General features: G+C 34.9%; 3 protein-coding genes across 15 annotated transcripts; 1 reads left to right on the top strand and 2 right to left on the bottom strand.

Moving 5' to 3' along the window:
- The first annotated feature begins 8115 nt into the window (after positions 1–8115).
- Positions 8116–11912, top strand: LOC127093309 (uncharacterized). 2 transcript variants are annotated; one of them, XM_051032218.1, is made up of 3 exons: positions 8123–8583; positions 9670–9800; positions 10859–11912. In XM_051032218.1, exons 1-3 carry the CDS (start codon positions 8392–8394, stop codon positions 11604–11606), a joined length of 1071 nt encoding a protein of 356 aa, XP_050888175.1. In that variant the 5' UTR covers positions 8123–8391; the 3' UTR covers positions 11607–11912. The 2 variants fall into 2 exon arrangements, with proteins under 2 accessions (XP_050888176.1, XP_050888175.1); XM_051032219.1 differs by lacking the exon at positions 9670–9800 and having other exon boundaries at positions 8116–8583.
- Positions 11913–22239: 10327 nt separating this feature from the next.
- On the bottom strand, positions 22240–37041 carry LOC127091029 (ENHANCER OF AG-4 protein 2). Of its 10 annotated transcripts, none has more exons than XR_007791850.1 (14): positions 36598–37041; positions 35591–35667; positions 32539–34794; positions 31945–32446; positions 31314–31422; positions 31058–31170; positions 28632–28819; positions 26124–26730; positions 25542–26037; positions 25226–25321; positions 25001–25112; positions 24512–24692; positions 23378–23635; positions 22240–22624 (listed from the first exon to the last, which is right to left on the bottom strand). XR_007791850.1 is itself a non-coding variant. In XM_051029528.1 (12 exons), the coding sequence occupies exons 1-11, from the start codon at positions 36706–36708 to the stop codon at positions 25042–25044; spliced, it is 4626 nt and encodes a 1541-aa protein (XP_050885485.1). In that variant the 5' UTR covers positions 36709–37041; the 3' UTR covers positions 24381–24692; positions 25001–25041. The 10 variants fall into 10 exon arrangements, 1 of the variants encoding a protein (XP_050885485.1); XR_007791853.1 differs by having other exon boundaries at positions 22240–22681; XR_007791852.1 differs by having other exon boundaries at positions 22240–22789.
- A 7601-nt stretch (positions 37042–44642) lies between these two features.
- Positions 44643–55231, bottom strand: LOC127092374 (myosin-6). 3 transcript variants are annotated; one of them, XM_051031234.1, is made up of 45 exons: positions 55214–55231; positions 54890–55018; positions 54649–54792; positions 54419–54564; positions 54108–54264; positions 53898–53956; positions 53487–53796; positions 53247–53389; positions 53015–53161; positions 52799–52900; positions 52548–52605; positions 52372–52473; positions 52252–52289; positions 51957–52083; positions 51696–51866; positions 51469–51600; positions 51267–51376; positions 51036–51096; positions 50711–50888; positions 50406–50611; positions 50077–50196; positions 49884–49982; positions 49566–49766; positions 49227–49331; positions 49036–49140; positions 48833–48937; positions 48630–48734; positions 48427–48531; positions 48224–48328; positions 48021–48125; positions 47796–47935; positions 47597–47699; positions 47488–47508; positions 47300–47359; positions 47030–47200; positions 46733–46867; positions 46451–46630; positions 46229–46327; positions 46052–46122; positions 45853–45952; positions 45687–45743; positions 45512–45568; positions 45309–45395; positions 45137–45216; positions 44643–45055 (listed from the first exon to the last, which is right to left on the bottom strand). In XM_051031234.1, exons 1-45 carry the CDS (start codon positions 55214–55216, stop codon positions 44935–44937), a joined length of 5160 nt encoding a protein of 1719 aa, XP_050887191.1. In that variant the 5' UTR covers positions 55217–55231; the 3' UTR covers positions 44643–44934. The 3 variants fall into 3 exon arrangements, with proteins under 3 accessions (XP_050887191.1, XP_050887190.1, XP_050887192.1); XM_051031233.1 differs by having other exon boundaries at positions 54419–54792; XM_051031235.1 differs by lacking the exon at positions 48427–48531 and having other exon boundaries at positions 54419–54792.
- Between the last annotated feature and the right edge of the window lie 16858 nt (positions 55232–72089).

Genomic DNA, 72089 nt, shown 5'->3' on the forward strand with positions numbered 1-72089 from the left:
GATAATCTTATAAATACCAGAATCGAAGCTCTGATACCAATTGAAGGTGGCAAGAAACACAACAAAAGGGGTTTGAATTGGGTTTCTAAAATGAAAGTCTTTTAAACCCAACGCAAAAAACAATAAACAAAGAACAAAAAATAAACAAAGAACAAAAGTAAATGAAACATTTATTTTTATCCTAGCTAGTTGTTAACTAAGCTACCTTCAGTCCACTCACCAAGGTGATTTTGCCTTATCAACAAGGACTTAATCCATTACAACCAAACTGATTATATACACACAAATATTATCCGTCAATGTCTTCTTGAGTAATTCTGACTATATCCTAGTCACTCAAGGAATACAAACTCAACCAATGAGATTACTTGAAATGTGTTTACAAGATGCTTCTGAGAAAGAAGATTACACAAATTGAAGTACAAAGTATTTATCACACAACAACTAACAAAAGCTTTATGTGTGTTTTCTTTTCTCTATACACAAAAATAATATTCAGTTCAGCAAAAACGTTGTGTGTAGTAACATGAATTATCAGTCTCTTCATTCTTCTAATTCTCCTTTATATAGGCAATGGAAAAATCTATTAGAGGGTAGAAATGGAATACCAAAATGAAGTTATATCCTTTCATAATGGATTTCAAAATGAGAGGCAAAATGGTATAATAGTACAATCCTTAGTCCACAAAATTAGCGTAGTGGAAGGAATATTTGATCTTGTACTGTACATTATTTTCCTTACGTAAAACCTTTTGATCTTATCTTCTAATCTTCAGAAGCGTCTGAATAAATATTATTGAAGCATGGTTAGAAAGATCAAGAGTCTAGTTGAGAGAAACTTCAGAACCTTGGTCTTCAGAGTCTTGACACAGTTCATAAGAACCTGGTCTTTAGAGTCTTCAGAGTTTGGTCTTCAGAACTTGAGAACGTAGAATCTTAAGAGCTTGATAGTTCTTTAGAGCACTTCTATCAAAGTCACAGTCAGAAGCTTTAGTACAAATGTTCATCAGAACCGTCGTCTAAGAGTGTTCCAGAACTTGACAAAATCTTATAAAGCGCATATTTGTTTCTCTTCAGAGTCAAAGTGTATTGAGTCCAGGATCTGGTGATGTCACATGCCAAATATTCATAGTCATAACCTGTTAGAAAAATATACACACTAGACAAAACCATTAGAGTACAAAATTATTCTCTAAGAAATAATGCATTGTTATCAATAAAACTAAATGCCAGATGCATAACTAAATATTGTTCTTACATATACTTGTTGGCCTTATATGTTGAATCAATGATCAATATAGTAGGAAACATGTTAAATAAATTTATGGAATCAAGATGAGTCCAAAATATATCTTGAATGTTTACTCCATCATCGCACGTTCGGTACCTAAATACATAATTGTTATCATCCAGAAGTTTCAACAGTTGTTGTATTTCAGTTATATCCCCCATCAACGCCTTGTTGTGAAGGACACGAATATTGTACACATGCTTGATATTTGAGATATTTTGGAACTTTTACGTTTCAAAGTTGCAAGTATGTTTTTGGATTCCACCATATTCAATATCATGTCTGGATCGATTTCTTTCTCTTCTGATGTGAGGCGGCATGCAATTGGATGTCCGACTAACTTTTCACACATGTTATGGTTATGTAAACCACATATCACATTAAATCTCCATTTGATATTTGACAAAACATAACCACGTAATTTAAAGGGACTTTCACTTTTTTTTTTGAACCAGTGTGATCTCGTTTGAATTTTCTGAGAGGAGTTCTATATTTATCACTTATTTTGTATCTCATTGTTACAAATGCAACTCTTCTATCTAAACCATTATAAAACCTTCCCAAAAAACACCAAACCCCAATTTGGATGCCTGCATAGAAATCCATTGAAGCATATGATCACAAAATTCAAACTCTTGTCCATTTGTAAATCGGTTGTCAACATCTACCTCTTCCACATCAACACATTTGGCATTCGAAGACATAATAGGTTTGGGAAAAATATCGGTTTGCACCATATTTAATGCAAACAATAACATAAAATATTCAAAGACAATTTGATAATAAAAACGTACAGTGTCCATAAATGCACTTCCGAAGGAATTCATACAGAATCTAAAAATGCATTCTAGGATGCAACATAAACTTTTTAACTACAAAATAAGATTAATATGAGCAATGAGGAATGAAATCAACAATCTTTACCTTGAATTTCAGCTTATTTTTCTCTTTTTGATGTGATGAAACACAAGATTTAAGTTTTGGAGTGTAAATCTTGATAAAGAATGAAAAGATTTTTTTAAACAATTTTGAGAAAAAAATGGTTATGGGGTTTGATCTTGCCGAGTGTTGTTTTATTAAAAATTACTTTTAATATTTCTGGAAACATGTCTCTGAAAATGACTGACATGCAAAAGTGACATGTTTTCAAATTCCTGTTTCCGAATTTCAAAAATGCACTTTCGGAAAATTCACTGGGTTGTTAATTAAAAATAAATTGTTGGGTGATTCCGGAGATGCATCTTCATAATAAATTTTAGAAAAAATATGAGGTGAGTCTTAGTTGGGTGTTTCAGTGAAGCAAAAGACACATCCAAAGATACGTTTCCGAAATCCAAAGAGACATTTTTTAAATTTTTATAGGGTGTTTTTTACCTCTTACAGTGGAATTAAAAATTTCCTTACATATATTTAAATTGCAAACACATTCACATTCATTTGATTCTCAAATCTATTTTAAATGGATTAGAATTCTCTCCCGTGACATTGATATTTTGATCCAGTGAAATCTGAATGGTTTACTTATTTTTTCACTTTAGATTAATTAAATCATTAGAATGGAACATTAATGGGGAGATGGACACTTGACACCATCCAATAATATTGTCATAGGAGAGTAGATTTTTCAAAATGGACTCGATTTATCGGACTGACCCATCAGCCTATATTTTAGAGTGGACCGGGTCACAAAAAATCTTTTAAAAAAATACGACCCTATCTTTTTGGGCCAGCCCACCAGACCTATGTTTTTTATGGGTCGGGTCGGGGAAGCCAAACGGACTTTGGGTTGACCCATTAAAAATAATTTTAGTTAATTTTGGAGAAAAAATATTAAGTTAAGATATGATTGAATAATTGTACTTTCATTTGAAAAGAAAAATTAAAAAAGATGAAGATATATTTTCAAGATCATATGATCAAAGAACTGATTGCGTGATGAAGAGAAAATTTGATTAGTATTGGAGATAATATTTCGTTAATCTCTACTTTAACATGAATGTTATTGTGATATTCATATATATAAATGTTGATTTGATGAATATTTTAAACATCACATAACTAAGTTTATGATTACTCTCTACTTATATTAGGTTGCTTTTATCCATTACAACTTTTTTATAAAAATTCAAACTATAATATTAAAATATGGGTCGAATTGACCCATCAGAACGCATGACCCATTAAAAATTGAATCGAACTCATTTTTAATAGTTAATAAAATAATTAAACCTACTTCAACTCATTTATATGTTTTGGCCCCGTATTAAAACGCGTTGGGCCAGATCCGCCCATTTGATAACTCTATAGAAAAAACTTTACCTCGTACCCCTACAATTGTACCCACACCCCTACAAATATTTTTTTTGACCAAAATACCCTCATATAAATAGGGTATATTTTTCAGAAATGGAAAATTTTCCCATTTGCGCTTGAAGACTTCCGGAACACACATTTTTGGATTTTTTGGCATTGTAAACCGAAACACTAAGAATAAGTCTTCCGGTTTCACATAGTGTATACCGGAACACTTATACTAAAGTCTTCTGGTTTGTTGGCTTTTGGGGGCATTGAACCAGAAGTCTTTTAGAAAGTCTTCCGGTTTGGTTGGTTGTATACCGGAACTCTTTCTTAAAGACTTCCGGTTTGGATGAACTAAACCGGAACTCTTTTGAGAAGTGTTCTGGTAGTCAACCTTTTATTTTTCCACACGGGAACTCTTCTTTGAAGTGTTCCGGTGCATTTTTTTTTATTATTATTTTTTTTAAAAATAATTTTTTTATAATTTTTTTTTGTAGTGGTTCGAAGACGAGGTGCGGATGGTAGGATTCCAGACCGCACTTTAGGCCGGGCGCATCTTCATCTACAACTGAGCCGGCTGAATATCCAGGAGGGTCGTACGATACGTCTCTTTTGGTGAAGTACGAGCATCATGTTGCTCGGTATTTATGGTTTGGTGAGGTAAATAAACGGGATATATTTGAAAATGAATAATAGTTGAATATTTTATATTGTGTTTTCTAATATGTGTTTTAATTGTTTTTAGGAAAGAGGTCCAAAGAAAGAGTTGAAGGTTGTTGGACATGGACTGAAGCTGACATCTAGGGTTTCATTGGCTCTTCCACCACAGATGGAGAGTTGGGTATCTAGATCTGGTTTATCTTCACTTCAGAGAACTAATCTGAACAAGATAGACACAAAACTTGTCTATGCATTTATGGAAAGATGGCATCTAGAGACATCTTCATTTCACATGCCGTTTGGTGAAATGAACATTACTTTGGATGATGTCTCATGTCTGCTTCACTTGTCCATCATGGGTATCTTCTGGAGTCCTCAGGATGTCACGGAAGAGGTAGCTGTTGAACTTGTTGTAGACTACTTAGGAGTGTCACAGGATGAGGCACAATCACATGTTCGTAGCTGCAGGGGTTCGTATTATAAGTTGGAGTGGTTATACGATTTATTCATACAGCATAGAGCTGCTTCCAGCTGGGCATATGCGACTAGAGCATATCTGTTGATGTTGGTGGGTTCCACCATTTTTGTCGATAAGACCTTTACACTTGTAGAGACATGATACCTCCTACTGTTTATGGACTTAGATAGATGTTCAAGATATAGTTGGGGAGCAGCTGCACTAGTTACCCTATACTAATATCTTAGAGATGCGTCCATATAAAATCATATAAAATAACTTGTCATACAAAATACGTACCTGAACCCAATGATTTTGGTTAACAAAACCAATGTAATAAATAGAGACATTTGGTGAATGTGAACTTGTCATCGGAAAGAAAGTCATGCACGGATTGCCTAAATAGACAAGTACAACATTATAGAGATTCACTATCAAGTAACCCATATCTGGTAGAGTCAACCATTTTTCAGGTGGCTGTGAACTAAAGGATTCTATCATCAAAGATTCTCTCACTTCTGACAACCGATTAGAAACTAACTTGTCATACAAAGTTGACATATCCTAGTCTATTATTTCCAACCCTAACTCTTTGCGAACCATTGGCCAACCATCCTCACCATATCCATGCAATGATGCAATGACTCTAAATCCACAATTACCATCTGATTCAACATTAACTACATCTTCAATTTATGACCTAATATGATTAGGAAATTGAAGACTGAATTGTGGTTGCTTCTTTGATAATTTTAACTTCTTCGAAGTTTGTGATGGTTGAGATTGCCTTTGTGAAGATTGAGATGCCTTATCAACATACTCATGATACGAATGGTCCCTATAAACATCATATTCTGTTGGTTTTTTCTCTTTCTTTTTCACTCCTCCTTTGGTTTTTAGTTTCTCGGATGGTGGACATAATGGAGTCATTGTTGGGTATGCTAGTTCACATACTCTACTATTTAATGTCCTTTTCCCAATAACATCTAATGACCTAAATCGTTTCCACAATTCATCCATTGCACAAGTCATATCCACCTCTGATCCATCATCTGCACCTACCTCTAACTCAACTTCCATAGTTAGTTTCCTCCAATGAACATGAGCAACATCTATGGGTATCGGTATACCACCTAGTGTGTATCTTCCTAACTCACAAGCACAAGGTAACCCATAAAATGTTCTAAGAGTACAACCACATATTTTCCTGTTAGTTCCAACATAATCAACTCTCAATAACTCTTCAGGAATACGTCTCAAAGCAGCTCGAGACACGGAACCACGCAAATAACCATAAAAGGGACTTATGTGCGCGTGCTCAACTTCGTAAAAACTCTTTTGAAAAGAAGCTCTAATATTTTCCAGTTGTAACCTCAAGTTGTTATTCATAACTTCCCAACATTTGACCATGTCACCTATACTGTTTACTAACATCTGCTTTAACTTCCAATGAGCAGATTCAACCCTAAAAATATTGAAAATAACACATAAAAAATACATAGAAAAAATATCACATATAAAAATAACACATAAAAAATTATAAGACGTACCGATTAGTCGTTGTGTTACCCAAATATAGCACTTGATTAATCCATGCTCCAACAAATTTATGTTTATGTGGAGTCAACCATGTGTCTTTCACATAATTCATAAATCTACTATAATCAACACATGCTTGCTCAAGTTGATGCAACCGTTCACCATACTCAACCTCATCACTAGCCCAAACAACTTTCATCCATAACGTATATATCGTCTTTTGCAGGTCATTCACCACATGTTGTTTGCATTTGGCACCAACATTTTTGTCAATGTGAAATCTACATAGCAAATTAATCGACCTGGGAAACACAATTTCAATTGCTTTCATCAAAGCAAGATCTCTATCTGTCAAAATCACTTGTGGACACAAGTCTTTCTTCACAAACAACTCTTTTAGTTTCTCCAATACCCAGGAAAAATTATATGTTTGCTCAGACTCCATATACGCAAATGCAACAGCAAAAGTAAACTCGGTTGATGTCATGCCAACAATTTCAAACAAAGGTTGTCTATATTTGTTTGTCTTGTAGGTGCTATCCATAACTAACACAATCAGAAAAATATTCAACAACTTAACTGAATCAGGATGGGCCCAAAATATCTCTCTCACAACTTCCGAGTCATCCATTTTTCTACTCCAATAGACATAGCATGCATCCTCAATAAGCTTAAACAGATGTTGTATCTCACTTCCAGGACCTCTTATCTCTTTTTGTATCACACTCTTATGCTTGTATATTTGCGTAATCCGAGTGACATTCTCAGGATCTCGGTCTTGCAAGAAAAGCAATATGTGTCTAGGTGGTACATGTCTCTTTGTCAAATCAGCGACATGTTGCTTCTCATCTGTGGTCAACCTACCAATAAAGGAACGACCTTCTAATCTATCAGGTAAACCATGATTATGTAACCCATATTTTACATCAATCTTCCAACCAGACCCATCTTTTGCCGGAGTTAATCTGATTTTAAATGGGCATCCACATTTCTTGGACGCACTTTGGGTACCACTACCAGTACTCTTGTGTTTCCCACCTTTATCACAACCAAATACTAATTTGTTACTTCTCCCTCTCTTTCCTGTTTCAGTATCAAAACGACTAATAATAACAGTTACTTTATTATTGATTCCAACCTCTTTAATCCATCTGATCACCTTTTCTCGTGTACCAAATCTTTCAGTCGTTATAAACGTATCAGAAGTATCTACACATATTTGAGGAAGATTTTTCATTCCTGCACAATAAAAAAAAAATTTAAAATTTAAAAAAAAGAAGAAAAAAAAGCAAACCAAAACACTTCTTGAAAGAGTTTCGGAACACATAATACACAAACCGGAAGACTTCTTCAAAGAGTTCCGGAATGTGTCACTTTGTTTACCAGAACTCTTTCAAGAAGTGTTCCGGAACGTGATTTTTTTCTTAAAGAACCGGAACTCTTTCGTGAAGACTTCCGATTCATTACTTTATGTGTTCTGGATGTCTTTTGTGAAGTCTTTCGGTTTTGAAAAAATACATATCGGAAGGCTTTTTCCAGGAGTTCCGGTACGAGGGTGAAATGTGTAATTTTTGAAAGTTTCAACTGCATGGTAAAAATGAAATAATAAATTGGTTAAAATCAATTAAGGATAAAATTGGAATTTTTAAAGAATTGTAGGGGTATGAGATTAAACATAGGGGTACGAAGTAAAATTTTCCTTTATAGAAGAAGATCCACTCCAATTTTAAATAGTCAATTTAATTAGAAGATATTTTTTTTGTTTAATTTAATCCATAAAATCAATAAGAAGCTTTGATAAAGTTTATTGGGTGACCAAAATAACCCAAAAGTAAATAGGTTATAATAATCGCAGATAAAATTACGGAAAAGGCCATGCGCTTTTTCACTCTTTTTGACTGCGGATAATAAAAAGAGAGAAACAGAATGAGAAAGAGTTTTCTATTTTTCCTTCTCAATTTTCCCGAGAAACCAGAACGAAACATTGATCGTAATTGAGAAGCACAAACAAACAACACCCTCAGATCCGCAAATTGCATCAATCGCAATTCTTCAATCCCTTCCTTACTCTGTTTTTCAACGTTTCTCCCCTCAGATTCTAATATGTGAATTCGAATGTGTTTGCGTTGTTGATTTTGAATAGATCATGATGGAAAGGGAAAATTGGAACGAGAATAACAATGATTATTATGAGAATCAATTGTTGTGTGATACTGATCGTGAATCAGTTACGATGCATTCTTCGATTTCTTCATCGCCTCCTAAGCTTGGATACATTGAACATCATGTATCCAAATTGGATACCTTGGTTGGTATTGCAATCAAATATGGTGTTGAGGTACTTTTCCTTTTCCTTTTCGTTACCTAATATATCAAGTTTTGTTATTTTGATTGTGTTGAACACTGTTTTGAATTTTAGTAAAAATATGTTATGGGTTTTTATTGTAATTTTTTGGTTCACCTGTTTTTATAATATTTGGGAATTTGATGCGGAAAGTATGAGATGATGATGTATGGAGTTAAGACTTGCAATTTTTGTTGTTGTTGTTTTGATGGTGGGTGGTGCATGTGGCTGCATATTTTTCTGATATGATGATGTGCTTTTTGGATTATTTTTGGTTGTAATCATGACGCATGCATGTAGGGACAAAATTAATTGACAAGAAAGTTAATTGACAAGAAATTCACCCAAAAGCAATTCATGCTAGAGGTGTAGGATTGATTTTGGAATGATTTTGAGGTGTTTGGTTCTTTTTAAAGTAGAATTGATTTTGCTCTCAGAATTGATTATGCTTGAAGCTAGAATTTGAAGCAAGAATTTCTAGTTTTTTTAAGTTTAAACGTGGTTTTTATACTGAAATTTGTAGTTCGACTCAGTTTTAAATAAAATATCTCCAAGCATAAATCCTTTTACATGCAACTCACTTTAAACCAGAATTAATTCTCCAAAATCAATTCTCTTAGAATCAATTTTCGTCACCGTAGAACCAAACACACACTAAGTGGAAGTTTGGATTGGAAGTGACATAGAGTTTTGTGAAACCAAGATGGCCCAGTATATTTTAAAAGCTTTTCAAAGTGTAGCTTTTTGCAAAAATCACGCCAGTTGATCGTGATTCTGAAAAATCATGGTAAATCCAAACATCTACTCTAATACAAGTGAAATCTTTTTGTTTAAAAATGGTTTTGATGATTTTGTTACGTTTATCTTTATTTTCAAGCTGTGGTTTTTGTTTTTGAGTTTTGTTGAAGAGTTTACACCAATATGTTGTTATCATTGTTGTTTTTGTTAGTCGCATGTCTCCTCCACCACTTCTGAAGTGACGAAAACATTGTACTGAATTCTTATTCTTATTTTTCAAAATGAGTTGTTTGATGAAGTGTGATTTCTTCAGCTCTTTATGTTTTTTGGGGGAAATTGTAGGTTACAGACATCAAAAGAATGAATAGCCTTGTTACAGACCATCAGATATTTGCACTTAAAACAGTTCAAATTCCACTACCTGGAAGGCACCCTCCATCTCCTTGTTTATCAAATGGTTCCAGTACTCCTGGGTATGTTCATCTCTATTTGATTTAGCCATTGAGGAAAAGCACTCTATTTGTGAAATTAGACCATATCGTTATTATTGTGGAAAAAATGCATATTAGATGTAATAGAAGGATGAAGGGAGGGGGTTAGGAAATTTTGTTTTTCATTGATAGTTTGAAACTGAGCCTTGATCATGATTTACCCTCTACAGTATCTAGGAAATTTTGTTTTTCATTATTTTGCTCTGGTTATGAAACTGAGCCTTAAAGTTGAAGGTGGAAACATAAAATGTATCAAGAGCTAGAATGAAATTCTAGGCCGTAAGCTTTCCAAATAAATATATTAAAGTAAATGGTTTTTTTTATCGTACATCCACTGTCAGTGTGTTGCATCATTGTGGGAATTTTACTTTTGGCATGTATAGAAGGCTTTTTGACAGTTTCTTAAGTTTTTTTTTTAATGGTCAATGGAAGCACTCGCCATGACATTAAGCCAAATTCTTTCACTTTCCATTATATTATGTAACTTCTAGTTTTTCCTTTATACTGTTCTCTTGTCATGTGACCAAATTCTGTTATCATAACATGTTTTTTCTTCTTTCATATGTGGTACTACTTATTTTTGAGAAAGGCTTATATCCATCATTTCCGTGCTCTGATTCTAGATTGTAATACGGTGAGGTGATTTAAGGTAGAAGACGAACAGGAGACACCCTTACCTTGACAATAATCTTCTTATTGTCTTGGATATTTTCTATGTTTCTTGCATCCTGCTCTTAAATATTGTTTTCATTCAAAATTGCAATTTAAGAATCTTATTGAAGTAATTCTGCTCTAATAGGTATCATTGGGGATTTTTTTTATAACTATGATATGATGCAATCTGTCATTTGTCTTAAATTTCTTACCATATAAAGAGCTATAGATGGAAATTTCACAAGAAATGTAATACAAGAAAATAGATTCATAATGTTCCTTGTAAATGTTGATTACAATCCATGATTTCTTTTTAAACTTCACATGATGAATTTATTTCTCAATGGAATTTAAATCACTGATGACCATGAATCTTATTCCATCAGATATGGCAACTCTTCTAACAGCCCACCAAATGATCCGCAACGAGAACTGCGTGAATCATTCCAGTCCGTAAGATTTAAGTGTTCTGACCGGAAGGTCTCTCCAGCTATGAGCTCATTACAGGGTTATTATGGACTTCAAGTTCTCCCAAACTCAGAAAACGGTTCATCATCCAAGAACACAGCAATGGCTGACCGACCCTTAAGTCGTCACCGAAAATCCAAAAGTTTAGTCAATGTCATTTTGCAAGAGATTATGGAAAAGGATAATACTGCACCAGCTGCAGAAACCTGGGAACTTGGCTCTGACAAATGGAATGACAAATTTGGCCAGAGACGTCAGAAATCTGTAGCTGACTTTACGAGGATACCGGAGTTGATTCTGAAGGAGGATATTGGCAGCAGTGGCGGTCTTCCATCAAGAACAGGAAAGGGTTTAGCTCTGAGACCGAAAGCAGCCAGCCGAACTGCAGTGACAAATGATTCTGAATCAAACGGTTTTACTCCTGTGCCAATGGTCACAGGGGATGGTTTTCAAACTGATAGTTCATCTGGTGTGAGGAAATCGTCCAGTACATCTTGTTTGCAAGATCAGGAGGATAGCAGCTGCTCCTCATCCATTTGGCCATCCTCAATGTGGAATTTGAAACCAGATTTACAGGCGCTTTCGACTGCAGCTATTGGAAAACCGATCTTTGATGGCTTGCCAAAGCCATTAACTGGACGAAAGAATAAAGCTGCACTTGATTGATATGTCATATTTATCACAACAGTTTTGATCTTTTGTGAGTAATGGAATCATTAGCTGCCACACTAATGGGTAGGTTGGAGAAGTAAAACAATGTAGCAGGGTCTTGAACATTATCATTCATCATTTTTTTGTATGGACATAGTGAAACTTTTAGGAAACAGATTATCTGTGGTTAGCAATCATTGTGACAGGCAATCTCGGTCATTGATAAAGATCGGTTGTTGAAATTTTGAGTTCTTTTTATAACTCATTTGATCTGTATCTAACAATTTAGATTGATGGATTAATAACAGATGGAAATTTGTACCTTTGGGAGTTTGAATCCATTCTTTTAAGGCTTTGAGCACTTTAGACTTTGTGGTGACAAGTAAATGTACTGAAGAATGTAAGATATAAGTAAAGGTAGGAGAGAGATTTTTGCATGTGATGGGAGACATTCATTGGGGAGAACTGATTTTTGCTTTGAAGAGGAGAAGTTCCCTCATTGGTGACTAATGCTAGAAAAGTGGAAAAGTTGGTATATTTGGTAGAAATTCTTGCTTCCATATTTTTAAAAACAACCAATAAATGTTATTCTAAATCATAATTTTAAATTTATTTAAAATTAAGTTTTCTTTTAATTGGAATCATGAGTGTAGTGATAATGAATGAGAGAGAGAAATTTATTTTTATTTCTAATTTAAAAAATTATGATGGTTAGTTTCTATCTATTTTTTTTTATATTTGGAACCACACAATGTCAATCCTAATTATTTGTCTGCGTCTCTAATTCGAGAAGACAAACTTTTTTTTTTTTTAAGAATTTAACATTCTCATCCTCCAATTTAAATCTCACAGTCCCACATATTAAATAAATTTATAATATTATCATTCACAACTTTAAAATCACTTTTTCAAATCCATTCAAAACTCTCGTATTTATCAAAATTTGCTTGGTGATGCTGGAAATTTGTAAACACATACATACTCCCAATTTCATCCAAATTCATGTTTTTTTATCGGCAATGTTAAAATATACGGTAAAAACTCATGTATATTTTAAAAATGTTGGTACACACGTATGAGTTTATATCGACAATTTTGAAATTTCTAGAAAAAAAACAAATACATGTATAATGAGAATTATGAAAATACCGATAGTCCAATTTTTTAAAATAGTATCAAAATTTTTGAAATTACCGTAAACATAAATTTTATAGTTATCGGTAGTTAATTGATTTTTTTAATTTTTTTCTCCATTTGTTAGTGAGGACCAATGAAAAGGCCGACATTATTGCTTTCAGGATCACATATAAAGGGGTTGCTATAACACTCCGAATTTGATTAATTAATTTAATTGAATTAATTAGATTTTTATTTAATTAATTGATGTTTTTTTATTATTGCGTGGGGTAAGTATCCTTAGAATATAGGTACGGAGAGAATAAGAGATGAGCTTAATTGTTTAGAACTTATTAGAATTTTAATTAAATATTAGAATATTTAGTGTTTTATTCGAATTAATTAAATAAGTAATAAAATGGTAGAATTGGACAATTAGTGAGAATTGGAGAAAATAGGTGGTGGGATTAGAGAAGCTAGTATTATGTTGGACAAAATTCATAATTAAAAAAAGTGACGAGGGACTATATATTCTAAAAATAGGGAGAAAACTAGGTTTTAAAGGAAACATCTGACATACGTAGAAAAGAGGCAAAAGGAGAGAAAGAGGAAAAGATAGAATTTTGAATAACGAACCATAGAGATTTCTTTATTCAACATCAATTGTTGGAAATCTAAGGTAATGGGGAAGAAACGGCTACCAATTAGGTGTATTACATGATGGGGGTGGGTAGAGGAGTCGTTAACCTACAATAAGGCATTGGATTGTTCATGAAATTTTAAATTTAGTAAGGGGTGGGTAGAGGAGTCGTTAACCTACAATAAGGCATTGGATTGTTCATGAAATTTTAAATTTAGTAAGTGATTACTGTTTTGAAATTGTTAAGGTTTGAAGCTTTGGGGTTAATATGGTTTTGAGAAAATTGAAAATAACATGTGTTAAGTTATTGTTTTAATCATTAAATAATTGTAGTACGTCATATTTTGAGATCGGGGACTTTTATGGAATCGAAATCGGAGGTTCGGAAGGGCTTATATGGTGGAAAATGCATAATTTTATGCATTCTGCACAGCGATGACGGGTGCCAGCCCGACTGACGGTCCACCCATTATCACGCTGAAGGAGATGACCCATGAAGGTCTTACGGGCGTCCATGGAGGGGCGTGATTTTCTTCCAGGACGCCAGCGATGACGTCGTGATTTGTGCAATTGACGTGTTTCCCTTATTTTCGCTATAACTTTATATATGTGACTCCGTTTAAGACATGGTTCAAAGCATATAATAACATATGTCTTGTTGATGGAGACCATATATTGTAACACACATGTTGAAACATCGTGTTCCACATGTTACACCAGAGTATCCAAAACGACTCTTCTTCATATAAGTCTTCTTTGTAGAGTAGTTCTTGTACCAAATCTTCCTTCAAGGTACATCCAATCAAAACTTATAGAGTAGTTCTTAGACCAAATATTCCTTCAAGATACATCCAATCAAAACTTCTTTGACTTGAGCAAATCCAAATATTTTCAACTTGATATTGGATTAACAACACATACTTCTTCCTGAACGCATGCCTCATCATATTGAAGAATTCACCACCTCGCCACTTCAGAAAGACATCTAAAGATAGCCAGAACCCAAACCTTAAGTCTATTGCCTAACTAGTTTTGACAAACACTTTATCCAAACAGCTCTTGCAACTAATTTTGTCAAGCACTTTACCCAAACAGTTCGTGTTTAACAAGTTTTGTCAAACACTTTAGTGAATAACATTTATTGGCAGCAAACTCAGATGCTGGAATATTTTGTTTCACATGTTGCCTAAAATACATCTCGTTCATATATTGTTTTACCTAATGCATCCAATCTAAATGGAACGAAAAAACACTTTACTTTCATATAAGGGTTTGCTTTAAAAAATCAGGTTTTAAAATAACATACGAATGAAGTTATCATAATTGATTTGTGAAAGTTCATGTGGATAGTCATGAGATAACTCTCATGACCCTCAGTTCCAAGAGGGCTACTCACTCATGGTGAGAAATAATACAAACCAACCAATAGTCGAGTAAGAAAACATGATAAATAGTAGAAATATTATGATAATTGCAATAAGGGGTATAAATAAAACCTTATTGACAAAAAAATAACTTGAATTAACAAAGATTCAGATGCTCCAATGTAGACTCGAGTGCAACACTTCTTAAAATAAGTGGGAATTGTACGATAAAACTAAAATTAAGAGATATGCAAATCATGACATTTTATAGAAAATTTCTAAATGTGTCCTAAATCAATTTCCTTCAGTGCTCATCAAAAAGAAAATATCCCAGATCAGAAATAGCAGGGATCCCAAAACAGCAATAGGAGAGCCCAAAAAGAAAAGCAAAACTGGGAAAACTCGCCTGTTTTCTACGGCCCGTAGCAGCAACTACGGACGCCCGTAGTAGGAATTTGGTAAATAGATGTGAATGAGGCTTGGGCACTCATGCTGCTACGGCTTGTAACAACTGTTACGGCCGCTCGTAGCATCCCTCTAGAAAATACATGGAGAGAAATCCAACTTTTTACCTTTTTTCACGTTTCGCTCCTTTTGGTTCCTCTTTCGTGTGGGGCACTTATTAAAGCCTGAAAACACCAGAAACACACTACCAAGCATAAAAATTATAAAACGAAAGAAAATAGGACAAAAACGAGAAAATAGCAAAGTAAAACAACAAACAAAAGCGATGCGAAAACCTCTTATCATTCCTCCTCTAGTATCTCCTCATTAGCATGTAAGGATGAGACAATCTATAACACCATTGTATGTAATCCTATACCGCACTCCATAGATAAAAATTTGGCACATTGTTACATCCTCTGACATTATATGTTCATGGTAGTTCGCAAATACCGCATTGACATCTCTGCGGAGAACATTGGCATGAGCAATAATGGGGTCCTTGGGTATACCCTACAAATACCTTAATTGTTGTAGTACTTGCTTACGTAGATGTGGATACATAAATCAAAATCCGCGAACCATCCATTCAAAGTACCATGATATTATCTCCAAATATCGTGGTTGACGGTGCTCACCATACAACGTAAAATTAGGGATGTCAATTTGCATTTGTTAATGGGGTTTTAGTTGGGGATTAATTATTCGGTGTTCTAAATTAGGGGATTATTTTACCCGCGGAGACATGATGGAGGGAAAAGTTCCCCCGATGACAATTCAGAGTGGGGATCAGGAAAGTACCCTTTGCCCCGCGAATTTCCCAACCCTATGAAGGAGAATTGCGGTCCAAAACGCAGCGGAAATTAAAATTTTCTCCTTTAGAGATCCTTACGAATGGTCATGATCAGTGATAGAATATTTACCTCTTGTGACGATTGAAACCTTTGGTGCAAATCTCTTGTGACGATCAAAACCTTTGATGCAGATCCACGGAACGATCACAAACGTTGAACGATGACAACGTCTCTACTCAGTCCACACGAACGGATTCCTTCAATCTCAGTGGTAGCTGATACGAATGAATGCTTTGAGTGAGAGAGGGAGAGAGAGAGAGAGAGAGAGAGAAAACAAAAAATAATGCAACCGCTATGAATGTTTTTTCACAATGGTTTTATTTATAGAACCACTTGTGTGGGCTTCAAGCTAAAAAGCTCACTTAAGTGTATTTGGCACATATCTTATAATATGCCCAAAATCACTTAAGCACATGGTACCTTACCATATTTCGTATTCTATTTAAGTACACTGTATCTTACGATGTTCTATAATTCACTTAAGGACACCGTACCTTACGGTATTCCTTAGTTACTCTATCTCTCATCAATCCGTCCTTTGTGTGTGATCCTGTAGGTTTTCGCGGTGTTGGCAATTATATTAAATCATGTATTTAACATAATAAACAGTGAGCGGTATCTAGCAACACATCACTGCTACCCAAGACACGAAAATGTCATGTGATCTGACAATTCCTTCTGTGATAATACTTATGTGCATAATTACCCTTTTGCCCTTATGTCTATATTGAACACAAGGCATAGACTGTGGCATCCTTGTCCAATTCAATATTGGGCCCATAGATATTTATCCTGTTACGCAGGATGGGCAAATTCCATCTAGGTCACTCATGTCCATCAGCATGCTTCGTGGAGTACCCATCAACTGTCTTTATGGTTATCTAGTTACAGACAACGTTGGATCAACAATAAAGCACTCGACTCTACATCTAGGGTCCATAATGGTTTCAGGTCGAAGAGTGGTATACACCATTATCACCATGAGAATAACTTATGACACTTTGCATAACTTTCTATATAGTATTCTCATAGCGGGTCAATCCGGTATAAATATTACTCTTAATATTCATATCTATGTTTAAGACTTGATAACTCCTTATCCATGATCCATGAGATGTGATCATCAGTCTATATACATAATAGTCTTAATGCTTTAGTGTTATCCCATTTCACAATAAAGCTCGACTACGGATACTTTAAGAATAGTGTCCTTATGTTTAATGTGATCTCATGATCAAGTCACACCTGATACATTAAACGGACTAGCTATTCTAGGGACTTTATTAAACAAACGTAATAAAGAAAAAACCTTTTATTAATTCGATACAAGTACCAAAAGTATTGACCTCTAGGGCTTACACCAACACCTTGACCTTATTATTTACTCTCTTTGTCCCAAAATAAAAGTCTTTTTAGTCCAAAATAAATTGTCCCAAAATAATAGTCTTTTTACGTTTTCAATGCAACATTAATTAATTTTTACCAACTTTACCCATAATAAATATTGTATACACTACTTTCAAAATATTACTTTTACGACAATCAATAGTAATTAAGGATAATTTTGTAAAATTGTTACATTTAATTATTTAATCATTATTTTTCTTAATGTATGTGCAATAACCTTAAAAAAAACTTTCATTTTGAGACGGAGAGAGTAATTTTTATCTATATAATATATTAAATGACATATAATTATATAATTTGACATATTTTTTCTTATATAAAAATAATTAATATATTAGAAAACGAAGAGTCATCATTGAACACCAATAGAAAATGAACATTTTATTTTTTGTTTCATTTTATCATTTCAGTACTCAAGTACCCAACTCTAGAAAAGTGCATCCACTACATACAATATACATATTGTCTCCTCCTTTTCTTTTCTCAATTCTTTTGTCTCTTTCATTCCTCGTCTCCTATGTTCTTATCATCATCACAAGAATCACTCTCTATTGATTGTTCTCATCAATGCAATAACAATTATCATTATGGGTGACTTTATTTTTGTGTGACTGTTGCTTTGGGGAGATCGTTGTATAAGCTTTATAATTTTTATTGTCTTAGGTTTGTGATGTTGCGTGGCTATTCTGCAATTGCAGATTTTTTAGAAGCAAAACTTTACTCCCTCTGTTCTTTTTTAACTGTCATTTTTTAGTAAAAATTTTGTTTCTTTTTATTTGTCATTTTCAAAGTTCAAGGTGATATTAATTGTTGATTTGTCAAAATTACCCTTAATTATTTATTGAAGAGAGAGAAAAAGTCAAATAAGTTAACAAATAATTAAGGGTATTACAGGTAAAAAGACAACCATTACTTTAAAAGGAGTAAAAATTATTAGCTTTATTGGTATGCGAAAAAAATTAAAAAGAGACAATTAAAAATAAACGGAGAGAGTATTAAATAAAACAGTTATATGCAATATGCACAAGAAATGCAATAGAAAATGCTAAAAAGATCAAAAGAGCTAATAACGAATAGTACAATAAGCATGAAACCAAAACCACTGACATCTCAAGGAGTCAAACTCCCAGCACAACCTCCCTAATATATATTTGTTAATGCTGCCACCATTTCGTAAGAGTTATGATATGTTACAATTTTTGGAGTTGTTAGAGTAGTGTAGAATTATTGTTAGTTTCTTTCAATTTGTTAATGTTAACTTATGTTTCTTAGTTTTGTTTTTAAGTGTATGTTTCTTTTTTCTTCTTTTTTAGTGAATCCAAGTTTGGTTCTGGAAAGAAAGGCAAGATGATATATTTTATGTTGAATTCGTCACTATTTATCCTTGTTATAATCACAATTATTATTTTTTAATGTATCTTAGCTATTTGTTTATTAGATTTAGGCTATTCGAAGATATTTGCTTCATTTGAATGTGTTGATGAGGATATGGATGATGATGATAAACTATTAATGTAAATATTATTGTTGACTAATTTTGAGTTTTAAGTTTCTCTATGTGTTTGTGGATATGGTTATATGTTTAGTTTTTGTAGGGAAAAAATGGAGCATAATTGTGGAATGATGATTAGGAATGGGAATAGGTCAGGCCGACCTATAGGGGTCTATATCCTGGTCTATTTAAGGCCATGTCAGATCAAACCTATTTAATAAAATAGATTTTTTTAAAAGCATATTTAATTAAATATGTCAAACTTAGGCTATTAAAAAAGCTTATGAAGCCTTATAGGTAGACATACATATATATTTATTTATTTATTTATATTAAAAATATGCTAAATAGATCGGTCTATATATGTATGTAGGTTGGCCTATATATGCATATATAGGTCGTCTTGTAAGGCTTCATAGGTAAAATAGACTATTTGAAAGTCTTATTGTGAAACATATAAAATAGACTATTTGAAAGTCTTATTGTGAAACATACTTTTAAATAGGTTTTTAGGTCTGGTCATGCTTTTTAAAAAAGTCAGGTCAAGCCGGAAAAAAAAACTTATAACAGATCACAGGCCTTTTAAATTTATCGTATGTCAGGTTGAGGCCTTCTAAGGCATGGTCTGGCCTATCTCCACCCCTAATGGTGATGAAGACCTCTAAAGGAACGTTAGAAAGATAGAGATGCTATCATGATTTTCTTGGATAATTGTGTAATATGTTGGTTTATTTAAATAAACTTTCTCCAAAGTAACTTTATTTATCTATTTTTGTTCAATAATTGTCTTGATATTTTGGATTATCATCCAATTTTTTTTTGTTCAGGCTTGTGGGATATATATCAACATTTTTTTATATTTGATAATTCTAGTTTATTATTTTTTCTTTGCATTATGAGATATTGATTATGAATTTTTGTATGATTATGTATGGTAGCAATAGGTTTTGTTGGATTTTTCTTTTTTTTTGAGAAAAAGAAATATTAGCAATTGTGATTGTTTTTGCATTTATGCAAGATGTATTTTTAAAAAAAAAATATAAAATATAGGGTTTTTTTAAGGAAAAAATAAAGAAATACTAATGTCATAGTTTTGATCGAAAAGCATAAGATTAGATGTTTGCGCATCTCCATGGGTACTATATGGATCAACGGGAATGGGGACAAATATTTTCCTGTGGCAGAGATCGAAGGCCAAAGATGGGGAAAATTAGGGGGAACGAGAAAGCATTCTCCGTATATTCCTTGTCACATTGACATCTTTACGTAAAACATATGTCATCTGACACGATGCGGTCAAGTGCAGTTCGAAACGACTCAGTCGTCCGATTCTCCCTGATTGGGAAAATGGTGCACGCATATGACAATTTCTCATAGTAGACTTTAACATATTCCCAACTAGAGAGACGTGAAAAATATTGGTGGACGCATGCCTGAAAATGGATTAGAACTTACCAAATATGAGAGATGGATGATTTTGACATAAATGTAACATATTAGAACTTGGCAAATGTGATAAACTTGAATGTACTGGACTTGAAGTTGCGAGAAGGTTGAAAAATCTTGATGCATGAGTAGGACTGTGGGTGAGTTCTATTTTCATTTGTTCGAATTTGATGAAATAAAAGAGAAGGAACCAAGAGCGTCCGAATATCAATCTTCGTAAGGTAAATTCGGACATTTAAATTTAAATTTTTTTAAAACTTTGTTTTCTCTTGATTTTGAGATGGTTTGGGGTGTTCTGTGTGGTGTGTCTGCATTCAAAAATTCAAAAGTTTTTTTAATCAGAAGTAACCATCCGGGGGCGGGACGTTAAACGTTGCCATCCCCACCCCCACTTCCTTGTGCTACCCTCACCCCCAAATTTAATCAGAAGTAACCATTGACTCTCCACTCCCACCCCAAACGAAAAACTATTTTCCTTGCCTTGCACCTGCATCTTATAAAGCAGGTTTTTTCATTGAAACAAAACCGATAACTATATTAAATACATAATCATTTTAATAATAATCATAAATTCTATTATTTTTATTAATTTATAAATATTTTTTAATATTAATTTAATAAATTTAATTGGTTAAATCTTGTCAGAGTAGGTGCAAGGTAGATATAAGCATTTTCGTCCTAGTCATTAAAAAATGATTTTTTCCGCATTCACACTGAGCCAAGATAAATTCAAGCCATTATCATTTGGATTTAACCTCCTTGTGCTGCCCTCACCCCCAAATTTAATCAGAAGTAACCTTTGACCATCCACCCCCATCATTTGGATTCAACCTCCTTGTGCTACCCTCACCCTTAAACTTAGTCAGAAGTAACCATTGACCATCCACCCCCACCCACCCTAAACGGAAAACGAGGTTCCTTGCCTTGCACCTGCATCCACTCGCAAGAACTTTTTTTTTAAATGCAGATTAAACAAAACCAATAACTAAATTAAATACATAATCATTTTAATAATAATCATAAATTCTATTATTTTTATTAATTTATATATATATATTAATATTAATTTAATAAACTTACTATTAAAATAAATTTAATTGGTTAAATCTTGTCAGAATAAGTGCAAGGTAGATATTAGCATTTTCGTCCTAGTCATTAAAAAATGGCTTTTCCCATCATTCGCACTCACTCAACCAACATAATTTCAACATAATTTCAAGCCATTATCATTTGGATTCAAATTCCCTTTTCACTCTCTTCATTTATCTACTTGTATCTTCATCTCACTTTTTATTAACGAATCATAAAATAGTCAAGAGAGATATTAAAAAAAGAAATAGATTACATACAAGAGAGAATCAAATTTCTTCTGACTCTGTTTGACTTCTGCCCTCATTTCATTCCATGTCAAACTATTATATGGACTCCAGCAGGGTGGGAGAAGAGGTCGAGGGATGATGCGGCCGTGTAGAGGTGGAGCAGGGTGGGAGAAAGGGACTTATTGCATTCTTTTTAACTTTGGAATCTGAAAAGTGTGGGCACTTTATTGAAAATCAAACTAATAATGTACCTCTAACATAAATTTAATGAGATTGATCTGAATTTTAACCAATTAAAAAATTTATGTTGAAAATAGTGTTAAAATCTGTGTTGCAAACAAAATTCTAACACCTATCCAGATCTTGTGCACACTTCAGCCAAATCATAAATGACCAAATCAGAACAGAAGTAATCAAAATGAAACCCAACTTTTTTTTCTAAAACCCTGAAGCTTTTTTAGTCAAATGAAACAATTGGATTCTTCAAACATAATGCTGTCAGAGGATTGAAAACATATCCTAAGAACTCCTATTCTACCACAATATGATCATTAACTAACACAAGCTAAAGTAATGTATTAATTGTGATAGCTCTCAAGGCAAGTGATTGTAAACCATCAATCTTTATGGATGGGGGAGACAGAAAGTCATTATCAGAGAAAACTCCTACAGTTGATCAAAAAATTTTAATAATTCATGTTTCTTCTGTGAAAATACATATAAAACTAATACCAAGTGCACGTGGATATGCAGGTATCAATCTGTATTATACAGTACAACATAACAATGTAGACATTTTAAGGTGCCATAACTTGTCAGGCCTATCACAAATAATTTACTACTCATTCTATAGAAATTTAAAGTCACTGACAGTTTTCTGCTCCTTTCTGTCAAACATTTACCTCTAAGATCTACAGTTCCGAATGAGATGATTCTTTATTTTTTCAGTGACTGCATCAAAAAAACACAAAAAAGTAATCACTGTATCCTCCTTGCTTGTGCAACAACCTGAAATGGTCAATTTACTTATTCCTCTTCAGCAATATAGGTGTCATGCAACTCGCATTAGAACACAATATTTTAAACACCAGACCGAAAATCAAACCGGTGGCATTCCTGGGTTATTGTTCAATTGATTCAAATCATAGTTGAACTGGATGATCAATAAGCAAATCAAAAGTATAAAAGAAAATTAAAAAAAAACTGGTTGAACCAACAACAATTCAATCTCAGGTCAATCTGGTTAAATTAGACTATGGTTCAATAGGATGGAACCAGCAGGCAGATATGGCGAATGCTGTTGTTACAGCAACTCAATGTAATAACAGGTTTTCTACTACTGTGACAGAAGTAAGATATTGTAACAGAATACAGTGAACAATAGATCATTTCATTTTCTCTGCATTACCTTTTAGATCACCTCTCTTTTAGTTCTTCACTACTCTAATATGCAAATGTAAAACAGACTGTTGCCAATGTTTACATTCTTTAGAATCTCTTCATATCATAATTGATGACGAAAAGACACAAAAACAGCTTAAAGGTCTCATGATTCACAATTCACAATTTCCAGTGGCTTTAGCCTTGAATTGGATTCTAGGTTGTGACAATGTTTTGAAAGAGAGGAAACACATGTGAGAAGAAACACACAAGTCCAAAATCTAGAATCCAAAAAAAGAGGAGTAAGACAAATAGTAGAATTACCAGAGTGAACTAATATGTATTAGCCTGAGACCTGTTTGTATTGCTTTGAGCTTAATATACTCCATATATTCAGCATGTGACAGTATTCAGTGACATCATTTGACAGATATTTTGACTGTCATTCTCAAATTTGGTATGTTTTTCACTAATTCATAATCAGGAGCATGCCACATCAGTTGATTTCTCAAAGAACACTGTATGAAAGAGACAGGATGTTTGACGCATGGCCTTTTCACAATGACGGTATTACTCTGAACTCTGAAGAAATAAATAAAATAATGTCAAAACAGTTTAGAAAAAAAACCATCAAAGAGTAATCTATTCATGGCCTCTTGAGAAAAGAAGAGCTTTATTAATAGCTCAATTAGAAAATTAAAACATAACAACCAGGCTGTCTCACAAGAAACTAGTTTTCTGCCTGGTTTAAATGTTGAACAGCACAACCTTAACATATTGAATTTTCAGTTTACACTATATATCATTGTCAAATTAAAATAACCAAAGTTTTATTACTCTATACAATTAGGTGGAGTGCCATTTACATTAATTAATCATATAAAACCAATGAGCTCTCTATCAAACACCCACTAATAGTAATAATGTTCCCTTATTCCCTTCCTAAAATTATCTTTATAGCAACTTTTAAAACAAAACACAATACATTTAACCTAGTATTAATTCCTACCCCAACAATCCAATCAACTACAAGGAAAGCACAAACAATTTTTAAAGATTATAAAAAACACAATAACTACAATGAAGTTTAGATGTTAAGGTCCATCTAACATGTGGCATTTGCATGGAGCCTAGGAAAAATAAATGAATAGCTAACTTGTTTATGGAGCAAGTATTTAGCAATATGAGAAGAACTCCATCAAATTAAAATGTTAACCCTACCTGCCATCAACTAATCCATTTTTGTTTTTTATTTTCCAATTAACTTATATCACAATACAAAAACTAGAAAGGGTTTAAAAAAAATTCTGAAAAAGAAACCAAAGGCTAGATAGTAACATCAACATCCAATTATTGTATTCAAAACTGAGTGTATAAACTGATTTTTATATGTAGATCTTTTGTAATAATTACAAGAGGTGAGAGAAACGGATAAACTAAAAATGTCAAAACAAGGACCTAAGCTTGGGAGCAAATGTTCTTGGGATTTGTCATCAGGAAAAATTAAAATATACAGTCCTGCTAAAAGCCTCCACAAGTTTTCAAAATTTTCTTCGGAGAGTAGTCATACGTACTACACAAGTGAATTATCTTCAGGAGACACTATGTAACCTTGTTTGTTGATCCACCAGCAACAGCACTGAAAGGTTAAAAGCAGTTATAATTCAGTACTAAAGGAGAGAACCTAAAAATACTTAAGAATAAAAATTACCACAAGAATTGAGAAAAACAAATTACAGAAGCACACTTGAATACTATTCCAGGTATGTATAACAACCTAAAACCTTTTGATTAAAAAAAAAAGACACCGAGCAAACGAAGGTTTAATGATCATCTCATGAAGTCAAAATCAAATTCATTTTGATGCAAACATGACAAATAAGCTGTGTAACCAATAACCATACCAAACAGGCTACATATGACGAATCTTAGAACCAATATCCTTACATACTAATATTGCAGATGAATTGGATAAAGAAACTCAATCGTCAAGTAGGCCTCCAACAATTAAGTGCAGGAATGTCTGGTCTACAAGGGAACATCTGAGGAACACCATATCCTGATGAAGGAAAAATGATAATGATGCATGAATATTGTTTTTTAACATGTGGAATTTCAAAGGGAACGCCAACTAGAAACTAGGAAAAAATAGTGTCAAATTGGAGAAACTACCTGACTTCGAAGGAGGAACAGGTATATTGTTGGGGTTCGCATGTTGAAAACCTACATTGCTCATTGGTGGTCTTTCAAGTGGTGGCTGAAAATAATCTGTCATCACGACCATCAAAATAAACATTCAGATTTAACTCCACAAATACCAAGTAAATTGCAAAAATTAAATTAATGGATAAACAGCTTTACATTAAAAAAAAAATAACTAAAGACAAACCTTTGGATAAGAGGTGTACACGTAATTAGCAATATAAAACACCAATAACATTTTACTGTGATAAATGTTTGGAATAGTAAGCTGAATAGATTATCATACCTTCCTGCCCAAAGGTTGGACCAGGACATGAAGGATTTATCCCTCTCCATGAACCATGTTGATTGTTTACTTTAAATTCACTTGTTGGCATCCTCCATTGCTCATTTGCAACAAATTGCCTCTGGCCATCTGGAGCGGATGCCAATGCATAAGGAGGACAGAAAGAGTGTGGAAGATGCTGCTGAATTGAAGGCTTTGCATATGAATACTGGTTAGATGGATTTTGGGGTGGGGTAGGATGCATGTGTCTTGGAGCAAAATGTGGATTACCCAGATGAAATTGCTGATTAGGTTGAGGAATTTGAGAATTTAGATGCATATCGCTCTGTCCATATTCCAACTGCCTTGTAGGGTTTAAATCAGAAGGTTCCTGAGAGCTGCAACCTGCCATTGGAGGAAAGCAAGCAGATGGCTGTGGCAATATTTCTTTCTTCACAACTGAACTACTTTGACCTCCAGGAAAAGAATTTTCATCCATTTGAACTACTTGGATGCCCTGTATAGAGGACTCCATTTTTAAAACCAGTAATGCAAATAAAATATATAACATACCATTGAGAAGCATAAGCAAAAACATCTTACACTAGTTGTGCCATTGCAGTTATGAAGCTGCTGATACCCTGATAGTGGCGATGACTGGTGTGATGGTACTAACACCTGGGTAAAAATGGAAGACTGAGCTGTTCCAGATGATTGAGGAATCAACGGTGGAGTAGGACCAGGGGGTGGTAAAGGAGGAGGTGAAGGTTGTAGCAATGTAGGTGGCAGGGGTGGGGGAGGAGATTGAGATAATGGAGGAGGTGGTGAAGAAGGCAAAGGTGGGGGAGTAGGAGGTGAGCCTAGTGGTAATGGAGGAGAACCCTCGGGAAAAACATGTAGCTCTCCAGAAATGTTTGATGCTGGATCCAATATCATATCTGAGCCCTGAAGTTGAAAATCCATTTCTGAGGTACTGTTCAACAATACAGGCATTTCATCCTTTGGATGGCCTGAAACATCCTCCATTTCTAGCTCACCATCCACATCTTCTAAGATACAGTGGCGCTTGTCACTAGGGGTAACAGTAGAAGTTTCTGACTCCACAAGAATGTGAGTAGGATCCATTGGAGAGGCATTATTAGAAAAATCATTGTCCTTGTCTTCAAACAAGTGTGAAGACAAAAAGCCAGTCAGCTGAAATGTAGCATTACTGAAACACAACAGCCAGATATATAACAAGAATCAGAATTTAAAGTAGTTTTTGAAATTGAAAACAAGTAAAAATAGAACAAGAATATAAATTAATTAACCAGTTGTGATTCATAAAATGAATAACTTCATGCTGCAATAAAATAGGAAAATGCAAAGATACACAAATAAATAATTCCCATCTACTACTTTTTTTCTCTATGTTACAAAACTAAATCCTAGTCCTAATTATCATGGACACTGTGGTAAGTTAATCTTCCCTACGTTATTTTCTCCCATTTCATTTATTTCAAATATTTCATTTTCATCAGAACATATTACTGAGAAGAAACTGACCTATAGTATAATGGCTGTAATAGGTGAAGAGAAATCACTCTCTCCATTTATGTTTGTGTTCTCAATCTCTCTCTTAATCTCACTTTCTCTCCACCTTTCTATAATAATCCATAAAAAATAAATCACCTCTTATTTCTTTTTTTAATTTCCACTTTTGGAACAGAGCAGGGAGAGAAAATACTTATACTAGATCATTTAGAGTAACAAGTTGCCAATTTTTTTTATTCTCTCCGTGTTCCAATTTTGCAAAACCATGCAAAGCAACTCACATAGTATTACCCGGGAATTGGCTCCTCTAAAATGAAAAAAATCAAGGGTTGATCCAGTAACCATCCATGATTTGTTATGCATGTGCATATAATATCAACCATTATTTGTTTATCAAGTGTTGATATTATTCACTTTATTCTCTAGAGTGAATTGTTCACTTTAGAGGAGCCTTGCCCTATTACCAGAAGCCGCAACAATGCAGACACTAGAATATGATTCAACTTTGTCCAATAACAATTCCTCTTCACTTTCCGAGAATTGTAACCTAATGGGTTGTCTTTTGACAATCACTTAAAAATGAAAGATATGATATAATACAATCAGTACATAAGTCAAGCTAAATTAAATAATTAGCTCTGCTTTTTAATTATATATATATATATATATATATATATATATATATATATATATAATTTGAAATGAATTTAGAACTCATGCGGATTAATGAATCTAGTTTTATCCTAAAAAAGTAGCCATGATTTGAATTTGCTGAAGTTCCATTCAATTGCTTTATTGTATTGACATAACATTTACCAAAATGCCAGACATGTTTCTCCCTCAAGTTTTTTTCCCTTTACTAACTTAATTTCATACTATATTATTTTTGTTTTCACTCTATAATCTCAACCTCATTGGTGATATAATAATTTCCTATGTTGTTAATCTCGGATAGCGATGCTTAGCATAGACCCCCTACAATGTTATAGCGGGATAGCCACTTATGCAAGGACTAAAAGTTAAAGAACCTAAAGTATAGAGTAATACAACTTAAGCAAAGAAGAATAAAACAGAACTGGACTAAAAGTATGAGGAACAAAACGATTATTTGTAAGCAATAACATAACATTACTCTTCAAAGAGTTTGGATTGAAATTTAAACCCTTAAGAAAAGACAATGGTTTGAAAAAACGTATTTGAGGAATTTATCCCTGAAACTCTAAGGGCGGAGGCAATAGCGGCTGCGACAGTGGTTTGGGGCCGCAATTTCGCATTAGTTAGTGGCCGCTACAACCGCAATTGTTGACAGCGGCTCGCAGGCCAATAGCATCGTGCCAAACCTTACCACCACTACGCTATTCCGCTATGACGCACTATTGACAAATGACAACAAAGATAATTTCAAAAGTTAGGTTTCAGTGTGTGCTGTATTTGGTTTCTCATTGGAATCAGTCTCCTGGGTAAAGATGGACTATTTAGCATAAAAATGGCCAATGACTAATGAAAGGAAAACTTGAAATAATGAAAACAAGCACATTAAATTTAATTCTAAAAATTTTGATGACCTCAATACCCCACCTTCCATACTCATCAACAAGCATGCCTTCCATTTCTCTAATTGGATCATCAATAGATCGTTCAGTTCGAGAAAGACGCCGGAAAGAAGAGCTAACTGTCATATCATCCCTTGAACCTCCAATATCGTTCATGTAACGGCGAAGAACTGATTCAGGAAAAATTTTCCTCTCAAGCCACAACCTTAAAACCTGCAATTCACACAGCATAATAAAGAAAACAGAAATATAACATTCCACTAGCACACAGCATTACTGACTTACAAAAAGTGAAGTCATAAACCTCCGTAAACAAAATTATCATCCACAACTATATATTAAATTTAAGTATGCTCCCACGAGTGGGATAAATTAAATGAAAGATCAACCGTTCCCACTGCTTCAGAAGGATGCCAAAATTTTCAGTGCCTTCACACTAATTTGGAAATTTGGGTAGTGATGTGACTCTCGGGTCTTTTCCTTTAGGTTCCAATCAATAAAAAAACTCTAAGCATCCAGATAGTCGTGAAGAATCTTACTTTTCTTTTTGTAGACACATCACACTTATGCAAACCAGTTTGAGCACCGTCCTATTGTACCATGTCCATCTTTACATTTTTTAGATTCATTTTACAGTGACTCACTCAGGATAAAAAAGTAGGCATTTCCTATCGTCAGGAAAGGAGAGCTGAGAACTATTTGTTGGTTGGGAGTATTAATTCAATCTCAAAGAAGGCAGATGACAGCCTGGTGATAGCTGTCAATCATATCAATCTTGAGATGATTCTAGTTTCATCATATTTTAGGAGGAAGTATAAGCAGGAAAAGATAGGGATAAGTATCGAATTGTTTAGTTTATATTTTTTACCCATTACATACTCAAATGTTTATTGGGATTTCATTTTGGATGGGACCTCTGTGATAGGGAAAATACTAAGACTCGGTTCTTTGTACTTTTATTTAATTATCATTAATTTTCTTTAAATAATTAAAACATAATTCGCATAGTTGATCCCTTTGGTGTGTTTACTTGCATGTCCTATTTTCAGTTCCATATACTTTCCAATTGTAATTAGAAGAACCACAAAGGAAGTTTCAACAATAATACTAGCAATGCTTTATACTCCCTCTGTCTCAAAATAAGTGTTTTTTTTAGCGTAAAAAATTTGTCCCAAAATAAGTGACTTTACTTTTTCAGTGCAACTTTAATTCATTTGTATCAATTTTACCCCTAATTAATATTGTCTGCACTACTCTCAAGACATTAAATCTCACTCTGCATTTATGACAATGTATGTGTAATCAATAACAATTAATTTCGAAAAATTGTTACATCTATTCCTTCACTCATTACTTTTCTTAATCTGTGTGCAAATAACCGGAGGGAGTAGTAGTGAATGTTTGACAGTAAAAGTCAAACGAGCATAAGCCAAGTGTTGTGGAGATGAAAATGTTCCGTTGGACATACACATGCAAGAAACACAATATAACCATATGTCTAAAAATAACTGGAGTAGCACCTATCGAAACAAAATGACAAAAACTCATTAAGATGGTTGGCTTGTGTGAACAGAAAAACAGTGGCCCTAATAAGAAGAGTTATTACCCAAGTAAACAGAAATGGAGGAAGAACAAGGAAAACTACAAGAGAAATCGTCTAAAATGGCCTTGATCAAAATGGCAATTCCAGAAAGCAGGTTTATGACATGACACAACGATATTCATTTGATCCCATGTATGTAGCTAACTTTACCTATTGGGAAACAGTTTTTGTTATTGTTGTTGTACAATTCCCAAGAATAACAGTTGAACAAAGCCTTATGAAAGTCTAAAACTAACAGAGAGCAAATATTTCATCTCAACATTGTACTCAAAAGAATTAATGTGCACAACACAACATCTTTGAGATTCAAAGACCCCGTGCAGCCCTTTCCACTAATATTTGTGTAATTTTCAGCCTAAACTTACAAATAACATCCCTTTTATTTCTACATTCCAAGGGAATACTTCCTTTTGGAAAACTTGTTTGATGTGCTCGAATCTAGGTGATTGCCCGTTCCCACTGAAGTTGCTTCACTTTGGTTTGTTTTACAGGTTTTGGAATTAACCGGCCAAAATTTAGTGCTAGTGTGTGCTTTTAAGTTTTAACAATTCTACTGTCTACGTAGTTGGAGTAAAATTCACGTGTATTTTAACACCTCTAAAATCTCTATATTCAAATGGAGTAGGGCTGTATTCACACCTTTATAGTTTCTCTAATGCATCTATTACTGTTTCAAGGAAATTAGTATTATTAATAGTATGTAGAAATTGAGACCCTTGTTGGAATCTCCACCATTCTGTTTTCCCTCTTATTCCATTCATCTTTGTTTTGGAGTATGCTTATCATCTTTTCATACATCCTTTTCTCCCAAATAAAATTTACTTATCACAGAAAGAACAAGAGCTGACCTTAAGACATTGGCGACGATTTTCACGGGCACTAGTCCCAGGGGGGACAGCAGCACCAAGAAGACGTGCCAACCCTGCTTGAACTGCAGGCATGTAGGAAGCCCCTGCAATACCTGAAAATATCGCTAGGATTAGAGTTGAAGTGCGAGACTTGCAACCTAAGCAGAGAAAAGAGAAGATACAGAGCCAGAGAGAGAAACAGGAGACTTCATAATAAATGCTTCAAAACAGCATTCTGTGAAGTAAATGCTCTCACCTTTTTGATTATGTGAGCACTGGGTTATGGAATCAACAAGAAAGAACAAATCCACTTTACGATGAAAACTAGTTTCACTTTCTAGCTTTCGGATAAGAAGTTCAATAACCTGTACATACAGACTTTGGAGTAAGTCCACTACATGAAAATTTTAATTGCAAAAGAATCATAAATTATATTCATATCACAATAACTTATCTCTTAAACAAGAACAAAACAAAATGCATTGCCATATTTTACAAGACAGAACTAAATACAAAAGGCACACAAGCAAACTGATAGTTGAAGTATGTAATCTACAGATCAAGCGAAATATAACTATCACGTACTATTACAAAACCCTTAAATTTCAATAAAAATTAAGTTAGATTTGACCAAAAGCTGAGCTTATCCTTACACCTACAATGTCACAACAATGGTTTTCGAGATTTGAACTAGTTTCATACTTCAACAGAACTCATCAGAATTTAAAATTTAAATGACATCAAAGAAGTGTTCCAATTCCAATTACGACTGTATTGTTGAACACCATGGTAGTTTTTAAATTGTTTATACTTGGAGTAGAAGATAAGGAAGAAAGCCAATATTCAATTAATAATTTTAGAAATAACAGTTATATAATAAAGCATACCTCATTGGCAATGCCATACTTAGCACAATCAATGGCAAGACGTGTTGTGCGCCCAATACTTTCCTTGGTCCTTGACAAAGTCTCAAGCATTCCTTCAAAGGCATCACGAGCAATAGCAGCCTCAGTACCTCCACTCAGAGATCCCTCAACAGCCCTTTGCCCGGAACCAACTCTTCTCTCCTCATTTTCTTCAGCATCAAGTTGATTTTGAGAAGTGGAATGATGCTCATTGGTTGATGGAGAAGCCAATGTTGGCTGCTCATAAACTCCCTGCATATCTGTCTGGCCATTATTGCCCGATACAGACGGAAATGGCTGCACCATAGAGGGACTAGGTGTTCCCACTTGAGGATTATGAAGATCAAAAGGATGACACTGAAATTGAGATACTAGTCTCCTTTTTGCCTGGGCAACTGCAATAAGATGCCTCAGAGTCTTGGCATTTTCTGAAGACCCATAATCAACATATAGGCTACTTTTTTCTTCTGCGCCCAACTCTAATCTATGAAACATAAACAAGTATTAAAGAAAAAAATCAGTAAATAAAAATAAACAGACAACATAAAGTTTAAAGACAGGCAAAAGCATAAATACCTATCAACATGAATAGCATCAAGTTCCTTTAAACTTTCTGTGGTAGTATGAACTTCAACTGACGGTGACAATGTCTTTGGGGTAGTTTTAGACCTTTCCGCGTATGACACAGACTTCTTTTTTGGAGTTATAACTTGACTCTGCAATGTGCTGATGCTAATTAAACTCTTTGACGACCCATTATCAGCTTTCTTATGAGTAGCATTGCTGAAAATCTTAGGCAAAGCTTTGGAAGATTTATGCCGCTCAGAATTTGACTTTGATATAGGAAGAGACTGAGGAGAATTTACTGGAGAGATGGAGCTTATTTTAGGCATAGCTTTGGAAGAATTATGTCGCTCAGCATTTGACTTTGTTGTAAGAAGATACTGAGGAGAATTTACTGGAGAGATGGAACTTATTTTAGGCATAGCTTTGGAAGAATTATGCTGCTCAGCATTTGACTTTGTTGTAAGAGACTGAGGAGAATTTACTAGAGAGATGGAACTTATTTTAGGCAAAGCTTTGGAAGAGCTATGCCGCTCAGCATTTGACTTTGTTGTAGGAAGAGACTGAGGAGAATTTACTGGAGAGACGGAGCTTAATTTTTCTACGTTTGAAGGAAAACGCTTTGGATCTAATTGCTCAGGACTGCGAGGTGAATTGACAACTTCATCAGCATTCTCTTTTTGAGGATGGCCTGTATTCAAAGAGTCATTACGTAATATAGTGAAGTGTCCTTCCAAATGGCTATCCTGGAGGGCAGTTGGTTTTTCCTTAGTAGGCGGCTGAGCAACATCACTATTCTCTAACAATGGATCATTGCTCTTCACAACCTCTGAAACATGAGAGGATGATCGAATATTTTTAGATGCTCCACCATGAACAGGAGTCTTTGATTCATCATTATCATCATCATCATCATCATCAAAAAGGCAAATAGCTCTGCGTCTCCTCCGTACTTGTTTAACTGCAAGATTATCTGCATCCCCTTTCAGTCTAAGAGAACTCATTTCTGCATGTTCACCAGAAGAAAGACTAGCAGAATGAGGCATAGCTTTCCGTACTTGGCTATGATGTTTTGTACCATTCAGCACTTCACAAACAGAACCACTGGAATCTAAAATAGCGGTTTGAGCCCTTGATGACAACCCATTCTCTGCTTTCAAACGTGATAAAGACCTATTCAATTCTGTTTTTTTTAATGCCTTGTCCTCGACAACAGGAAAGCCAGGGGAAGTACTCTTAGTGTCTTCAGGGAGAGGTTTTAAAGTCTTGTTGTCTTTATCGTCCATACGCTTTAACCTCTTTGCAGCATGCAAAGTTTGATTTGTTCCCAAATTACGCTTTCCTTGAATTTGGTTTTTGTCTTTCTTAATAGAATTCTTTCTATCAGACTCCTCAGAATCAAAAAAATTCTCCTGCAACTCATTTTTTACCTTAAGACTTGTTTTTGCTTTCAGCAGGTTCTTATTTTTATTTCCACTGTTAATATCAGGGTCTGACGTAGGACCATCTGCAGAATCGACAAAAAATGTATTTTTCCGTTTTTTCCCATCTTTCACTGTTTCTTTAGACCTGGAAAGATTAGCATAGCCTGCAGATTTTTCACCCTTCGAAAATGCTATATTAAATCCACTTATTTCTTCTTTATTAGCTGCAGCTTCACTTCTCCTCCTTGAGTCAGTAACAAGCTTTCTTGTCTTGTTCCTATTGGTAGAAACACTCTGTAAATTATTAGCTTGCTTGAAGTCACTAACATCGCATACATCCATAAAATCAGGAACTTTATTTTTTAGACATGACTGATCCTCAAGGTCAGATTTGATAGTATGCTTGTTTAGTTCTGTACCAATGGATGATTTACTTTCCAACACATGTGACAAAACTGGAGACGAACTGTCAGTTGGACGGCCAGATGCAGAAGGCTTTTCATCTTGGCAATCACTTTCTCCGCATCTTTGTTCATAGTGCTCCAAGTTTGAACCAACATCTTCCATAATAGTCTTCTCTTTTTCTACATTCAATACCACAGCATCAGTAGCATCCTTGATGCCACCCACTACCCCATCAAAAGAAGGGGCCTCTAAACCAACATGTGCATCATCAGTGTCATCTGTCAAACCACCAGCTCTCTGTTTCTCTAACTCATCATATGCTGCACAGATTTCTTTCACAGCTCGGGTAAAGCACTTAGTCTTACCTTGACATCGGGCAGTCAACTTAGTTTTGACCTCATTGGTGAATGCCTGAATATCCGCAGGGACAACAAAAGCTCTGGGAAGGAAAAGATTATATCAAGGGTGCTATGTAAGAAGAGGAAAAGAAAAGCAGTCGATCTAATGAACAGAAAAACAGAGGTAAAAAGTAGAAAAGATAGAGATCACAAAATCATATGAATTGGATTACTATTTAGAAAAAGAACATCAAATTACTTTGAATTTACTCTAGTGATACCATCATAATCGTCAGCTCGAGACTTAATTTTTGAATCACAGCAAACGAGGGTTGCCAAATTTTACAAAATTGAGTGACGTTTATGGTTGATAGTAAATAGAAAAATATATGCTTAAAAACACTTCACTTTTACATGGAAGAAAATAATTAATATGATTCCTTCTACAAATAACTTTTGGATTACATAACAAATTCACCAAATAAAAAATATAACAATTACTAAAAGAGCTTACATATATTCACTGAATTATGACAACTAGCCATTCCCACACTGTTAAGGCAAGGTTTTCAATTGCAGTGACTGGCAACTGAATTAGTGTTATCTATAGTGGAAAATTGATGTTTGTTAAAAATTTCCTAGACATCCGTGCTATAGCACCACCTACTTAACAACATTTCGTACTATGGCGTATTGCAGAACAATGGTGATTTCTTAGAATTACGCTATGCCATAACACCACCTGAGTCGCTATTCATTATTCAACACTTAACTGCATTAGGCCGTAAGTGCAGTCAGTATCAGCTGCAACTGGGTTGCACCCGCAACATAATCACAATTTAATACTGTGTAAGTTCTATATACTACAAATAAAACAGGAGAGAGAAAGAGAGTTACATTTCTTCTGTCCCATAAAATTGAACAAAAAACTTCTTTGGATCAGGGGTTTTTTCCCAATCTTCAGGCCTGCTTATCTAAAGACAAAAAATCAACAAAATCAGTATCACAATATTAATAAACAATAAAAAAAATCAACCACTTCAATTAATGGGTTAACTCATGGTTTTAAATTGCACTGCACAGCCGCAATTTTGGATGCAATATGCGGTAGCCTCCGCAACCGCATAGGACCAGAATTGCGGTGCGATTTAAGATCAGGCGTCCGGCTGTATTAGAATGTATCAGAAACCACATCATGTTTTTTCAAGTATTTTCATTAAATCTCAAAAGTTTAGAACTCCAAAACTCAATTTACTTCCAAAGTAATGAAAAAATCAACATTAAATGTTTTTCAACATTGTATTTCAAACACTTCTCTATTTAAATTCACGCCGCAATGCGCATCGCAACTAGCAATCGCATCCGCGGCCGCAATGCGCATTGCAACTAGCAATCGCATCCACGGCCGCAATTCTACCCACAATAATACTGATTTGAAACACTTCTCTATTTAAATTCACGCCGCAATGCGCATCGCAACAACCGCAATCGCATCCGCAATTTAAAACCACGTGTTAACTATCTAGCAATGAGAATGATCACCAAAAATAAATAAATAGATAAATAAAGTAGATGGAACATGAGAATGTGATACTCCTATGAATCAAAGTAACGAAAAAATTCAAATATCAATCAAATCTCCAAAAATTCTAATAATGTTGAACTTTGAGAGTCTATGCACCCAAACTTAAATGGAATAAAATTGCTACTAACGAATGAGAAACGTCACACATAGAAAATTTAACAGACTCCGCAAAGAAATTACTCTTTAACACATAGAATCCAAATACCAAAACAACTAGACAAAAACGTAACCATATTACACAGCATCGTAGCAAAACGATTCACAGGATATAAACGAAAATAAGAAAAATAAGAAACAAGTTGGATGAAGGAAAACGTACAACGGCAGGCCAGGGGGGGAATCCCTTAACCTTAGCTAGAACGAGATCGCCGAGCCTCAAGTTCGCATTGGCTTTGGCCTTGTTTGCTCCACGTCGACGTGGCGGAGCCATTCCGGCGGCGATGCCACAGCGAATAAGTATGAATCAAACAAGAGCGTAACGAGCGAATAGAAAACCCTAGAAATTGTTACGGAACCTCGGCGAGGATCACCGGCGAAGAAGAATCTCCGGTGGAAACGGTTAGATAAGAAGCGAAAGTTGTGGCGGTGAAGGAGGGAGAGAAGGAGGTATCGGCATTGGCAATGGCGGAGAGAGAGAAAGAGAGAGAATCTGAGAGTGAGAGAATCGCTGAAGCGGTGAATGGAAGATTTTGTTGTTTCGAGCGTGGGTGGCTTTGGAAAGAAGGAGTATGGTATATGGTATATTGAACCAAATTTTATTTTTTATTTTTATTTTATTTTATTTGTTTTTTATATATCTTGTGAATCCTTTGTTTTTTCAACTTCTCTTTGTTGTTTCATACCCTTTCTTTGTTGCGTTGCGTTACATGTGATGGCGATGTTGGAAGGGAGTTACTATTAGCACACCTCCTTTTACTAGAAGACATCTTTTGAAAGAATTCTTTTTTTGAAAACTATCTTTCTTCTTTTACTTCATTTATCTAGGCGAGGGTCTTACCTTTAAGTTTGCTTTAAAATCTCATCTATATGGAGAAACTTACTTTAATAGTTTCATTCAATTTTTAAGAGCTTCATTCAAATCACTTTTTTTTATAGCGATGCGTTAAATTTTTATGTCTATGAAAATTTTTAATTTGGTAGTTTCTTTTAAATCACGTTTGTTTTGTTTATGACACGATATATTTTCACGTCTATGAAGAAATTTAGTTTAATAGTTTCTTTTGAATCACGTTTTGCACAGGGATGCCACGTCTATGAAGAAATTTAGTTTAATAGTTTCTTTTGAATCACGTTTTGCACAGGGATGCGTTAAATTTTCATGCTTATGAGAAAACTTAATTTAATAATTTCTTTCAAATCATATTTTCTTTGCATAGGGATGCGTAAAATTTCCACATCTACTGAGAAACTTAGTTCAGTAGTTTCTTTCAAATCATACGCGTTAAATTTTCACGTATATGAATAAAGTTAGTTTAGTAGTAGTTCTTTTGAATCACGTGTTATTTGCATAGAAACGCGTTAAATTTTTATGTCTATGGAGAAACTTAATTTAAAAGTTTCATTTAAATCATGTTTTCTTTGAATAGCGCCTTAAATGTTCATGTTAATGAAAAAATTTAGTTTAGTAGTTTCTTTCAAGTCATGTTTTCTTTGTTTATGACACATATTTTCACGTCTATGAAGAAATTTAGTTTAATAGTTTCTTTTGAATCATGTTTCCTTTGCACATAGACGCGTTAGATTTTCGTGTCTACGAAAAAACTTAGTTTAATAATTTCTTTTAAATCATGAATTTTCACGTCTATTGAGAAGTGTAGTTCAATCATTTCTTTCAAATCGTTAAATTTTCACGTATATGAAGAAGTTAGTTTAGAAGTTTCTTTTAAATCACGTGTTCTTTGCATAGAGACGCATTAAATTTTTATGTCTATCGAGAAATTTATTTTACTAATAATAATTTCTTTTAAATCATGTTTTCTTTGCATAGAGACATGTTAAATTTGCAGGCCTATATTTTCTTTCAAATCACTTTTTCTTTTGCATAGTGATGTGTTAAATTTTCAAATATATGAAAAAATCTAATTTTAATTTCTTTCCAATAATGTTTTTTTTCATATGGACGAAATTTTCATGTCTTCGAAATACTTAATTTAGTAGTTGCTTGTAAATCATTAATTTAGTAGTTGCTTTTAATCACTTTATATTTGTATAAACTTAATTTAGTAGTTGCTTGTAAATCACTAATTTAGTAGTTGCTTTTAAATCACTTTATATTTGTATGGGAAGGCGTTAAATTTTCACGTCTATTAAAAAACTTATTTTATTAGTAATAGTTTCTTTGAAATCATATTTTTTTTCATAAGAATTGAGAAATACTCTTTAAACGGATTATAGAATAAATATTAAGTGTGATACTTGAATCCATTTTTTTAAAATAATCATTTGTCATTATATTTTTGTTAAAAAATAAATTATTATTTGTAATACAATAATTGTTTAAATGATCTTTTTGTTACAAATATATAATTTAAAGGACTACACTTAATGTATGTTTGTAATTTGAAAAAATGTTTCGAAACAAAAACATCTAAAAATACTATATTATTACAAAATCCAAACACCTAAACTAAAATATAATAAATCAATTTAGTCTAGACCATGTGATAAAGGCTCTATTTGATAAAAATAGTGGCTGATTGATAAACTAGTTGATAGCTTATAGTTTAGGGTTGATGGTTGATTTATAGCTTGTAGTTAGTGACCGATGATTTATAGTTGATAATCTAATTGAATTGTTTAGTCAAATTACCGACTCAATTAATTGATAAATTAAAATGACTTAAAAAGACATTTAATATATAATTATTTTATTTAAATTAAAATAAATTTTAAAGGGTAATAGTGAATTTTATTTAAAATAATAAGGATAAAAATGGAGAAAAAAATGATAAATTATAAGCTATAAAGTAAAATGCTATTTAAAAATAAGCTATAAGCTAATAAAATAAGTTATAAGTTTTTATTATCTGGTGAGTTTATAGTTATAAGTTCAAAAAAATGTCTTACCAATCTGGGTTTTTTTACCGAGATAACCCAGTTTTTCGAAAAAATTCCCAAAATAACCCAGTTTTCAGCAAAATTCCCAATCTACCCCACTTTTAGGAGGTGTCTCCAATTGAATTGGCGACTCCTCTTAAAAATTGCAAGGAGGCGCCAATTGGATTGGCTAGGGCAGGTGCCCTAGCCAATCCAATTGGCGCCTATGTGTAATTTTTAAGAGGAGTCGCCAATTCAATTGGCGACACCCTTAAAAAAGGCTCAAATGGAAAAACCTCCAACATGAAAGTTGTAGATCGTTTCAAGACAATGAATTTGGACATAAATTTTGCATCATTTGGATTTTATATGAGAACGTTATGGGCAGTTGAAGTTGGACTTCTGATTTTTTCAACTGTTATCTGACCTATAATGTTTTGTATTATCGCATGTGTTTCTGTTAGAGTTATGAAATTTTGTCCAACATAACAACTGAAGTACACATCTTAAAGTTTCCAATGAACTTGGTCCCACCTCAAAGTAATTAAAAATGAGTGAGTTAGGTCCTTGCGAACTTGACCCAAAATTAGGGTTTCTGTCAAAACATGTGTATGTGAATTTTGCCAAAAGGGACCAACTTCAAGCCCTTCTGTTTGAATGATAAAAACCTCAAATGACAAAACCTTCAACATAAAAGTTGTAGATCTTTTCAAGATAAAGAATTTGGACTAAAATTTTGCATCATTTGCATTTTTTTTAGAAAGGTATGGGCACCTGAACTTGGACTCTTTGATATTTCAACTGTTATCTGACGTATAATGTTTTGCCTTATCCCATGTGTTTCTTTTAGAATTATTAAATTTTGTTCAACATAACATTTTAAGTAGACATCTCAAATTTTGCAATGCACTTTGTCCCACCTCAAAATAATTAAAAATGAGTGAGTTAGGTCCTTGCGAACTTGACCCAAAATTAGGGTTTCTGTCAAAACATGTGTATGTGAATTTTGCCAAAAGGGACCAACTTCAAGCCCTTCTGTTTGAATGATAAAATCCTCAAATGACAAAACCTTCAACATAAAAGTTGTACATCTTTTCAAGACAATGAATTTGGACTAAAATTTTGCATCATTTGCAATTTTTTTGAGAAAGGTACTAAAATTCTCAAAAAAATTGCAAATGATGCAAAATTTTAGTCCAAATTCATTGTCTTGAAAAGATGTACAACTTTTATGTTGAAGTTTTTGTCATTTGAGGGTTTTATCATTCAAACATAAGGGCTTGAAGTTGGTCCCTTTTGGCAAAATTCACATACACATGTTTTGACAGAAACCCTAATTTTGGGTCAAGTTCGCAAGGACCTAACTCACTCATTTTTAATTATTTTGAGGTGGGACCAAGTGCATTGCAAAATTTGAGATGTCTACTTAAAATGTTATGTTGAACAAAATTTCATAATTCTAAAATAAACACATGGGATAATGCAAAACATTATACGTCAGATAACAGTTGAAATGTCAAAGAGTCCAAGTTCAGGTGCCCATACCTTTCTAAAAAAAATGCAAATGATGCAAAATTTTAGTCCAAATTCTTTATCTTGAAAAGATCTACAACTTTTATGTTGAAGGTTTTGTCATTTGAGGTTTTTATCATTCAAACAGAAGGGTTTGAAGTTGGTCCCTTTTGGCAAAATTCACATACACATGTTTTGACAGAAACCCTAATTTTGGGTCAAGTTCGCAGGGACCTAACTCACTCATTTTTAATTATTTTGATGTAGGACCAAGTGCATTGCAAAATTTGAGATGTATACTTCAAATGTTATGTTGGACAAAATTTCATATTTCTAAAAAAAACACATGCGATAATGCAAGACATTATAGGTCAGATAATAGTTGAAAAACTCAGAAGTCCAACTTCAACTGCCCATAACTTTCTCATAAAAATTCTAAATTATGCAAAATTTATGTCCAAATTCATTGTCTTGAAAAGATCTACAACTTTCATGTTGGAGGTTTTGCCATTTGAGCCTTTTTTAAGGGTGTCGCCAATTGAATTGGCGACTCCTCTTAAAAATTACACATAGGCGCCAATTGGATTGGCTAGGGCACCTGCCCTAGCCAATCCAATTGGCGCCTCCTTGCAATTTTTAAGAGGAGTCGCCAATTCAATTGGAGACACCTCTTAAAAGTGGGGTAGATTGGGAATTTTGCTGAAAACTGGGTTATTTTGGGAATTTTTTCGAAAAACTGGGTTATCTCGGTAAAAAAACCACCAATCTGATTCAAAATATTCTTAGTTGCATATTTAAAAATATTTTTAAGACTTGTTATTTGATCTCTTAATTAGGATTTAAAACTTAAATTATTATTCTCAAAAAACATTTAAAAATATGTCCTAATGATGAATTACACTTTAAATCATGGATCAACAAGATATAAAAGAGACCTAAGATGATAATTTTATTGATTTGTGAGATGCGTAAATTTAATATCTTAGTTAATATTCTAGAATATTTACACTTTTTATTGATAATTGATTTAGATTTGTATTAAAGAATTTACAAGTGTTGTCATCTTCCATTCTATTTTGGATGTTTTAAGTTTTAAAATAAATTTCTAAAATAAAAGTCATAATAAAATAATATTTTCTAAGTTTATGACTTAAGTGATTTAATTATTAAATGATATCATTCTTTGTGATGGTAATTTAATGAAATTAATAATAAATTAGTGTAACAAAAGAAAAATTATTTGAATCAATAATTGTCGTTTGAATCAATAATTGTGATCAATGAGAAGTTGAAAGATGAACAAATTTTTTAAGAGAAAAATATTAAGAAGATCAAAGGAGGAAATCAAACTTTCTCTTTGAGGCCTTATCTTAATCAAAAAATTATGTTGATGTGGTTGATATGCAAGTAGGGGAGAATGAAAGTGGAAGATCATACAAGGATATGGTTACGTGGATAGAATGAAAAGATGGTTAGAGAGCCTGACTTCCAAAAGCAAGATATTGATGAAGGGAATAATGAGGACATGGAAGGTATGAAGGTGGAGGAGTGTCGGGTAGGGGAAATACGACCACTCATCCTTTATTTTCTCTTAATTTGAAGAAAAGTGAATTCACCGTTCATGGAGGATAAGGGCGATTATTAAATTGTTATGACAAGTAGTAGGATATAAGGCATTGGAAATGAAGTTGAAGTAAATGTGGGTCCAGAAAGGTGTAAATCAGTATTATGGACTTGAATAATGATTATTATCTTATAGCTTTTACGCATGAAGATGATAAGAATGTGGCACTTTCTAATGGCCTTTGGTTCATCTACGATCACTACATAACAATTAAGGAATTGAGTCAAACTTTCCATCCGTCCAACAATACAATTGAGAATGTGGCTATTTCGATTCGAGATCAGGAATCCCTATAAAGTACTACGATGAAAATGTGTTATTATTCACTGGCAATCGCGTTGGAAGATCAGTCAAAGATGATAAAGAAAAACATACTACAATAGAAGTGTGGGAATAATGCTAGGTTATGTGTTTAAGTTAGCCTCACTAAGTCACTCCTAGCAATGTTTACCATCAAATGGAGAAAGTATAATATTGAGTACGAAGGATTGCATCTGATTTGTATAACTTACATAAAGTTTGATCATTATAAGAAAGGTTACCCTGATAAAACTAAACGTCAAGAGTTAAGAAATGGTGAAGTGTCAAATAATAATGAAAATGGGTATTAGGAGGGGAGGCGTGAGGAAAGTTGGTTGAAGGTGAGTTAGAGGGCCCATGAAGGTTGTTTAGAAGCATCGTAAGGTCGCTGGGTGGCTGACGGAAAGAGGAACATTGGACCGATTAAAATTAATGAAGATATGTCATTAAAAGGGTCGAGATTTGTTTGCTTAAGTGAGAAAATTCTAGAACTTAATGTAGATTATGCTATTAATAAGGGAGAGGAAGAAAAGAGAAGGAAATATTTTAAATGAGGGATCTGATTTGACATTGAATAGTGATAACAATATATGTGCGCATGAAGAAATGACGCAAGGTATTAAAGGTAAAAAGATTTTTTTTAAAGTGAGTGTTGTAATTGTTAATTCAAATGGAGCAATTATTCAGGAAAAAGAAAACAACGCGAGTAAACTGGCAACACGTTGAACAAACTCATTTGAAGGAAAAACATGTGCATTTGGTAAAAAATGGGTAAAAATTATGGTGGAAAAAATGAAATTAAAAAGTATGGACAAAATTATTAAGGAACATTTCCAAAGGCTTGATAATGAGAATGTTGGATGTGAGGAGAATGAAAGTGTGGAAGATGGTTTGCGTTACCATTCAAGTACAATGGTACATGAAGCAATAAGTATGGGGCGACTCTTTTGGGCTCTTACTTTATGGGTCAAATAGAGGTTACTACACATATACTTATAGATCTCTAAATTTTATGGATACACCTCTTATTGCTAATATAATCACTAGTGTAACTAGTAAAGATGTGGAGATTAGTACAAAGAATGAAGAATTTATAGATGTTATGGATCATAGACCAAGTGCATCATATGAATATGAAGCATATATGGAGGGGGTGTCAAAGACACCTAAGGACAACCAATAAGTGGTTGAAGTTGTGGTTTATTCCTGCTAGAACGTTTTCTTATGATGAGTACAAGAAATAAAACTTTTGTGTGGAATTGTAGAGGTGTAGTCCATATGGTTTTTTCCTTGATTGGAAATAATACGTGATTATGCCTAAAATACTTATGCTTGTTATTGTTCAGACATATTGTGATCCTAGCAAGTTGGATTTAACTTTCCAATTGTTGGGTTAAGATGATTTTCTTGTAATGATCCATCAAGGATATGCATGAGGTATTATTGTTGTTTGGATGAAGGAGAATTTTTTTGTTGAGTTATAACTATGGAATAAGAAATCTCCGTTTATATATTTGTGTGTTCACTATCCGCAAGATAGATAGTAGTTTTTTACTACAATATATATCCGTCGGAATAAAGAGAATATAATACTTTTATGGGATGGTATGCTAAGCATCGATGAAAATAGAAATGACCCTTGGTTGTTGGTCGCGGACTTTAATGATATTATTGATGTCATTGAGAAGAAAGTGTAGCTTCGGTCTCTATTCGGAGGTGCAATATATTCAGAGGAAGAATAAATGCTTGCAATCTGTTGGACCTTGACACAATATGACCGAAGTTCACTTAGAGAATACATATTTACTATGATGCACATGTAGGGGTATAATATTCGGTGCGGGTACCCGTACATGATACAATAATTTTTAAAAATAAATAGAAACAAAATGTTAACATGCCTCTTTCAAAAACAATCTATAGGATCAACTTCTATCATTTTACAAATGTTACTTTTCTTCCCTCTTACTATTACAAAGATTTGTGCCTCAAGTGAACATCCATATAAGATAATCTAATGAAAATTAATGTCAAAGAGAATGATAACAAGAATTAGGAAACCTACCCTGCCTTATGCTACTATATATAACCAATACAAATATGGATGCCACTGAAAAAATGAAGAAAACAAAAAGGAGTGGGTGGATTTACAACATGGTGATGATTAATCAGCTGCATTGAGCATTAACTATAATCATGTAAGAATTGGAAGGATGCACTCTCGAGTAGTTCCGAAGGCGGTTTTACTTTCGGAATTGTCTTATCTTTTTGAGAATGCGAAACCTCTTCAACAATGATAGGAAGACTGCAGAAAGATGTAAAATTCAGTTTCCAAATTAAATAAGGTGGCTTTTACCAATGTGCATATATGTTGCATGATGTTTACCTTGAATTGTCTTCCAACAAGAAGGATTTGTCATCTTCGCCTACATCGTCTGTCATTAGCAGTTTTATTCTAGTAGTTACCTGCACGAGTATATAGCAGTAATTACTATTAACGAAATATATTCGGAGAAAAAAGGAATTTCGTTCTACTTTCATCAGATTCTGAAACTTACATCTGTTGATACACTTTTGGAGTTCTCATTTTCATTTTCGTTCGAGTATAGTGTACATAATCTATAAAGCTGTTGAGAACTCAAGACCTGAATTCAGCATATGCAGATGTTAGAGAAACGTTAAACCAACGTGTTATGTATATTATACCCGATTTAATATATTATACAGTCTGATAGTGTTCTACCTAGAGGAGAACACTTACCGGGCAGATGTCATTTGTAAGATCATCGTAGGATATTTCGTCCTTCTCTTGAGAAACCTGGAGAAATGATTGCAACGAAACTAAGACGGGAGAGAAACGCGTGCTCGAGGGTTTAGGAAATTTAATGTATTGCATTATAAAGAAAAATAGTTTGCAGCTGAAGCGATAAGCATACCAAGAATCTAACTGCTTGTTTTGAATGGTTGAGTTCATCCAAAGACGAGCCAGCATACTGCAACAGAAACAGTTATTTGCTAAATAAAAACTAATTCATTGTTCACATAATTCATTTGATTTCAATGCAACTATGCGAGTTAGAAAAGTGCGAAGATAGTGTATACCTCTTCGGTTACTTCAGTACACCATAATTCTAGTTCAGCTAACCCTGATTTTATATATTCTCCAGAGTTGAATGTGCAGCATTCTTTATGCAATAGAAGGCTAGACAACAAAACATAATTCGAGATAATTATAGAGACTAAAACATATTTAGCCATTAATTTTTCCGATAAAACGTGCCGAATGAAACAAGACACTTACCTGTTAAATATTTCTGCGTTAATATATTGAAACGTCTGATTAAATACCTTTTGAATTAGAATAGGAGGCACCTGAGAGAAAGAACGAAAAAAACGGTTTGCTCAACTTTATAACGAAGGACTCAAAATATAAGGGATGAAAGATTCTAAATCACTGCACTATCAAACCTTTACATACATAATTTTCTTTTAGAATCTTGAGAAATCTATCAAGGCATTCAATAATTTTGAGCCATGAACCAGATGGTTGGCTGTCGTCGTTTCGTGTTCTCTGCTCCTGAAGTAAGAAAATAACATGCAAGTTGAATAAGCATATATTTTACTGCACATTGCTATCATACATATGGAAATGCATTAAAAACATACTTGGTGATGAAATATACAACCGGCATACGCATACCTCTATGCAAGTAGAAAGTAGAGGGGACAATTCTTTCTTCATATTTTCTCGAACGATTCCATATATCTTTTCCACGTAAGCTGCAAGCTGTTGCTTGAAAAGCAAAGCTGGATACTTTGCTTCAACTTGATGTTCTACATCAAACGAACCACTCGAAAGACTATTCGATGAGCGGAAACCCTGAGAAACACCATTGTATTTCGTATTTTAGTCTAATGTCATTATGTGTAGGTTTAAGTTACCAAAATTAAAAAATTAGATCGGTATAATTAAACTTAGCACCTGAGTCACTCTTCCAAAAAACCCTGTTGGAGTGGGTGGTTTTCGTGCCGGTGCTCTTAAACATCGTTGAAGGTGAAAAAACAAAGCAGATGTATTGGACAGCCAATAAGCCATACAATTGTCATTATCCTGATCCTGCGAAAATGTTGCATGTAATATCATATCAGACCTTGCGAAAGCGAGCATAGATAATGTAATGACACAAAAATCAAGATTTAAAGACTTTTAATTCTCGTGTTTATAGCTAAATCCTAAAGTTTGAAAAATCATTTGAGTGAATAAGGTGTTAGATGTTACCTCTATTGCAGAACCGATCAGCTGAATAAGACGATCAAAGATACTTGTCTTATCTGCTTCAAAAGATTTCCAATGTAGCAAACAGTTATAAAGGGTAAATGCCGCAACAGGTTTCCCATCAGAGAACCCGATATCTTTTACCACACACTTGAAAAGAGCATCTACACTCTCCTACACCCAAAGAAAGTAACAAAAGTGATAATTTGATTAAATGCGTCGAAACTATATAACAATATCACTTAAATCAAAAATTGTTTTGCTAGAGTATACTTGATGCCTCTCCATATGAGATCTCCTCACAGATTCTGAACCAAGTGTTTTTACTGCAACCTATAGAAAATATAACTTTTCTTCAAAACCATGACAAAAGAATAGGAATTTTTTTCTCTTGATGAATACGAAAATGATAAAATTACAAGGAAAGTTAAAGGGATTCAATTCGAAAAACAATTTATTACCGGATGACCATTTTCCAAGGGCTGTAATGATAAAAGAAAAGTAAGTTAATATAAATCTCCAATTAGAGTACCAACATTCTCACTTAATGAACAATGCTTTTGTATTTACCGGAATTGCAGCAGGTGTTATTCTCTTGGATGATGAGGTCAATAGCGTTTGCTTTCGGAAAATTTGATTCTCGGTTTCCATATCAGAAAGTTTTTCTTCAAGCCTGATATGCAATAATGTAAACATATCAAATAAAATAAAACACAATATCCATTTAATTCAATCTTGCAATAGAAGACGCAAAAGTTGTTATAAAAACCTTTGCATGTTTGTCTTTAGCTCAATCATCTTTGATTCTGTTTCTATAATTTGATTCATCCGCTCCTCACTAATCGTGCTAGTTTCTTCATATTTCTTTTCTGTCTCGTCAATTTTTCTTTCCAATGAACTAACCTGATCCTGCAAAATATCAGAAGTAAAAATAGTTACGGATACTAGGACAAACTGAGAAAAATAAATTTCAAACGCTCGACAAAATTTATACCTTAAAATGTTCCTTTTCTTCACTGAGCTTATTAATCACTTCATTGTCCGTAAAACTAGCAGGAAACTCCTCTTTAGTTTTCTTTTCCAACGAATTAACCAGCTCCTGTAAAACACCAAAAATTACAATCATTTCGTAGACTATGACACATCTCGATATGCATAAATGATAAAATTTCCAATCACTTTCTAGATGATGCTTACTTTGAGCTGTTCATTTTCTGTAGTAAGCTTATTAATCACTTCATTTTCAGTAAAACTAGAAGGAAGCTCCTCTTTAGTCTTCTTTTCCAACGAATTAACCAGCTCCTGTAAAACACCAAAAATTACAATCATTTCGTATACTATGACACATCTCGATATGCATAAATGATAAAATTTCCAATCACTTTCTAGATGATGCTTACTTTGAGCTGTTCATTTTCTGTCGTAAGCTTATTAATCACTTCATTTTCAGTAAAACTAGCAGGAAGCTCCTCTTTAGTCTTCTTTTCCAACGAATTAACCAGCTCCTGTAAAGCACCAACAAATGAAAATATTTCGGATACGATAACACATCTCGATATGCATAAATGATAAATTTTCCAACCATTTTCTAGATGATGCTTACTTTGAGCTGTTCATTTTCTGTCGTAAGCTTATTAATCACTTCATTTTCAGTAAAACTAGCAGGAAGCTCCTCTTTAGTCTTCTTTTCCAATGAATTAACCAGCTCCTGTAAAGCACCAACCAGTGAAAATATTTCGGATACGATAACACATCTCGATATGCATAAATGGTAAACTTTCCAACCATTTTCTAGATAATGCTTACTTTGAGCTGTTCATTTTCTGTCGTAAGCTTATTAATCACTTCATTTTCAGTAAAATCAGCAGGAAACTCCTCTTTAGTTTTCTTTTCCAATGAATTAACCAGCTCCTGTAAAACACCAACAAATGAAAATATTTCGGATACGATAACACATCTCGATATGCATAAATGATAAATTTTCCAACCATTTTCTAGATAATGCTTACTTTGAGCTGTTCATTTTCTGTCGTAAGCTTATTAATCACTTCATTTTCAGTAGAATCAGCAGGAAACTCCTCTTTAGTTTTCTTTTCCAATGAATTAACCAGCTCCTGTAAAGCACAAAAATAACAATTATTTCGTATACTATGACACATCTCGATATTAACTTTCGACACACTTTCTATATAATGCTTACCTTGAGTTGTTCATTTTCTGTAGTAAGCTTATTAACCAGTTCATTGTTGGTAACATTATCAGAAAGCTCTTGTTCAGTTTTCTTTTCCAATGACTCAACAAGCTCCTGCAAAGCACCAAAAGTAACAATAATTTTGGAAACTATGACACAGCCGGATTTGGATTGCATGCAGTCAAGGCCGATATTCACACATTCAGTATATCCGGGGGCCATTGGACCAAGATTGGATGGTCCAGATGTAAAGTTCTATTTTTTATCAAACTTCTAGCCGTCCGATCTCAACCCAACTGCCACATGTGTTGACTGCATGAATGTGTCAGATTTATGACTATTGGTTACCTTGAGTTGTTCATTTTCTGCAGTAAGTTTATTGATCAATTCATTATTAGCAACATTATTTTCCAGTAAAGTTGGAACTTGTTCAGCTAATTTCTTTGCAGCCTCGCGTTCCTGAATGAGCTCCGATTTAGTTTCTTTGAACTGAAGCTCCATCTCTTCCAAAGCACATTGTAATTTTTCATTTTCCTGTGTCTTGGCTTCCTCAATATCATAATGAACCAAAACAGTTAGAATGTCAGTAAAATAAGATATCCAAACAGTTAGAATGTATTAATTTCATACTTTAGCATTTTCAGTTACTATGAATAAATAAATTACCCTCATTCTCTTCTCTGTCTCTAGACACTCAGATAGTTCCTCAACTTGCTTTTCTAGATGAATTTTCGCGGCTTCTAGGGCCTTGGATTCCTTAGCAGCCTGCAGGAATTTAAAATTTTCAAGAATGAATTTTTTGTTAGTGAAGATGAAAAGGAAACATATAGAACTACATACTAGAGGCAAAAAATAACACCATTTTAAGCTTTCGAAGTTCTCTTCGTGCTCGTGTTCTCCTCCAGGAGCACTGCATTGCGATTGTTGCTTTCTTTAGCCTTTGGAAATAAGTATGAGCTAAATAACATCTGTAGTAACCCTATGATTGAAAAAAAAGCTCACATTAATTAATTTAAACATACTTTATGTATAACGATTCACCAAATATCATGTTCTATGAATATACGACGGGATTTATAAAGTAATGAAGCTTATTATATTGAAGGCAAGGTTAAACAGAAATCTCAAATTTCAGTTGAGACATCTAATTAGTAAAGAGAGTGAATTTTGAAATAGGCTAACTCCTACCTGAATAACAGTTGCAGCGTGTGTCCGCTTCCTGAATCGAAGTTCATTTCTAGCAGCCATTCCCCGCATGCCGGTTTGAATACAAACAGCTTTGGAATAGGTAGTTTTATAAGCACTTCTCGAAAGATACATGCGGATTTGTTTCTGGATTATCAAAGATGCGGCCTCCCTTCTCATGCATTCATACCGACGTCTTGCAAGTTGTCCTATGTTAAGTTCATAGGATACGTAAAACTAAATGACTTAGAAAATGGATAACAAGATTATTCATACATAGTATCAAAAAGGATTCAAATAATTGCTACCTTTAATAGCCCTTTGTAGTTCTATGGCAGAAAATCGCAATAACTTGTACTGTTTCTCACAAATATATGTGCGAGCTTTTTTCTGAATAACGATTGCGGATCTTCCTAGGACCTCGGCACGACATGCATCTAGTTCTGCCATTTGACCTGCTCTCAGGAAAACTTTTGTCTTTCCTATCTGCAAAGAAACCCAAACAGCATTTTATTCCAATCCATATTATCATACATAGCGTGTTCGAAATTTTTTAGCATCATCATCTATGATTCAATGTAACCTGCGAGCAAATAAAAATACTATAACTGAGATTAAGATAAGAACTACTACCTGATAACCTTTAAGGTTTGCTTTATCTATAAGTCTCTTGCAAGCCGTCATCTCATCAGGACTGCAGATGTATATTTATTATTAGTTATTTCAGATATAGTTGTGTTATTTGAACATCTAAAATCGGAAAAATTTCGCGACAACAATCTAGGTGGTTAATTATGTTCAGTATAATCACATTCATCTGTATGATCAGAAAAAGAAAACACGGAAAAAAGGAGAAGTAAATACCATGATTTTAGAACCTTAGGTTCCAATATACTAAACCGCTGAACAAATTCATCAAAGTTCTTTCGAGTTGGATATCCAGCGCAACTTATCCTAATTGCCTCCATTACACCCTGTAAAAGGCATCCACAGAGTTTGAAGTAACTTGAAACAAAAATATTCATGTCATAATAAAGAACAAGGCTAATATGGGGGTTGAACTCACCCCACATCGAAGCTGCTGTAACACATCGTTGTTCTCAAATATCCCCGGCTTAAGAAGATTATTTGGCTTTACGCAACGAATGTAGTGTGGCTCAGTCGCACTCAATGTTTCAAGCAAAGATTGCAGTTGTTGCTTCATTCCATAAGCAATAAGAATAACAATGATCAATAGTTATATACAAAAAGACTTATAATTTTCAAGCATATGCATGTTTAAAGAAAACCGACCTTAAACTGAGTGGCTATAGAAGAAAACTTTGTTGATTTAGTACTTTCCTCGTGTAAAGGTGGGAAAAGTCCTGAAACAAAGGAGCACTTGGAAGCACAGAGCAGCGCAGCGTGTTCCGGAACAACGTAGTCTTTGTTTTTATCAAGGAAAAGATCAGTTTGATAAGTGACCTGAAATCAAAAATCGACATATATACTAAGCTTTTAACTTCATATTTTATGGTTGATAAAACTGCGTAGACCAAAATGTATTTTACTCACATCACCAGCATAGTGATTGATGGTGAAGTCAGTTCGTGACAACTTCGGTTTGCTGAATCGCTTATTGTCCTTAAGTGTTTGATATAGCTTTTCAGCAAATGTTTCGTGCGTTGATCTTGGAAACATACTACAAAGAATAAGCAGGACAATATATAAAAGAATGACTATAAAACATAGTTATTGCTCAAAGTATATATATTTGCATGCGCTAACGCCACTTTACGTTATGTAAAATGACATAAACAAACCATTAACTATAATACAAATATTTGAACTATTCTCATTTAATACATACCAGGCCTCGTCCAGAAGAGCAATAACGCCGCCAGGTTTCTGAAGTTATAAACAAGAATGAGATGACAAACTGATAGAACTTTTCTAAAATGACAAAAATGCATGGAAGGGTGAGTTGCACCTTCTCAATAAGATCGAGAACATCTTGATTATCAACGAACTCTATATAACTCCAATCAATTTCTTCCTTTGTATATTCCTCTTGCTCCATTTTGAAGACATGCTGCATAATGAAATAATGAAGTGTTATTTGAGTCTATAGAAATTGTTTACCAGGAGATAGTAGAAAAATCAAACCTGGTTGAAATGCTGCTGTAACTTCTCATTTGTCAAATTGATACAAAATTGCTCGAAGCTGAACAGGGCCGATGTAAAGTTAGTTACTGTTAGAACAAGAACTGTTGTTCAAAAGTAAATAGATACGAAAAGCGTAAATAGAGAACACAAGAAATTCGTTCACATAGATTGGCCAAATGTGCATATGTCTCCGACTACAGAGCGATAAATTTCATATAAAACTAGGCAAGAGGGTGGTTAAGATTAAGAACCTGTTTGTCTTGAAACTCTCGAATCCGTATATATCTAGAACTCCAATTAAGTTCTTCGAAGTTGGATCTTGTCCAATAGAGTTGTTAATCTTGTCCACAATCCTGGATTAACCATTGTTTTCATCAATCGAATACATTAGCGGATGCATATCGAAACGAGGTTTCATAACAATGTATTAACTAATTTACTTTTTTCATGAACTTGACACGAATTACCAGTCAAAAAGCCTTGAATAAACAATTTTAGCCAATGCATCTCGACTGAGAGCTGCAGAATTTGGATCAAGGCATTTTGTTATAGCCTCACCACGAGTCACTATAAGGCGTTTGCAAAAAGAGTCTTCAAGGGACTTTTCATCGCACCTACCATGACGCGTTCCACGTCAGTGAAAATTGATTTTCGTTAAAAGCAAGTTGAACGTAAAACTTCAAGCGTAAATGCACTTACATCAAAAGTTCAGCTGCGGTTTTTAGGTGGAAATAAGATTTGTCATCTTTAGGTTTAGAGGAATCCATTCCTTCATCCACTGCTTTAACAAATTCAATGTTTCCTAAATGAAGTACAGCAGCTACTGTTCGAAAGATCGCATCCTGATAAGAGAGATATGATACGAAAAATTCTCGTAAGAATGAAAAAGTACAAAAAATAATGGAAGAAAGAACTATGTAATAGAGAATTTTAACGTACTGTTTCATCAGCGCTGATTCCAACAACTTCCATGGCTCTCCTTGTTGCAAGGTACTCCTTTGAATCATCCAACGCATCCAGTTCATAGCAATTTGATTGATTAAGATAATGAAAGGATCTCGGATTTCCCAATTTGAACCGTTCAACATCCTCTTTTGGCGCAGCACAAAGCATATAAAAGCAATGATAATTTCTCTCGGGATCAGAAACTTGACAAACGCGTGATCGCTCTAGCAAATACGTTCTGATAGCAGCTCCTGAAATTCTCCCCTTTCGATCAAACTGAATCTCCACAAACTTACCAAAACGACTGAAATTATACTATGTAAGCTTAGGACAGTCTTTAAAATAACAATTACGAGAAATAAGGATATTATAGAGATTGCGAAGTTTATAAAAAAAAATGAATACCTTGAATTATTATTCCTAACTGTCTTTGCATTCCCAAATGCTTCTAAAACAGGATTGGACTGCATAAGTGCATATGATTAAGCATCATGTTCTCATTATTTAAGCTATGTAGGAGTATCAACTTAGACACGACACTGACACATGTGATTACATGTTAGTGTCAGGGGCGTGTCTGGTGTCAGTGCTCGATAGATATTTAGTTTTTCTTACCTCGAGAACTTGTTGCTCGACAGACCGTCCCTCAGTTGCTGCTCTCCCTCCCAAATAAGCAAGATAATGCATAAGCATCTTTGTGCTTTCTGTTTTACCGGCTCCACTTTCTCCACTAACCAAAATTGCCTGGCTTTTTTCTTCGTTTATCATCTTCCTGCATATATACTTATCTCTTTTGGTCACTGCTCTCGCATCGTATTCATAATGTTGTATAGTTTGTAATGATTTTCGGATATTAACCAAAGCTATTACATATTGCAGATGGATTATAAAGAAACATTTATGCAGGAAAAAAAGCAACAAGATACCTATATGCATAACCTGCAATTGCAAAAGGATGTGGACTCTGCTCACCAAAAGACACGCCTTTATACTTTGCCATTGTATCAGCCGCATACAAATGAGGTAACCTTTGAAAAGGGTTCACTGCTATCAAGATGTTTCCTGTGTATGTCTGCATGCAACACACCGTCACGACGATTGTAAGAGTTAATGCAGAAAACACGAAACACGAGTATGATGAGATGTGATCTATTACATATATATCATTGAGGGTATAACGAATTTGCAAATTCTGAAGTACTCCCGGTTCATGCAGATATGCAAGTCGTGTCATATCTTCCACTCCGTTAGGTGGAAACTCAGGATCTTTCGGGTATATATTAGCTGATTTGCTCACAACCTGAAATACAAGTTACAAATAAACAACATAAACTACAAAGCACTGACACAGACACGGATACCGGAGACAACACTGGTCCTAACACGTAGATTCTCACCTTTGTTCCTGATTCAAAGCTAACGGTGATCTCGTTATCTTTAGATTCAAGAATTTCTCCATCTAACCAAGCTTGATCAGTGTCCTCAACCCAAACATGAGATCCAACAAAATAAGTGAGTTGAGCAGCCTGTACATTCAAATACAAAATCAGTACTTCTATATATAATCTTGTTTAAAGTGCTTTTTTCACACTTTCTAATTCTTAAAAAAAAAAACTTATCTAATAGTGCAACCATCTATACTTTCTACTACTAGAAATATATCATTTTCCGACCGGTCTTCAAACCCTAATTAAAGATAATTACAGAAAGTAGATGATTACCATTGTAAAATGAAACACTAAGCACCCAAATCAGCTGCTCAAACCTGAAATTCCATCAACAGAATCTACCAAGCAACCAACTTGGATTATTCAATCTCCAACCTTTCTTTTTTTATACTCAATCAATCTCCGAGCTTAAACAACGCGCAACGAGTAATTAACTTCTTGCTGATAACAACTTCTCAATCTCTTGACTAAAAGAAACTTTGCTAACAAAGTTGGAAGATAACTGTTTAAACTATAGGAGTCGTCGGCGCGGGAAAATGTCGTTGCAGAAGAGGCTTCACAATCACACAAGAAGAAGAACTTCCAACCTTATGTTAATTAAACCCCTCCTCTGCAACTATATCTCCCCTGAATTATTTCCTTCCTTGTTTATTTCTAAGGCACAATAAAAATCTTCTTCTTGTTCTTTCTATGTTCCCCAACGATGAATGTGTTACAACATGATGATAACATGATACATTATTATTAACGACATGTTCATGTGTCACTAAACAACGTTGTTAAAACCATTCCATGCAAACCCTTCTGTCGTTGATATCCAAAATCCTCATCATCACCAAATAACATTTCCTATGAAATGAAGAAATTCTTAAAACATCATGTGTTGTTGTCGTGTTGTTGATGATCCTATAAAGATGAATGAATTTCTAAAGAGAAAAATGTAGAAAAAATAATAATAATTGTTGGGGACAATTAAAATCTACACCTTTGTTTCAATAAAAAACCAGCCTCCATTGTCATGAATGAATCTACCCAGTGTGGTTGTTTTGTAACCAGTAAAATGAATCTGAATTTTTTTTTGATAGAAAAAAAATGTATTTTTTTTTATTTGCAGAATTTAATGGTTTAGAAAATGTCACTTTTTTTTACTAGTTGTAGAGTTGTATTGTATTGGTGCAATGATGGCATGTTAATGATGATACCCGTATTAAGGAAAAACCGGAGATTATAACTAACTTTTCTGACGTGCTTAAATCTACACTATTCCCTATTTTTATTCTTATGTTTAATTAAAAAAACATTTATCTTCATTCTTTAATCGATCTTCATTTAAAATTAATCTATTAACATTTCACATAACCAAGCATTTATAAATCACCATTAAATAACAATAATTTGTTCCATTAAGGAAACTAAATTGGTAATGGTAGACATTACCTATATGGTGTGAGTTGGAACCCGCGACATCTCATTATTCGTTTTAAAAAATTAAATTTTAACTACTAGATTGCAAATATAACAATAATTTAAAATATTTTACCATCCATCAAGAAAGTCTAAATTTGATTATTTTTTTTAAATAATCAATAGTTTTTTAAAATTGAAAATAATCAATAATTAAAAAAAAATAGGTTTACAAGAGAATGCGCCAGATGAATTGGCGTACCCTCTAAGCATTAAGAGGAGGTGGCGCCAATAGCATTGGCGCATGCATTGGACTTCACATGAGGAAGCGCCGATGCTATTGGCGCATGCATTGGCCCTCATGAGGAGGTGTCAGTGCTCCTGGCGCCTAGGTGTAATTCATGGTGTATGCGCCAATTCATCTGGCGCATACACCCCTTATATTTTTATTTTATTTTGAATTTTTTGAATTTTAAAATTTTTTTATTTAATAAATAAAAAATAGTAATGGAAAAAAATAAATTTATTTATGATGTAATAATTGGTTACATTGGACTGACAATAAACTAATGACCGACCCGATTATAACGTCCCCCTGTTCCACATACATGTGTGTTAGTTTGTCTCCGAGGTCTCCCACGATTTTCTTGAGGTGTTTGAGGTCTTTGTGTGCTGACATGATCGAGCGATGGCTGGTGGAAAAGTCCGGTGGAAGTTCCAGTGGTATTTGACAGATGTGTCATCATTTGTTCCCAATATCCGGAGGGGCTCTGGCCAACGGTGCTTCCGTAATGGAGTTCGGTGCCCATGTCATCGTAGTTAGGTCGTTGGGGTTGGGTGGATTAGAGACACTATAGTTGCCTAAATTGGGTCATTGAGTCGTTTTGAAAATGAAGCAATGGTTCCTGGGGCGTACTATAGTTAAACAATGATTGAGTGTTATGTTGATGGGATGTTTGGGTGGTCATTGGTGAGAGGCTATGATGAAGTGACCCATATGAATCATTTGGGCTATAGACGGTTGTGGTTGCGGAGTTTGATTCTTGGTATTATGTTTGGGTGGGTGGTATGAATGGATTGCGATGTTGGATGGTTAGTTGTTGGGTGGATGGCATGAACGGGTTGCGAGGTTAGGTGTTTGGTTGTTGTGTGTATGTGGTAGGTTGATGTTGTGTGGTTGGTTGTTGGGTTTGGGTGGGTTCACATTGGTGTTGGGTGGGGAATTATTATGGGGCGTACGATGACGAAGCAAGTTGGCGTGGATCCATCAAATACCGTGGCTCAAATACAAATTTTTGAGTTGTTGTCGACCTAAACCATGCCATATATTGTTGAGTCGGTCTTGCACCATGGATGACTGGTTCGTTTAAGATGTGTTGTCGTCGATTCCTCCATTGACGACTGATCGGGAAAATAACAAGTGTACTATTTTGCCTTTTATAGTAATAATGGGGAAATTCCCCGAATGTCGATCTCAAGGACTGCACGTTAGTATTGAGTTTAAATTATCATTCAATTAAACAAAAAGTATTAATTTGGGTTTTTGAGTGTAAAAATATAAGAATAAAAGTAAAGGTAAAGAAATATAAAAATAAGGGTTTATAGAGAAAAAGGAACAATGTCAGGGAAGGTGTATGATTTATCCCTGTAACAACTCTGAGTTACTATTGCATCAACAAATATCAATTACTACCAGTTCTCAAGGGTATTTTCTCCCAAGTCCTTGGTGAGAAAACCTTTAATCAATCTACCCTAATTCCTATGTCCATAGCCAATTAGGGTGAAGTTAAGCTGTATAATATCAAGAATGCTCTGGTTTATACAGGGTATCCCTAGTCCTAGGTGATATCTACTACAGAGTAACCTTATGAAAACCTTATCAATGGCGGTCCAGCCTAATTGATAACCATAAATCAATCTCGATTGGTCAGAAAGAGAAAGCAATAAACACATTAAAAGGTTACCGTAAACAAAATATTATAAATGCAAATGTAAACTCAAATTCATTACAATTCTAAATCAGGGACACCCCCCTAGCATTGGGGGGTTTAGCTACTCATATTGTTTAAAACAAATTTAAGATAAAAATTACACATTACAAGTAATTGGATGAGTTTGAGCTTCAATCGCTCCCGCTCATGAATCTCTTCAGCTCTCCAAATGCCTTGATCTCTGTAATACTTGATTGCTTCACAATATTGTGGTTTGCTGTATTCCAAGATGATTTTTCCTTTTCCAGAAGACCTCTTTTTATAGTGAAAATTCCCAGCAGCAGGTGGACAGGTCCAAAGATGTCTCCAAAAAGCCCGCAGAATGAAAAGCCCGAGAAAACTAGAAATTTTGGGCTTGGGCTGACACGGGTGGCCGTGTCAGCTGACACGGGTGGCCGTGTCAGCCTACTGTTTCTCCTGACACGCCCATGGCAAGGCTACACGGTTGGAGCTTCTGCCTGACATGGCCCGTGTTAGCTGACATGGGTGGCCGTGTCAGACTACTATTTTCCTTCCTTTGCTTCCCTTGCCCTGACACGGCCCGTGTCAGGTGACATGGGTGGCCATGTCAGGCCTCATGTACCGGGGTTTTCTGGCTCCTTTGCGTGCCGGAATCTCGCACTGTCTTGTTTTGAATTCTCTGATTCTTCTACTTGGATTTGTCGGACAAAAACACAGCTATCCCACGCATAAAATCAAGATAAACAAAGTAAAACATAACAAAGATTAAAAACGCGTAAATAAAATACGGAAGTAAAACTTAACTCGAATTGTACCATAAATGCTTGCACAGTGTATCAAATGTCTCTGTTTTGCGTCGGATCAGTAATGAAAATTCACTATAAATGGTGACTGATCAATGACACATCTCTTTTGCAAAGTCTCTCCAGTCAGAATAATCCCATTGTGCATCAACCCTTTTTTGATGCCAATTCCCCAAACACGTGGGAGATTCTGGAATCTATTTTAACATGTCGAACTGCAGTTTGACCCAATCACTCTGGTGTATTTCCACCATAGTGAATCGAATAATCGGTGTCTTTGCTGTCCAAACTGCAGCATCGTCATGGTTCACATCATGATCAAGACCCAGATATGGTTTCCAGATAAACTGTAAAACAATACGAAACGATTAGATGGAAAATAATTTGATAAGTATTTTTAAATTAAAATATAGTTGTGTAGGAGTATTACATCGTCATGTCCAATGTGGTCCAATAGATTGCGATAGACTACAATAGTGTGTTTCGGACACCTATTGTAGTTCATCCCCCTTACTGACAACCTTAGATAAAAAAAGTGAAAAATATTATTTACTGTTAATTATAATATAAAATACAATTGACTAAATGGTAAAGTGTTAGACTTACTTGGTTGCAAACAGGAACACGAATGGGCGCTCGTTTATCGGGGCGAGCGACGACATTCTTGACCAACCCCAAGCTTGAAGCAAATACACACATTAAAAAAAGTACATGTATTCTTTTTTGCAGTTTTACACATTGCACTATATAGATGAGCCAACACAGCTGAACCCCGACTATATGTGATTACCTTATTAATGTTGCGTAACAAAGGTAAATACATTATATTTACAGAATTACCTGTACTTTCTGGAAACAACAAATTACCAAATAAAGTCATAATATAACACCAAGCTTTTATTATTTTCTCGTACTCGGTTGAATCTTCGGACAATACTATACTGGCATAATATTGTTTAAGGTATTTTAAATTTATACATTGCCCCCTTGCTTGACAGGATGTCTCTCCCTCAATTTCGTTGTCTAACAAAGGGGCACCCAATAATTCATTGCAGATAGAGTTGTCTTGGTTAACTCTACCATTAACGGCCTTTTCATCTATACGGAGACCCAACAACATGTACACGTCCTCAAGTGTGACGGTACACTCACCAATCGGAAGGTGAAATGTGTGGGTCTCGGGTCTCCACCGCTCCAACAATGCAATAATGAACTTGTAGTCCACCGAGTACGAAATAATGTTGAGTAGATTTCCAAATCCACATCCTCTAATATATGGTTCTATTAAAGGATCGTGGGGTACATATTCATGTACGCGGCATCTAAAACGCTTCAGATCCTAATAACAAAAAAGTAAGAAATGCAATAAGAAGAAGAAATACATAATCAACAAAGACAACTCTATAAGAAGTAAGAAAAACATGGATAACAAAGGTATACGACTTAAAAACGGAATAAGTAAAAAGAGAGAGATAACATACAAATGCCGAGATATTCTCGAGTATTCCTCTATGTTCATCGCCCATAGTCAACAAAGACATGATTTGATGTTGCAGAGCTTGAGTGTGGTAGAGAAATAATATGGCAAAGAAAGATTATAGATGAGTAGTAATGGAGATGATTTGACATTGTTGATATGAAATTCTATTTATAGATGAATGATTTAGTAGGTTTGCAACCTAAAAATAATGGGATTGGTTGCATGCAATGGCAAAAGTAGACAATGGAATGACAAAATGCAGACTAGCCTTAGCCTTTGTCTTTGTCCTAGACGCATGTATGTGAAGAATCACAAGCAAGGAAGAGGCGCCCTTCCTCTTGGTTCCTGCATGTGATTCTTCACATGCAAGGAAGAGGCGCCCTTCCTCTTGGCTCCTTAGTGTAGGGAATGGGAAGGGGCGCCCTTCCTAGTGGCGCCTTAGTGTATTTGAAGTGAATGAGCGTCCTTCCTCTTGGCGCCCAAGTTGCTTTATGACGCCTAGAGAGTAGGATTCTGTTAGGAATATTAGGGCTCAGAGATTCCTTGCTTCATAGATTCCTGGATTCCCTGGGCGCATGTGTGTTCTTGTCATTCTTGTCACTACATGTGGATTCTTTTCACTGCATGCATGTGTCGCATTACGCGAAAAACCGGCGGGAAAAGACACAGAGCCGCCACCGTGCGTTATTTATCCCAAAGGAGGGAAAGGAAACGCTCGAAGTAAACCTGGAGAGGAAATGGTCTTACGACCGGAGATTGCAAGGATCGGGAGTCGGTTACGCAAGGGGAAGGTATTAGCACCCCCTCACGTTCGTCGTACTCGACGGGATCCACGCTCAAGAGAATAGAATAAGGTTGCTAAATAATTGCTCAAAAAGAATGCACACACACTGGAATAAAACACAGATGGAAGAAGACGGAGAAAGCGGACTCGGTAGGATGTCGCATCCTGGGCCTACGTAGTTTGTCAGAAACAAACATCAGAGTCGACGTAGTTCGGGGAAATGGGAAACGGGCTCGCTAGGATATCGCATCCTATGCCTACGTATCTCATATGGAATGAGAATCAGAGCTGTCGTAGTTCGGCTAACGCACGCCGAAACAAAACACCACATAAAGACGCTGAGACGTCAAAAGGAACCACACAAACGCAAATAGGAAACGGAATGCCAATCGCTGGTCTTACATCCAACTCCACAAAAGAAACAGGAAGCAGATAGCCAATCAATGGTCTTACATCTGACTCCGAACACACAAATGAAACAGGAAACCGAATGCCAATCGCTGGGCTTACATCAGACTCCAAACAACAACAACAAACGGGAAACCGAATGCCAATCGCTGGGCTTACATCAGCCTTCAAACACACACAAAAAGGCAACAAATTGACAAGCTAACGGAGAGTCTGGTACTCGAACCTAAAAGCTGTCAAGCAAACACCAAGAAGACGCTGAGACGTCAGAAGAAACAAAAAGGGTGAACACACAGACTAACAGGGAGTCGGGAACTCGAGCCTGATAGTTGTCAAGCAAAACACACGCAAAGAAGGAAAAGGGTGCCCAGAGAGATCTCGCGCGATCTCCTGCCTACGTACCTCATCTGGTATGAGGATCAGGGCTTCGTAGTTCCCCTTAACAGGGGAGAAACTTTCTCCTAACCAGAGACCAAGGGAATAACAAACTAAAAGGGAGACTGACTCGAGCCTAATAGTCATCATGCAAATTATAACCCTAGGTTGAGGTCTCTAACAAGAGTTTGACTCACACAGGCAGTGAGTCAACTCAAATCTATCTCTACGTATGTTCAACTTCCTCGAAAGTTGATCATATGACTCCTACAGAAAGCAGATAAACATCAAAAGCAATCACCACACGCTATATGCAAACAAGCGGCTTATACAAGGCTGGGTTTTAGTCGAGGGGTCATATCGACCTCGACAAACAAGCCAACACTGGAAGGGGTGTCTGAGGCTCTTAACCACTGACATTGACCGTCAGGGTGAGCAGATGAAATGGGAGATGAGGGTTAGACCTCATAACTCTTAACCCGACCTGAGTGAGCTTTAATCAAAGAAGGTGTGGGAGTCCAGAATGAGGAACTCTATTCCACAATGACTGACTCTATATACAAGATTTTGGGTGTTTATTCAAAAATGCATCAGCACGTAGTACGAGCAAGATGAAAGACTCAATTGAATAACAGGGGATGGATTGCACATCCCTTCTATCTGCCAATGCCTCTTCACTTAGGAGGTCTTTACATGTAATCATGCCTCATTGAGGTCTTTAGCACAAAATTAAACAATCAAGAACATTGCCTCTTAAGGAGGGCTTTAGACAGGTGCCTGCCAAAGATAGCAGGTCTTCCAGACTACATGGAGTTAAAGATATTACCTAAGTGGTATGCCAACCACAAGCAAAGCAAAGCAACTCAAATAATAAGTTAAAGCGGCTAAAGTACCTGTAAGAAAAGTTAAACAAGTCAATATTCACATTCAGACAACCAAACAATCAACAGTGTTACAACCAATATGCACAAGGTAAGCCAATCAACTCAAGTGAATTCATCACCAAGGAACCTACAACACAATAAAGGTTAGTGGATAAAGCAAATATGCATCTCAAGTCATGAGATTGCATCAACCGTTAGGACTATAAGCTTGAACCTGAAATGCACAACTCAAAAGATGAGTACAAACCACTAGCACCAAGGCTAGGGTCAAAGGTAAAGAAAAAAGTCAAAACAGCAACCAATATTCAACATGAAGCCTATTTAATCAATCATGAACATGTCCTAAAAAGGACCAAGTCAAAAGCATTAGGCAAGGCCATGTAATGAGCAAGATACGACAAGACACACAAAAGGTGCATACCATTGGTCATCAAGAATCAAAATTCCATATTAAAACAGAAATGACTCAAACAATTCTGGAAATTTTTATGAGCATACAACATGTCCAACACAATCATCATGCCAAAAATTGTAAACAGAGAAGCTCAATTGATATGGAAATTAAAATGAATAAGATCAACATCAAATTGTGTGACACACATTGTCACACCATACAATCATGTGTCCCAAACAGAGAAGGAAAATGATAAAAATGCCAAATAAAATCTCAAACATCCTACAACATGTTAGGAAGCAACATATAAAATTTCATGGCAATTGGATAAGAATTGAGCATTTCACACCAATTTGAATGAGGCATGGTCCATTTGTGTACATGTTCAAACAATTAAACACCATTAAAAATCCAGAAGAGATAAAATCATGAAATCAACACCATAAAAAACTAGACAAACACATGATCCTGTAAAAAAAATTGGGAATTAATTGGATCATTATTCTATTTTTTAGGATTTTTGGAATTATCATGAAATAATGAAATAAACATTGAAAACACATGCAAATATGAAATGAATTGGAAAACTGAAAGTGCAACCAGGCGGATTCGAAGCGAGGGACGCGCCAGGATGAAACGGTGTCGTTTTGGCTAAGTGGAGAAAATCACAAAAAAGAAATGAAATGTTGCGCCTGGGAATCGAATGGTGTATGCGTGTTGGCAAAACGACACCGTTTTGGAGCGCCGCCCCCTAGGGTTTGCAGGCGGCGGATGCACAGTGTCAGGCGGTGGTTTCCACCGTCTCCTACCTTGAGACGGTGGTTACTACTGTTCATGTCCAGATTTTTTTTTGCAGAATTTTACAAAATCTATATCATTGGAATCGTCTCGACGAGTAGATCACAAATATCATAAAACCTAAACCTAATTCTCAATATATCTCACGAATCGAAGGAAAACAATTATGAACATCAAACTTCAATTCATCATAACTTAGTCAAATCTCAACCAATTTTCATGAATTTTATGTCAGAATTTTCAGTGAGCAAAGATCTACAAGATTATATGCATAAGAGGAAGAATTAAGTTACTCGAAAAACCTACCTCTTGAAGATCCAACAATGGCAGCAGTGGATTCAGGTGCTTAGCAAAGTCAAAAACTGCTCCTCTACTCTTGTTATGAAGTATGAAGCACGAATCAATGCTTGGAAAGGCTTAGATCTAGCTTAATCTTCAAGCTTCATGTTCATGTTCATGTATGGATTATGCACAAACCTTCACCAAATTCTCCAATCCAGCACTTGATTTGCACTAAATGATGATCCAGGAGCAAGATTATACAATAAAAATGAGGTGTTATTTGAAGAATTTTTGAATTTCAATTTGGAGAAAATTTGGAGGGAAAATGAGATCTAGATCTAGAATGATGAATTATGAACAATTCTGTTAGGGTTTGCCTTATATACCATGTACTAATCACATCCTAATTAGAATTAAGCATGGTTTAGTTGAGATTAAGCAAAAATAAGGTGTATGACAAATTTTGGAAAATTGGTGGTGCCATGCAAATGTACACGTGAACAGTAAGAAATGGATGATCAAATTCACTTAAAATCACTTCAGGCACATGTTGGCAATGGTATTTTGTTCCCATGATGCACCAAATTCAAATTTGCAAATTTCCCTCCAAAATGGTCATGAATGGGCAAATGATTATATGATGAAATTTCATGCAATACCATTAATGATTTGGAAAATATATGTCATGAGGAGCAAAGTGCAAAAAGAGGCACTCAATTTGGAGCTTTAGATCAAAAGTTATGGCCTTTTGAAGTTTCAAGCACACTTGGCAATGATTTGATCATATCTCCTCAACCATTCATCAGATGCTCATGATCTTGGACTTTTTGGAAATGGGAGAGAAAGATCTTCAACTTTCATGTTGGACAAAAATTCATTTGAAGCTTCTTTGATGATGTAAAATCAAGTTGAATTTGAACCAAAATCTTTCCACTTTTGGAAACTTCCAATTACAGGTCACTTTCCATTTTTGAAAACTTTTGATCTGACCTCAAATTCTTCAAGATATGTGTTTGCAATGACAAATGAACTTCTTTAGGACCTGAATGAAGTGTCTCAAACCATCTCTCCACCTCCTAGCCCTCAGTTGACTTTCTGTTGACTTTTATGGGCCCCAGATGACTTGGCAATGCACTGATGACTTTGAGCCTCTAACACTTGGCCAACTTGCTTCAAAATGAACCTTGGCTCATATAAGCTCAAAAGAATGATCATGTGATCCCCATCTCAATAGAATACCTCATCTCCTTGAAAATCCCTGGTTGGCATAGCAGTCATTGATTAGGGTTGACCAGAGGTCAAAACCCTAATTCTAAGGAACCGCAACATGAATAATGAACCCCTTGATAATGTCATAACCATGATTATGGTAACATACCCTTGCAATTAAGATAATGCTCAACCTCCTTGAAGAACCAAGAAAACCCTAATTGAAGCACAAACCCTCAGATGGTTGGTGATCAATTCAACAAGACCCTCAGGCATGAATCTCTTAACCTCTCTATCTTCTGAGAAAGACTTAGGAGGATGACTTGTTTATTTTCACATAATATGCAATATGCAAATGCCTAATGTCCTACAAAATGAAATGCAATATGCTAAACTAGTCCCAAGAAGAGGAGGCAAATTTTGAGGTGTTACAGCTGCCCCTATTCAATCCACTGTGAACCTGTCGATTTGAACAGCCTCGGCTTTCAGATGAGCAGGGTGAAGAGTGATTGAATACCAAGAATAGACGAACAATTTGCGCTCCGCTGGGGATTATTATTTAACAATGCTTGTCAGAATCGGCAAAGAAGCGATCTCAAAAGAAGAACCCGTCTGGTACGGTGAAAGTCGGCCTGAATACCGAAAAGAAATATTGACCTAGATACCAAAATAAATGGTAACACAGGAATACCCATGGCCTGAATGCCGCTCAGCAGTCTGAATACCTAAAACCTGGCCTGAATGCCCCTTTTGGTCTGAACACCGGAAACCTGGTCCGAATATCCACCTCGGCCTGAACACCGGAAACCTGGCCTGAATGCCGCAAGCTGCATCGATCTGAACTTCAGAAGCTTCTTCGATCTGAACATCGGTGTAAGACCCCAATTTTGGGCCCTAAGATCCCTCATGGCCCATATCATTCATATCATAACCTCAAGGACCAATGCATGCCTTTGCTTTCCTCTTAGTGGATAGATTGCCTTGTGGGTTTGTTTCTTGATCACCAAGCATACTTTGCATTTGTATATCTTTGCTTTCATATGTTTATCACTCAAAAAGTACAAAAATATTGTCAGTCTAACCTTGTTGCTTGCAGTTGAAGTAATCATCAGCAATTAGGTCAAACTCAGTCATTGATCAGTCAAAGCAATGGATGGTGACCATTCTTGCAGAATTTGGGCACCATGATCAATAATCAAAAGTTCATACAACTTGAGACATCATTTGAAGTCAAGGTCTCAAGGATTTAGGGTTTGGAAATCATCAGAAGAAGTTCAATCATCCAAAACCCTAGAAAAGTCAACAGACAGTCAAACTTGGTCAACAGTTGATTTAATCAAGAATTTGATGGATAGAATTGATTTGAAAGAGTTCATTCATGCTTGTATAAGCCTCATCTATCATGTCAAACCTCATCATGGAAGAAAATCAAGTCAAACAGAAAATTTTCCAGAAATAGAAAGTGGACCTGTAATTTCAACTGCCAAAAATGGAAACTTCTTGATCTTAAACTTACATCATGATACAAGCTCCAAATGAATTTTTGCCCAACATGAAAGTTGAAGATCTTGTCTTCCCATTTTCAAAAAGTCCAAGAACATCAAAATCCCATGTGTGGTTGTCAAGATATGATCAAATCATTTTCACCAATTTTTGAACTTCAACAAGCCCTAACTCTCAAACCATAAGGCCAAATTTGGTGGGGTTTTTTCCTACAAACCACATTTTTCATCCTCTTTCCAAAAATATAAATTTCATGACCCAAAACCTTGCCAATCAAAATGGCATTTTTGGACCTTTTGCATTTAAATTCAAAGTTTGACCAAACTTTGACTTTTTGAGTTTTTGACTTTTTCTTGATTTGGTCAATTGGGAAATGCTTTAAACCTTATTTGAAACTTGCTCCAATCCCAAATTCATGTCCATACCATGTCCATACCATCATTTCACTACCTTTTTAACCAAAATGCAAAAAAAACTTGAAAATTGGCATTTGGTTTCAAATAAAGGAAAACAAAGTACAGCAGTACATGTACCACTACAAATAGCACAAACATGGTCTGCTAGCAGCCTTTCCAGCCCATAAACAAGCAGCATTGCACCTCCATTTTCCACATTTTTTCAAATTGACAAATTGTACAATCATTTTCATTTGAGCAAGGCATTGTTAGTAAGACCAAAAACAGATGCAAAACAGCAGTTGGCAAGTCTGTTTACAGCCTGTTTAAGGCCCACTCGACCAACTTATACCCTCCATTTTCCACTTGTGAGCAATTAGCAAAAGTGGCAATTGTTGATTTTTGAATTAAGCCAGCTTAGCACTCGGTTAACCATTGCTAAACAGACATATAAAAACACATTTCCTGCTCTTTCTAACCCTAGCCACAATTGGAAAACACACAGAAAACCTCATTCACTCCTCTCTTGCATTTTCTGCATATTGGCAATTGCTATTCCAAAATTTCAAAGGCCACGATTTTCTTTTCTTTGTTCCATGTTCTAGCCACCAGTTGGGAGTTGTTTGCACTATCAAACCACCACTGTAACCTTTTCATTGTGCCCTGTTTTCAAAGCATCCTCCCATGGCAGTTTGGATTTAGAGTCAAACCAAAGGTTGCTGAGCTAACATACATCAAGGATCCTTCATTGCCAAGCATAAGGGTCAGCTGTTTGCACTCCTATCATCAAAAACATCACTGTTTCACAACTTGCTTCAAAAACAAGTAAGTTTTCGAGTACCTTCTTTCTCCATGCCCTGCTATGCATATGAAAGATCTTTGAATGCTGGATTGAATGCAAGTTGAATCACTCAAAATGGTTGTGACATGAAGGAGAAATCTAAGTTTACATTTCTGCATCCAAAAATACTTTCCATCGATTTGCTTAACTGATGTTGTTTTACCACAAACTATGCTTGGATTATGATTAGGTTAGCTTCATTGATGCTATTAGCATGGTTGATTTTAATTTCTGGACATATGAAATTTTTTCGAGCTCATAGTGATGGATATATGTTCCTGTTGCTTAAACTATTACCATGCCCAGGATCTTCCTTTGATTATGTTTGTTGTGTTTGGTTATGACCATCTGATGTTGCATGATGTAAATACCTGCCATGCTGTATGGGATTTGTTGGTTTGATTTTCATTTGTTCATGTCGATTTTGAACCATGAAGGTGGATTGAATGCCCTGCTGTTACATGAACCTACCATGCTCAGATTTCTCCCTTGATTAATGTTTTGTTTTGCTGTTGGCTGATGTTTATTTGTTGTTGATAATGAATATGCCTGCTGCTGTTTGCACCCCTTATACTTTCCTCCAGAAATCCATGTGAGCTGTGTTAGTTATGTTTGGTTTAGGGCTGCTTTGGACATTACATGAACTTTGTCATTGCCTTGCTAACTGCCATGTCTCTTGAATTTTGGTCGAGAATGTATGTTGATGATGAAGCTTGCCCTACTGTTGTGTATGAATCATAAACCTGCCAGAATTCTGCTTGAATTGATGATGTTGGTTTGTTATGTTATGGTTGTATGAAGGATTTTGTTAACATGCTGCTATCTGTTTGCTTGGTCAATTGGATGATGTGCTTGATGTTCACCAATACCATGTTGATTGTATGCTGATCAAATTTTGTTTGGATATGGATGAACACATTGATGCCATGCTAAACCTTGCTGCAGTTTTAAAACATGAATGTTGCTGTTGTCTGTTTTAATTGCATGAACCTACTGTGCTAAACCATGATGCTAACCATGCTGATAAACCCTGCTGCTATTTTGCTATCTTAATATGCCTAGGTTTTCATGCTTATGTTGTGTGTTTTGGTTGGATCATTTTTGTTTGATGTGGCTGAATATGATGAGTGCTGCTGAACCAATTACTTTGTCAAGAAAATCTCATGAAATATGCTTGCTGCTATGCTGATTGGTCATACTGTGGAATGATGCATAAACCCTGTTGCTACACATTGCCAAATGTCTATGCTGCTATATGCTGTTGTTCTTTGATGAACATTGTTGAATGATGGAACTTGCCATGCTGTTTTGAATCTCATGAACATGTTCAAAAAAAAACCAATGTGATTGTGTTGTATGCTTGTTAAATGCTTGCTAGAACATTGCCAAAACCTTAATGCTGCATGATGATTTTATTACCATGTCATTGTGTATTGTTACTCGAATTTGGTATGATGATGATGTTGATGTTCATGATACCCTGCTGCAGTGTTGAAACTTGTTATATGCTGCTGTTTATTTTTGAATGATTATTAGTGATGAATACATGTAACCATGCTGTTATGCCTTGCTGCAATTGCCCTGCTGTTTGTGAGTTTTGTTGGACTTCATTTTTGATCAATTGCATGAGGTTGTTGAGTTTATGCTGTTCATGTGTAGACATCATTCTGTCCAGGTTTTCTCCCTCGATTAGGTGTGTTTTTTGATGATTAATATTGCATGATGATTGGTTGATTACTGTATTCATATGCTGTTGATTTTAATGATAAACTATGAATGTTGAGTGCTGAATGCTGCTGTAAGTGTCAAAACCCTAAGTTCCTTGTTAAACCCAAAAAAGATGGACGATGATTGGCTGTTGTTGGTTGTTACACTGTTTCATTAAGAACCGACCAATAAGATCATTTCAATTGCCTTGCCTTATGCCATGCGCTGACTTTAGTTTGACCCATTAGTTCATGTCTTTTGTTCATGTTGCTTCAATTATTCATCAATCTTCACAAATTAATTTCTCATTCATTTTTATTCCAAAAATCTTGAAATTTTTTCCTCATATTCATGAATGTGTCCTTCATTTTATGGTGAATTTTAATTAATTTTCCATGGTCTGGATTTTAAATGATAAATATTTTCTTGACATGTATGCATGAATGATACATTGTGCCATTTCAATTGTGAAATTGTCATGTTATATCCAATGAGCTTGAAATTTTTTGTGGTAGAACTAGACACATTGATCTTCATTTCCATATAAAGTTTGTGCATTTATCATTTGTGGATTGATAGTTATGATTTTTTGAAGTTGTGTGTTGCATTTGGTGTCATACCATGATCATGCATTTTCACAATTTTTGTTCACACACTTCCCTACATCCAAATGACCCCAAATTTTGCATGAATGATCCTTTACATGTCTAGTTTGTGTATGAATTTTCTTGGAATTAATCTTGCTGTTTTCCATTTGATTGAGAATTTTCTTCCATATTTGGTCATTTGTTGACTTTTTGTGCTATGCCTTGCCAAATCTTTTGTGAAATTCTCATATCTTATTGTATGACCATGAAATTTCATATGTGATAACTAGACACCTCAAGCTTTGCATTGGTGTTAATCTCATTCATTTCTTTTCTGTTTTCAAATTGATATGATTTTTTGAAGTTGACCCATGCTTGTTGACTTTCACCATGCTTAATTGAATTTGATTTGAATTCATGAATTTCATTGACTGCCTTCCTCTCATCCAAATGCCATGAAATTTTACATGCTTACCATGTTAGATGTTAGGATTGAGTGTGATTTATTTCATAATTTTTGAGAATGTTTGAGTTGACTTTTGAATGAAGTCTTTGCTGTTGACTTTTGTATGCTTCTCTTGCTATGCTTTGCATCCTTTTGCATATGAAATGACCTTGATGCATGATATAAGTTTGAATCCAATTGTGTTTGCTTCCTACATGATTGAGTTTGACTTTGATTGAATAGTGCTTGCTGCCTTGACTTTTTTCTTTCATCTTTGACCCTAGGCTAGTCCTAGTGGTCTTCTGAGCTTACATTTGAGCTGTTGTTTCAGGTTGAGCACCCATGCTTAAAGGATCATTCAAATGTGATTGAATTTGATTATTTGCCACATGCTAACCCTTGTTTTGTAGGTGACTCATACTTGAGTCTTTGTGCCTTGCACAAGTGGTCCCTCTGTGTGACTATTGGGTTATTTCCTTTTGATTTTGATTGTTGACTTGTTTACTAATGAGTTTGACTTTTTCAGGTACTTTAGTTGCCTAAGTTCTTTGAACTTGATTGCTTGCTTTGCTTTTTAGCATTTGCTTTGAGGTATAATTACTTCTTCTTCATGTAGTCTGGAGACCCGGTCTGTTATTTGACCGGGCAAACTGTCTGAAGTCCTCCTTAAGAGGCAATGCCTGTGTTTGTTTATATTTGTCCTAAGCAGGAAAAGTCCTCATTTGAGGCAATTGGTGGAAGGTAGGGATAAGTAATCTATCCCCCACTATTCAGTGTGTCCTCTCTTTGCTCCCATTACATGGTTGAAGCATTGAGATAAATACCCAAGATCTAATCGAGTCAATAATGTGGAGAGAGTTCCTACTTTCTGAACTCCCACACTTTCTTTGATGCTCTC

The sequence above is a fragment of the Lathyrus oleraceus genome, chromosome 6 (assembly GCF_024323335.1).
Source record: "Lathyrus oleraceus cultivar Zhongwan6 chromosome 6, CAAS_Psat_ZW6_1.0, whole genome shotgun sequence".
Lineage (NCBI taxonomy): Eukaryota > Viridiplantae > Streptophyta > Magnoliopsida > Fabales > Fabaceae > Lathyrus > Lathyrus oleraceus.

Bases quoted from the DNA above. Each gene is read 5' to 3' on its own strand.
- LOC127091029 (XM_051029528.1), bottom strand. From the start codon at position 36,708: ATGGCTCCGCCACGTCGACGTGGAGCAAACAAGGCCAAAGCCAATGCG. The intron at 26,731-28,631 runs GTGGGGTATTGA...GTTGTGTTTCAG, and splicing joins CTTGTTGATGAGTATGGAAG to TAATGCTACATTTCAGCTGA. The intron at 26,038-26,123 runs GTAAGATGTTTT...TCCTCTATACAG, and splicing joins ACTGCAATGGCACAACTAGT to GGCATCCAAGTAGTTCAAAT.
- LOC127093309 (XM_051032218.1), top strand. From the start codon at position 8,392: ATGATGGAAAGGGAAAATTGGAACGAGAATAACAATGATTATTATGAG. The intron at 8,584-9,669 runs GTACTTTTCCTT...GGGAAATTGTAG, and splicing joins CAATCAAATATGGTGTTGAG to GTTACAGACATCAAAAGAAT. The intron at 9,801-10,858 runs GTATGTTCATCT...TTATTCCATCAG, and splicing joins AATGGTTCCAGTACTCCTGG to ATATGGCAACTCTTCTAACA.
- LOC127092374 (XM_051031233.1), bottom strand. The intron at 50,197-50,405 runs GTAGGAGTTAGC...TTTCAATCATAG, and splicing joins ACGCTGCAACTGTTATTCAG to GGTTACTACAGATGTTATTT. The intron at 45,056-45,136 runs GTAAACATCATG...ATCTTTCTGCAG, and splicing joins TTGTTGGAAGACAATTCAAG to TCTTCCTATCATTGTTGAAG.